The following is a 72089-nucleotide window of genomic DNA, read 5'->3' on the forward strand; positions in this document are numbered from 1 at the left end:
ATTATTTAGGTAAGCATATTAGCCCCCTCAATTATTCTAAAAGTGGTGCTTTTTCCCCCATGATATATTAAATTGACATTTATACCCTTAAAGTAAACATTTTATTTATTTTACTACTCCAACAAATTATTGCGTATACGTAGGGATGACCACGGTTCGGTTTGAATTGAACCGGATACTAAAGCAATCGAATTAATAGTTTCCGGTTATAATTCAGATCTAGAACCCAATATTTAAATGTCAATTTATTAAAATTATGTATCAAAAAAATTGAATCTTGAACCGTGAACCGGCGGTTCCAGATCCGATTCGCGATTTTGAACCGTCTTTATTTTAAAATTTTATTTTTTATTTTAAAATAGTCTAAATTCAACAATAAATGTATTTTATTTTTTCAGTTCGGAACATGAACCGTCCGTTCCGGTTCACGATTTTAATAAACTCTAAATATCAAATTTCGATTCTAAATTGTAATTGGAATATTTCGGTTTGGTTGCTATAGTGTTTGTTTGGTTTGAACCAAATTATGGTCATAATTTGTTGGAAAAAAATAAATTAAATATTTAGTTTAAGGATAAATATGTCCATTTAACATTTCAGGGGGAAAAACAGCCACTTCAATAATTTAGGGGGAAAATATGCTATAGGTATATAACTCAGGGGCAAAAAGTGCCATTTTTCCTAGATTATATGTCTACAGTTAACCTATGTTAATTACAGACACAATATGTTAACTACAGATATATAATATGTTAATTGCAGGCACATAATATGCAATCAACATATTATGTACACATAGTTAACATATTATATGTCTGTAGTTAACAAATTATATGCCTTCAATTTTAAAACTTTGTATTGACCGCCCCGTGCAACTCGACAAGTGGCAAATTATACCATGGAAGGTAGCTCAAATGAACTTGTTGTTAACTATTTTATTTTTTTCTTTGATTTGACGATAATATCCTTAAATTTAACACTCACTTAACAGAAAAATTAACGAAAGACTATTTGTGGTTAAAAAATAAAAATCAAAATATGTGTTTTGGTCGAATTAAAAATCTAAAACCAAAATGAGTACTACCCGTCGGAGCATCATTTGTGATATTAACTCAACATTTAATATATGCGCTTGGAAGATAGAAGGCGTGTCACGTGTCGGTTAAGGATGGGAGTTGATGTAAAACGTAGAAATTCACGAGCTCTGGCCCTCTGATCCTCTGGAAATAGAAACAAATAAAAACAATTAAATGGAATTCACGTGGCACAGTGTTTGAACTCCTTTCTCAGGATTAGGAAATAGGAATAGGAATAGGAAGTTTCAAACAAAACAAAACGAAAGGAATAGGAATAGGAATAGGAATAGTAGGTCGTAGAAGACAATCACGGGCGCTGATTGGCTGGACAAAGACTTTCACGCGTTGACGACTAACGTTGATGAAAACCCGTTACATCCGCCACACGCTCTCATCCAGAAAGTGCATCGCACGAATAGGAAGCAATGATGGCTGGCTGATGCAAAGGAATTAAACACTTCTCCCACTTGTAGGGTCATAATTTATTAATCGGGACCCTATTAATTTATTAAAATTTGGCAAGTGTTTGAAAAATGACCTCATCATTATTCCAAAAGGCTGAACCCCAATCCTAAGGGTCCCCACACTCCGACCCGACAGAGCATTTGAGAGGATGTAAATCATGGTGACTCAACTGAACATGAACCACAAAGACTAGACCCCAATCCTAAGGGTCCCCAATCATGGTGACTCAACTGAACATGAACCACAAAGACTAGACCCCAATCCTAAGGGTCCCCACACTCCGACCCGAGCATTTGAGAGGATGTAAATCATGGTGACTCAACTGAACATGAACCACAAAGACTAGACCGGTGTTCACTGCGCACAAGAAGCCCCCCTCACTTTGAGAGGTTGCTCCCACACTGCCGCTGGTGAGTCTCGATCCCTGGTTATTATTCCAAAGTTTCACCTCTATGACCAGTTGAGCTACCCATGCGGGCAAAATGAAAAAAAAAAAAAAAGAAAAATGACCTTATCATAATTTATATTAATGATGTCAAGTTAAAAATGAAAATATTAATTTAAGTAATTTATGTGATATCAATTATTTAAGTTACCCATTTTGTGATTAAACGACATAATTGTGACCTTTTTAAATGGAGGTCACAAGTCTTTGTCTCTCTTTATGCTTCAGTAGGTTGACAAATACTACATTATAACAGAGTCAGTAAGACTAAAAAAGTAATTTATTTGATATCAGCTTATCTACCCCCACTTAAAGAACTTACAGCATGTTTGGTTCACAGAATGAATTTTGAGGTAATAGGAATGCTATTCCATAAGGAATGGAATAAGCAAGGAATATAATAGGAATTGTATTCTATTGTTTGGTTCGCTGAAGGAATAGACTTTAGGAATTATATTACAGTGTTTGGTTGATTTAAGGAATAGAAATGAAATATGTTTTAAAAGACATAAATACCCTTATAAAAATATGTGATGGTAGCGATGGTGGTGGTGGTGGTGGCGGCGATGGTGGTGGTGCTGGGGTGGTAGTGGTGCTAGGGTGGTAGTGGTGGCGGTGGCGGTGGCAGTGGTGGGGGTGGCAGTGGTGGTGGTGGCGGTGGTGTTGCTGGGTGGCGGTGGTGGCGGCGGCGACGGTGGCGATGGTGGCGGTGATGGCGGTGGTGGTGTTAGGGCGGTAGTGGTGGTGGTGGCGGTGGCGGTGGCAGTGGTGGGGGTGGCGGTGGTGGTGGCGACGGTGACGGTTGTGGCAGTGGTGGTGGGGGTGGCGACAGTTGTGGCGGTGGTGTTGCTGGGTGGCGGTTCTGGTGGCGGCGGTGGCAATGGTGGTGGTGGCGATGGTGGTGGTGGTGGTGATGGTGGTGATGGTGGTGGTGGCGGTGGTGGTGCTAGGGTGGTAGTGGTGATGGTGGCAGTGGCAGTGGTGGGGGTGGCGGTGGTGGTAGGGGCGGCGACGGTTGTGGCGTTGGTGGTGGCGACGGCGGTGGTGGCAGTGGTGATGGTGGTGGTGGCGACGGCGGTGGTGGCAGTGGTGATGGTGGTGGCGACGACGGTGGTGAAATAGGATAAATTTATATATAGGAACAAAAATTAGGTTAAAGAAAGGGGTAAAAAAGGAAATAGATTCTAAAATCTATTCCTGAGCGTTCAGTAATAGGCTAATACCAGAGGGGGCCCTAGTAATAGTTATTACCTTATTTGAGGTAATAGGTTATTACCAGGAATATTATTCCTGGTAATAGAAATGGTTACCAAACAACGGAATAGGCTTATTACTGGGAATGCTATGCTATTCCCGGCCTATTCCGTGAACCAAACGGGCCATTATTGTACGAAACTTACTCAATAAAATATTTCTCAAAATTCTTAATCCAAAATAACCAAGAAAATTCAAAGCATGTAAAATTCAAACTTGTATTAAAATCGAAATAATAAATTACACGTAAATATTTGATTACTCAAATATTAATGTTTAATTTCAACGAACTTGAACAAAAACACTCATTGTAATTTATAATAGAAGTGTTAATTGGTGAATTACGTAGAAGTAAAAAGATTTCATAGGTAGAGGAAAAAAATTATTGGAGAAACATGATCATATGATAAAAAGTTTTTCTGTAAAAAAATGTAGAATCATTTGGTGCATTCATTTGGTCTAATATGATGACGGGAAAACAACGGGAAAGAACAACAATGTAGTAGCACTTTTATAATTATTAAAAATTTAAAAATGCACCGAAAAAGCTTTAGAGTGCATTCGATGATGACTATCTACAAGAGTGGACTCAAGACCAACTTATATGTAGTGTGTCTTGTATTGTAAACCAACCCAACAAGCAATTCATAATAATTAATAGTATAATCAATTAATTTTTAGGCTATTCTTCAATTATAATCATATTTATCAACAGAAAAGTGTAGTATTGTTCATTTGTATTTTCAATACAATTTTTAGCACATCTATCAATCTATCACCTATAATAACTAGAGAATATAATGCATTGGACAAAGATTAAAAGTGCATCTGATGATAATTAATAATGCGCTCAAAATTTATAACAGTGCACTGACATGTAATATTAGTTGGTAGAATTTGAGGCTAACTCCAGTTATATTTGAGGCTAACTCCAACGAGTAATAATTCATAATAATTAACAATATAATGAAGAAATTTCGAGGCTAACTCCAGTTATATTAGTTGGTAGAATTTGAAAATTATAATTTTAAAAATATTTTTAGAAAAATCCGTCCAATCAACCACAATAACGATGATGTTTTCACATGTGATTTAATTTGATACACTTTTTTCTAATTGTATTTTTAAAGTCACTTAGAGAAAATTTTCTCACAAATTAAAATCATTTTTAAATATAAAAGTTGATATTGCATGTAATGAAGTTTAATAAGCCAAAGAATAGAATTATATTATTAAAAATCTGAGTGCACTCGTTCTATATATATATCTTGAGTGCACTATTAATTATCACCGGGTGGACTCTTAAACTTGTCCAATGCATATTCAAAGTTCAAAAATATTATCATGTTTTTTTCATTTATCCCCTATTTTACCGTTATTAGATTAAACCAAATGAATGCACCCGAGGACTCCACAATTTTTATGAGAATATATGTTTCGCTTGAACCTACCCCTCACTATGTGTGTGTATTACATAAGTAAAGTTAATTTTGAGAGCTCAAAATTAGCTAATACTAATCTCTTGAAAATAACTATATATTTCCTTGCAAAGATCGGGTAATTCCTATAATGTTATTTATGAAAATAAAAATTTAAACAGTCACTGAAATATATCTACAATAAAAATATTATTCCTTTCTAGCTAGTTCTATTTCTTAAACCCAACTTACTATTATAGTTTGTAATTGGGTAACTCATTTATATTGAATTGGTCATATTAGGTCACTATAAGTCTATAATTTGTAATTGGGTAACTCATTTATATTGAATTGTTCATATTAGGTCACTAATCCAAAAACTAATACTTCGTAAATTATATTTTATTTTTCAAGATTTGTATGTGCAGGACTGTGGCAGCTAAGATTATGGGTTGGCGTTTTGGGATTAGGTTCGATTTTTTTTCGATTTCGATTTTAGTTTAGGTTTTTTGGTTTTAAAAAAAAAAAAAATTAAACCACTCGGTTTAATATTAGCGTTCGGTTCGGTTTGAAACGGTTCGGGTTCGGGTTTAATTTGATTCGGTTTAAGATTCCAAATTTCAACATTTCATAATTTTCTGAACATACTACCAAATAATACATATTCACATAATCCATATCAAAATCTAAACATTATATAACAAAATAGCAATTCAAAGTTCAAACACACTACTAAGTACTAATTGTGAGGTAAAGAACAATTGCGGCAAACAACGAAAGTACAAAGTAGAGAGCAAGATATAAAGAAATCAAATAAAAAATTTAAGAGAGATTCTAGTGAGAATAGGAACTGAATGTCGGAGCAGGCTCAAGGATTCAAGGGACTTAGATTTACTTCTTTATTAATATTATTATTATTATTATTATTATTATTATTATTAAAATCAAAATATGTTCGGCTCGGTTCGTTTTTTACTAAATCGTTCAGTTTGGTTCGATTTTTAACCAAACTGTTCGATTTACAAGAATCTCGAACTGTTCAATTTTTCAGTATATTACTAGTTCGGTACGGTTCGATTTGATTTGGTTCGATTCGGATAAACCAAACCAAATTGTCCACCCCTAGTTAAGATAACCAATTCACCATCATACACAAGGCAAGTGTGATACTCTTGCTCTTACAACTACTATTAGTATTACTATTACTATTACTATTATCATCATTATCATCACTTGGTGACAAAAGAAACGCGTAGTCAATATCAAAGTGTGTATGAGATAAACTCTGCTCCTTTGTAATAACTCGCAAACCACACAAAAGAGGTAAGTCACATTAAGAATATCTTGTACAACAAACTAATTGAGATGATTATATATAACTCATTTTATTACTTGCATTACAAGTATTGGTTGCAGCATATTTCTCAAACAAATAATTACCCGGAGTATCGGGTTATTGATCCACAAGGAAGCAGGGCGTATCAAGCACAACTACTAATCTATTCATGAGAAGCTAATCCTATCGAAAAGAGTGATTGATCAATTGTAAAAATATAATTGATTAAAAGAAAACAAAGTAGCAGGTTGATGAAAGCAATAGAGGAAGAATGAGATTCCTGGGATTCAAGTGTTTAATCATCTAGTGTCAATCTAAAGTGCAATATTAAATCTGGGTTTAAATAAGTGTGAGAATGCAAACAAGGGAAGGAGTTACTCACATAATTCCAACCTAAAAACGCGAGTGAATATTCATTCTCATTATATAAACACTCATACAATTCAAGAACAAGCATTCAATATAAAACATTAACTAATATGGCATCTCCCAATGTGCAATAGCTAAGGGGGCGTTTGGTTCAGGTTATATAACATAACCAAAGGAATGTGACATTCCAAAGCTCACATTCCTATGTTCGGTTCACATTATCTCAGGGGAATCTAACATTCCGCAGGAATGTCACATTCCCTCCACATAGGATTTTGAAGGGAATGTGATTCCCTTCAATTTCTAAGGTTATGTAAGATAACCTTGGTTATGTTAGTTTATTACACACACACACAAATATAATTATTTTTGTAATTATATATTTTTTATTTTTATTATGTTAGGTTAGCATATAAAATAATTTTGTTTCTCAAGTTCAATATTTTAAAATCATGTAATTATATATGATACCGTTATCTTATTTATTTATTTTAATTTTTAAATTTATTAAAATATATGAAAATATGTTAAGGATATTATAGTGTGTGAATAAAAGATAACCCTAAACCAAACATGATTATATTACATACCCCAATTTTAACCAAACACATGAATCTAACATTCCCAGTAATCTAACATTCCCAGCAATCTAACATTCCCTAAGGTAATCTGACATTCCGTGAACCAAACGACCCCTAAGAGTTAACTCCTTAACAAATATGCCATCTCCCAATGTGCAATAGTCACGTGCAATCGTGTGTGCTCTTATTTATGCCCTAACTCTCATTAAGACATAAAGATAGCTATGAATCGACTAATTATGGCCATTAATTACTAGCATCAACAAAATATAACACAATTGCAACACAAATTATAAAACCCAAATATCAATATATTAAAGAATCTAAGAACTAGGCACATAGGTTCATAAATACTTTCACCCAAAAATCTCAAAGATGTCTTAGCCACTCATGGCTAGATTAGCATTCATTACAATATCAAGGAGTTCACAAGCAACAAAGAAAGTAAAAGAAAGGTGAAGAAATTATCCCAAATCTCACTAGTTTTTCCTCTTCTTCCAAAGTGACTTGTAGCTCTTGATGTGTTTTTCTTCTCTCTTCTTATCTCTAAAAACGCAGCTTGATCCCTAGGGTTGGAGGAAGATGAGCCTTTTATAATTGGAGCTCAATAGGAATAATTTAAGAAGTTCTCGCGCAACCTTTCAAAACTTGCCCAGACTTTTCAACGCGTTGAGTCATCGAGTTTTAATCACCGCCCAACGAAAACTCTCTATTGGAGGGCAGTGCACGTGAGGGGTAGCAATATAATTAGCTTTAGCTTGGCAATTGTAACCATCATGCATCATGTACTTAAGCCTATCGGTGAGCATCGATCGGTTACAGTTAATAACCGAGCGATAACCGAATAACCGATGGTATTTTTTAAATTTCCATAACCGACCGAACATACACTCTTAACCGACCGAAATCGATTATGTCGATTTCGGTCGGTTATTCGGTTAACCGAATAACCGAATATTCACAAGTAATATAATATATATAGCTACTGTACGTATATATTAGCTACATTCACAAGTAATATATATTAGCTCATGTACGTATATATACAAATTTACAGTAACTAAATAAACTTACTAACTTTCAGTAAGTTTATTTAGTTACTGCATTGTGTATATATGGAGATTTGCACAACAGCCACAACTAACATATTATAATATTTATTATTATTATTATTATTATTATTATTATTATTATATATATATATATATATATATATATATATATATATATATATATATATATATAATAGCGTCGGTTATTCGGTGACCGCGGTTATTACACCTTCATAACCGATAAATAACCGAATAACCGAATTTTTTTTAAGGCTTATAACCGATAACCGAAATTATCGGTCGGTTCGGTTATCGGTTATCGCTTTTGTCGGTTTTTCGGTAATTATGCTCACTCCTACTTAAGCCTTCCCGCTCCTTTCTTGTTGAAAATAATCAGAGTTTTACCTCCATGAACATTGCATAGAGCGCAGCTTTCATCTTTCTTCTCCATATTTTCCTTCATGGTATCAGAGCCACGATACGGCTCGTACGTTGTCGCCGTGTCCGGCGCCAGCGAAGGCAATCAAGAGACAGAAACCGCAGCTCCGCTCAATCCTTCACCTTCTCAATCCGCACCAGAGATGATTCCGTAGAGGAATCTCTTCAATCAATCACAGAGAAACTTCAATTCAGAGGAGAGGAGAATCCCTACTCCATTTCTTGACGCGTCGAGTTCTCTGACTGCAACAAACAATGCTATTGAAATTATTGGACGTGTCGAGTTCCCAACTCGACACGTCAAATTCTCTGTATCAGCCTTCTAACTCCATTTCGGCTTCAAACTTGTCTTAGGACTTCCCCTCGCCTTTGCAATTGTTCTACAATGATTTCAAAACACTAACAAACACCGTAAAACATTCAAATCAAGTATAAATTCATATCCTCATGGGAAAGCAATGGAATATACACTGAAAGTATCAATTTAACGAATTTAAAACCCAAAAATATATTCAAATTAGTAATAAAATCATGCATAAATAAGCTCACATCAAGTATCATTTTAAATTCTTAATCTTTTTTTGAAAGGATTTTAAATTCTTAATTGATAGTACAAAATTTAAAAACAAACTACCATGACTACCAACTTACCTAATTTGGTGAGTTTCAAGAAATATTGATAATGCATGAAGGGAAAGTTTACCAGAATAAATTTATGACTTCTAAGAAGATTGAAGTTCAATTTTCATTTTCTTCAATTGCAAAGCATTAAAGAAAAAAAAATAATAAAATTTGATCTCATAATTATACTTGGGATAAGTTCGAGGATTGAACAAATACCAATTTTGGTCCCACGAGTATAAAATGACAGTTTTGGTCAACATGTTTAATTTTTACCAATTTTCATCCACGACTATTGTTTTAGTACCAATTGTCATCCACGATTATTTTCTTAGTGTCAAAATTCATCACGCCGGTCACCCATCCGTTTAAGACATGCTGAAATCTAAAATTTTTAAGGATATTTCGTCATTTTCAAATTTAGATCCTAATTTAAGCATGAATTTAAGCTCTAAGATCGATCTCAATTCGCAGTTATCCTCCTCATCCTACCTTAATTTGAGGAGGAGAACTGCGAATTGGGATCAATCTTAGAACTTAAATTCATTTATTTATGCTCAAATATAATTGGGATCGTAATTTGAAAATGATGAAAATACCCTTAATAAATTCATATTTCAGCATGTTTCAAATGAAGGGATAACCGGCGTGATGAATTTTGGCACTAAAACAATAATCGTGGATGAAAATTGGTACTAAAACAATAGTCATGGATGAAAATTAGTAGGAATTAAACATGTGGACCAAAACTATCATTTTGCTAATACTCGTGGGATCAAAATTGGTATTTGCTCTTCGAGTATTGTATAACAAGCAATGTTGCAAAAATCCCGCCTAGGCACCGATTAATCGGCCCCTAGGCGCTAGGCGCTGGCCGGTCGCCTAGCGTATCACCATAATTGATGGTCTAGGCGGACGACTAGGCCGCCTAAGTGCCGTCTAGACCGCCTAGGCCTCCTAGGCGCCTCCTAGGCCTCCTAGGCACAGACTAGGCCGCCTAGGCACCAACTAGGTCGCCTAGTCGGCCAATTAACTATTGTTCCATTCTTTTTTAAGTGAGTTATTTCACTCAAAACGACATCGTTTTGAGTGAAATAATCCTAAACTCTTCAAACTCTAAATTTTTTTAGGCTAATATTTAATATTTTAGTATTAACTATTAAAGTATTAAATAATTTATAATTATCAAGTCTTAAAAAATTAAACAAATTTAAACAAATTTTTAAAAATAAAAAATACACGGACGCCTAGGCGCTAATTAATCCCCGCCTAGGCGCTCCCCGAACGCCCAAGGGGCGCCTAGCGATTTTTTCAACTATCATAACAAGACATTGCAATTGTGAAATTTTAGAAATGTAATCGCTCAAAATAAAAGTTTGCCAAATTTTGAATCAAAATATCAAACGTGATAAAGATTGGATATTTTAATAATAAATGTCTATTTTTTATAATTGAGGATTAAAAATGAAAAAATTACCAAAGATAAAAAAAAATAGAATTTGAATAATGAATCCATTTTAATCTGATCTAAATTGATAATGAATCCTATCAAAATAATATATCTTAAAATAGCTACTCATATTACTTAACAAAAAAATAGCTACTCATATTTCAAATCGTGATATTTTCCCAACAATTTGAGATCATTTTCAATCTAACTATTGCTTATTTGTTTTTAATTGCTTATCCTCTAACCTAATATATATTATTTTCCTAAAGTAATACCCATTATATTCAACAATCAAATCAATCATCACGAATATTTTAATATATTAGTTTTAGCTCTTAGAAATCTACATACCAACAATTATGATTTTTATTTTAATTGGAAAATATTTCTTTCCCTCTTGAATTTTTCTCCCAGATTCTCTTGAATTTTTCTCCCAGATTTTTATTTATAATGTGACTTTCATTCATTCTTCCAAAAGGCTGAACCCCAACCCTAAGGGCCCCTACACCCTGACCCGACAGAGTATTTGGGAGGATGTAAATCATGGTAACTCAACTGAACATGAACCACAGAGGCTAGACCGGTGCTCAGACTTTCATTCATTAAATGTAGGGGTATCAAGGTGGCCTGAAGTTCGTGAAACAGTATAATATTAAAAACATAAAAGAAATTAAAATATTTTAATTTATAAACACGGAATAATATAATTTAATATTATTTATATTAAATTATTGAAATATAGAATAATAGTATAATATTTTTTTATAAAAAATTGAAAGTTGTCCCGTGAGCTAAACCGCGAGACTCACGAGCCTACATGAAACAGGTTAGGGTTGCATAATCCTAACCCGCGAACTTCGCAGACCGATTTACATTGACATTCTTAATTAAATATTTAAAAATTGACTGACTCATCATTAATTTTTTTTAAACGAATACTCTGTAGTTAATAATTAAATGAGTCAAATAATTTCACTTCAATAGAAAAAATGTAAGTAAAATAATGAAAAAATATGTAGCATTACTCTTATCAATTTTGCCAAAGAATTGTTCTCTGATCACTGGACCGGCCTAAAGAAACCATGTTTGCCAATAAAGGTATGTCTTGTAATGTTGGGAAATTGTGTAAAGTGGCCATCGTGCCAGCAGGTTCTTTGAACAATGACTTTGACAAATGCAGAATTCTTTTTATTTATTTATTTTATTTTAAATTAAAAAAAATACTAGAATTTTACTCATGCTTAATTTTTTAAAAATACCTTAAAATTAATGTTATATGTTGTTGAATAATACTAAAAAATTAATTAGCGTTTAATAATAATATAGATTTAAATAGAGATATTATAAAGATTTATTCAAATAAGTTATAAATAATAAGTGTGAAATTTACAGTTTAATACAATTGTATTTATTTTAATTTGCTAGGTTTTAAAACAATGCAAAAATATATACTCTCTTGTCACATTTTTTTTTTTTGGATGCACTCTCTTGTCACATTATTTAGCAAGAAGTAAAATTTCTGAGATGAGGTTAGACTCATAGGGAGTGTTGAGCTCATTTATATCCAAAAATGATTTACCTATCCGATGATCCCACGTCGGATGGACTATGCAATTTGAGCCTATGGCTCCTTTATGAAAGGGGCCAATTTGAAAATGGAGTAATTTGTTTTATATATATGATAGCCTCATTTAGGAGGGGTTGGGAAAAAAAGTTTTTTTTTTTTCTTAAATTATCAAAATCCTAAACGCTGCAAAATGCAATAATATCACCTCAAAGTCGTTATGCTGTGCATGCATCTGGATGCAAAAATGACGTTGTTTTGACGTCTAATTTAAAAAAAAAAAAAAAAAAAAAAAATTGCATAACTACACATCCATAATTTCATCACATCCATAATTTCATAACTATAAATTCAGAATTGCATAACTATACATCTATAATTTCATAACTATAAATCCAGAATTGCATAACTACACATCCATAACTTCATAACTATACATTCAGAATTGCATAACTACACATCCATAACTTCATAACTATAAATCCAGAATTGCATAACCACACATCCATAATTTCATAACTACACATCCAGAATTTCATAACTAAAAATCCAGAATGAATGAACTAAAAAATGAATAACATAATGTTGTTGCTAGGAATCGAAACTGATTTTTTTAAAAAAATATGACGCGCGTTTTGACAAAACGACGTCGTTTTTGCATCCGTATGCACCATGTATGGTGCATACAGATGCACAACATAATTTGCTCAAAGTGAGTAGTAAAGACTTTGAATTCGTATTGAGTACAAAGTTAATATTGTTCCTACACTATTTTACTTTGAGTTTTTACATGAGGCATGGTGTGATGGACACCATAGTTTTTCCCCTTAGTCATTTTCAATCAAAACATCATTCTGCTCATTCATCAACAAAATTGTTGAAATGATGTTAAATACAACGACATTCCAATCTTTTTGAATTTTTAAATACAAAATGGGTTGACCTGTTATATTTTTATGTTTATATTTTTTTTACAAATTTTCTAATTAAAGACCGAAATGTCTTTGTATTTAATGTCACTTAAATTATTTTCTTGATAGAAGACACAAAATGATTATGTCATAATAATTCTAAAAAAAATAATTAAAAGTGGATTGATATCTATAAAGTGCTCAGATGACATATAGTGACTCTCCCATATGGGGAGATCATAAGATCGAGCCTTCAATGTAGGCGTTGTTGACTGTGCTAAAGTATGTTTGAATAGATACTACAATACAATAGAGTCAGTAGCATTAAAAAAAACTCTATAGAGTAAAGTGTGGTAGATATAAATATGAATAATATGATGATGAATGGTGGGGTGGGTATAATATAATTAAGGTGGGGCAGCGAGATATGAAAATGGGGTGAAGCACTTTGTATTTGTCCCTTGCAGCTAGCGGCGCTGGGAATCGGGGGATTGAAAGGAAAACACTTTTACCAAATCCAAAACAAAGCAATCATGCCCGCATTCTCCGATATTTCCTATCTTTTCCCACTTTCTCTTTCCTCTATCTTTTTCTCTCACATTATTCATATAATTAAGTAAACTAAATATATATACAATTTGTACCAGAAAATCAGAAATCCAAACCAAGTCCTACATACCAATCCCACAGGTCACAGGGGTTGATTATATTTTTTTCTCTTTTTCTTCTCCCTTCTTGCTGTTCACCCACCACTCATTCAAATCCTTTCCAGAAACAAACCCTCTCTCTCTCTCTCTCTCTTTGCTCTTTCCACACGCACAGGAAAGAAAATGGGGAAATGCTGATCAAAGATTCAAAGCCCTTAACTTTCTGCTCTCTATCTGATACTTTTTCCTGTCTTTTTCATCCTTTGATCAATGCAAAATTTTGCTTTATTTGTTGTTTGGTTCTATTCATTGACAATTTTGGTATGAGTCTCAGTATTTAATTTGCAGTTTAGCTTTGATTATTGTTTTTCTATTTTGAGAAACGGAAAAGTGTATACTGAAGAAGACTTGATTGATCCAAGTGAATCTTCATTGATCTTTGCAATGGAGTATCTATTTCCCCATTTTTAATTATTTTTTTTTGCTTTGCTCGAAAGAAATCTGGGAATCGCTGCCAAATCCAGCTCAGATAATCCAGTTGGGAATGTTCTTTCTTTCTTTCTGCTTTCTTGATCTGCAAAACAAAGATCAAAACTTGATTGGATTTTTAGCCGATCAGAGAGTTTTGCAGTAATGGGTTGTGCTACTTCAAAGCCAAGAGTCTGCCGGCACTGCAAGGCTCCATGTTCTCCGGTGCACCGGAGCTATTCGATGCAAGGGGAGGCGGCCTACCACACGGTGGCGCTCACCTCCTCCACGCTGGGGTCTCTGAAGCTCGATCCACTGAATCAGAGCCAGAATCAGAACCAGATTCATTGTATCAACGACGATAAAGATGGGTTTGGGATGGGATTGATTGAGGCAAAAACGTGGTCGGAAATGATCAATGAAAAGATTCCGAAATTGGTCCCGAAAACGCCGATACGCACTCCTCCCGGCGAGCCGGAGACGATCAATGCTTGGGAGTTAATGGAGGGGCTCGAAGACGTTAGCCCTCTCAAGCCTCCCCACCATCTCCGAAGCTTCTCCTTCCAAGTGCCCCGGAACCCGGGTCTCTTCCCGGACGATCAGCCGACTCCGAGAGTGAAAGACGACGGCGACGCATCGGTTAAGCCGCCGCCGTGGGCGGCGGAAACCGGCGACGACGAATCGAATTCCACCTCAAATGACACCTCAATCGTGCCGGAATTTGACCCGGAGATGATATCCGCTTTCAGAAAAGCGCTGGAAAATCCGTTTGTTAGAGAAGAAGAAGAGTATAAGAAGAATCTGGGGAAAAACAAAGTGGTTTTATACTTCACGAGCCTGAGAGGAGTGAGGAAGACGTACGAGGATTGCTGCCATGTTCGAGCGATTTTGAAGGCGATAGGAGTTAAAATTGACGAGAGGGATGTGTCTATGCATTCTGGGTTTAAGGAGGAGCTGAAAGAGCTCTTGGGGGATACTTACGGCGGCGCGTGCTTGCCCAGAGTGTTCGTCGGTAAAAACTTCCTCGGCGGCGCCGATGAAATCAGGCGAATGCACGAGGACGGCCAGCTTGAGAAGGCGGTGGAAGGCTGCGAAATGGCGGATGGCAGTGGCTGCGCCGCCGCAGGAAATGGTGGCGTTTGTGAGAGCTGTGGGGATATAAGGTTTGTGCCGTGTGAGACATGTTCCGGGAGTTGCAAAATTTACTGTGAAGCTGATTACGAGGACGACGAGTACGAGGACGATGATAATAAGGATGATGATTATGGTTTTCAGAGATGCCCAGATTGCAACGAGAATGGACTCATACGATGTCCAATTTGTTGCGACTGAAAACAGTTTGTGAAGGGATAAATTATGGTGATTCAACTGATTAAAAAAAGTTAAACTTTTGTTCATTGTGCACAAAAAGTCCTCTTTATTTTGAGAGGTTACTCTTACATTGTGGCTGGTGAGACTCAATCTTTTTGGTGATTTTCTAAAATCATCGTGAGATGCATGTTGTACAGAGAGTTTGATATTGTGAGGAGAGATTTATGACCCAATTACCATAGGTATATTATATACAAGTTGTGTAACATGAATGTATGTTACTACTTTTACAGATTGATTGTTATGAGCAGCATAATATATATAACTATATAAGCCACCCAGTGTCCTCAAAGCTTGTAATGGCATACAATTTGTGTTTCAACCAACAGTTTATCCGTTTTGCAATTTTATGTTTTGTGGCATTTCCTAATACATTAAATTGCATTTGGTTTCTGTGTTCCCCACTTCTTTGAAGCACAAAGTGAGGGAAAAAAAAAACAGAAACCAGATTGGAAAGCATCAACGTCTGGGTGGGTTGGGTTGTTGGATATTATAAATTTGAATTAAATAAATAATAATTTGGAGCGTGTTGAAAGTTGATTAGGTCAACATAATCATTCTTCGTGACGGATTCTGCCTACTTGACTCACTCCTTTGATTCTTGGCTTCAAATATGAACTCCATAACAACTGTCATCACCCAACGGATACTAATATATTACTCCGTATTACTTTTTTTTTTTTTTTTTTTTTTTGAAAACCTAATATATATTAATATTACTGATAAATAAATACGGAGTTGACAAAATTAGGTTGTTTTGGTAACAGGAAGTTTTATGCTAGTCAATCTTTGTTGTTTCTTATTCGAACTCAAATGGTCAAAACAAAAAGTGCGGTTGTTAGGATAACTCCAATCAACAATAAGGTCACAAGTTTAAATTTTAATTTGCTTGGTTTAAGCAGATCAACTATGAACAATTTAAGTTGGTTCCCGACTAAGATCACAAGACTAGATTTATATAGTGCACGCTCTCAGATAGTGACTACAGGTTTCCCAGTCGCTCCAAAAAAAGTGTTAGTTACCCTGTCCACAATGCTTTCAGACCCACAAGGCCACAACACAACACGGATTCAAAGGCTTAATCCCGCGTACGGGTAGGCTATTTAAATATTGCCACCTTCGTGCTTTAATGGCCGGGCCGGCAGTGCAGTAGTTGAGCTTGGTTTCAGGAATGTGTTTGGAAGGCTAGTTTTGATAATGACAGTTATACAAATATATTCTTGTTTTAAGGAAACAAAGACATTATGACCTAAAACAACCACCCTAAAGGCATTTACCTATGACAGAAATGTCATGTATGAATCTGCTACAATAGACTTCAATGATACTACTACAATGATATGAAGTTACCATTCCTCAAGGCATCGTATTACCTTTCTTACCCAAATCAGCAGTAGCCTTGGCAGCGCGATCTAAAACGCCTGAAACCCAAAGGGCACCCTTTGCAAAGTAACTGCTGTTCACAACTGCAGCAGCAGCAGCTATAGCGGTTTTCCCTGTATAAGATGCAGCATTCTTGGTAATCTCGGACACGTGGTACTTCTCATCGACAGATTTAACAGCCTCCACTCCGGAATTGATTTTATCAGTGAGCCCGATTTTCATGCTAAGCTCTGCCACCTTGGCTGCTGCAGTTGACGACACCTGATGCTCCTCGTCAAAGGCTTTGGCTTTCGCTAATGCATCTTTACTCAACACGTATCCCTTAGCAATCATGGTTGTGACTACTTGTTGAGCAATAGTCACAGCCTCTCCAGGGGTGGAAACAAATTCATTTGCATGAGTTACCTGACATCAGTTAAAGAAATCTCAAGAAAATGCAGAAGAAAGCAGGTCAGAAACTAAAACGGACCAAACTCTGTAACATACCTGTGAACTACTTTGATTGTCCATTCTACTAAAGAAAAAAGGATCATGTGCATCTAACTTATCTTCCAGGCGAGTGATACGGACACATTGATCAACGATAGCAGATCCCTGAAATAATTATATCAGATGCCAGGAATTTCAATGACCTGATTCCTTGGCAAAGTGAAATCAGGGAATTGAATATAATTACCAAACTTCATGTTGGATAAAACTGTTGGATTTTATTGTAATTGCAGAGAGAAGTAGGTAGAAGATAAAAGAAGCAAAGTTAAAATCAGTCTCCTCAACAAGACCTCAAGCCTCATATAGGAATACCTACCTAAGGATATGTTATGGCGTTCATTTACATAAAATATTTTGGAGAAGTGGAGGTGTTGATACAAAGGTATGGACACCAGAGAGCAAAATGTTCAAAGCTGTGACTGATTTTTTTTTTTTTTTTTTTTTTTTTGAAACACTCATGACTCTTTACAAGGTAGTATCTACTCTATACTTTCTCAATCTTTTTCAGCCTAAAGAATCAATGCCCCCACCACCGGGGTTCGATTCTGTGATTACCCATTTGGAATGATAACAGAAGTGTCATCACACTACATAGTAGTTGGCAGCCGTTAGTGACTGATAATGAGCAGATTATCTAACTTTAGAGCCTCAAACTGGAGCCATGTTACTAAGCTGAAAGCTCAATCTTATTCAACAGGAACAGAACCTTTCACCCTGTCTGGTATTCAATTCACTGGCTTCAACCACTGTCACTCTTTTTACTTGGCAGTCAACCTTTCATCACACATAATGCTATGGGGTGTAGCTCCTATTCTACTCACCTTTCTAGCGCTTAATCAAAATTAATTACCTCAAAAAGACCATGCCATATCTAGGTAGAACATTTTGAGATATGAACGTGAGCAATAGTCAAAAATAAAAGTGATATAAGAGTAAGAAAAATTATAATTCATTGGCTCTCTAAGCCTTGTGGTATTGGTAGTGTGAGTATTTAATGGTGTCTCAATAAAACCCTGGAAGAGGTAAGTGAGAGGTTAGGGGTGAAGCATGTAAAAAGTTGGAATCTGTTTAAGGTCCGAGAAACTCTGTTTGCATATGTAGCATAAATCGTGGGAGTTGCTGCAGTCAGTAAGCTATAGCCTTCTTAGAGTTTTGCCAGTAAAGCAAGAGCTTAACTAGTTTACTAAGACCCTCCCCTGAAACAAAAGCGTGGACGCCACCACAGGTGAACACAAAGTAGACCGCTCTAATACCATGTTATATTCTAAGATTGGATCGAGGTCACTCAATTAGGCTATAATGCACATAGGCCAAACCACACTAAAAATTGAATCCAACCAATTAACTAGTCAAACCAGGACCTTATAAATCCATACGTTCTAACCCAAAAGGGTAGCTCAAGTGGCAAAGGAACTTCTTTGTTGGGAATTGGGACAATAACCCGGGTTTGATTCCCACAAGTGACAATTCTCCTTGGACCAGCTCCTTTGCCTCATCGGGTGGACCCGGACCGTTAATCAAACAGAGAGAGATTAGAAACACTTCGTGGGTTTACACCAAAAAAAAGATAATCACATACGTTCTCTCTTATATTTTCACTCTTAACAGGAACAAATAAAAAAACTAATTTTAATTCTGTAAATGGTCATTGAAAATGATTGTCTCTAGGCCAAATCACAGACAAATAGGAGCACAACTGAACTGTTTTGTGAGGCATGAAGAAGAAAAAATGTGGCACTGAACATCCAGAATGTCGTAACATCCTTCTCATTTCTTCAATCATTGTATTTAACTCATACTCTACAAGACTACAATTCTACATTGCTTAATGAAGTGTAAATGAAGACTTACACTAAGCAAGAGAGCAGTTTCCACTCCGTAAGCCTCTTTAAATGTAACGTAGGCTAAAGAAACATAATCGCTCAATCTGTTTTCAAAATAAAAAAAACAAACAAACAAACAAAACTCTATAAGCCATCAAATTCAAAGGACTCCGGTTTCAACATCACACAATTCATGCAAGGCGCTGGATTCATGTCAAGAACATCAATTCATGCATAATAAAAAGAGAAAAAAGTTCTTATCGTAACTCTGCTCTAATGAGAGTACAATAAAATAAGGAAATTGACGCAATTCAAAAAACCTGCCTGATGATCTCTAGGTGTTCAATGTCGCCGCAGTAAGAGAAAAACTCATACACCTCTTTGTCACTGGCATTGGGAGAAAGCCCTGTGACTTCCACCGTATAATTTTCCACAATCATGGATTCAGAAATCCGAAAAGCCAATTTTACAGAGATCAAACCTGATCGAATCAAAATCGAAAGCACAAAATTAATCGAATTAAGAAGCGAAGCGTTAGTAAATTGTAACCTACCTGTTCTGCCTCGTCTATGGCCAAGATCGGGTAGATGTCAGTGGAAATTCGGAAGAAAATGAGAGAGAGAGAGAGAGCACCGGGTGGAACGTTAGCCAGCTCATCAAACGAAAGCCTACTAGCTCGTTTAACAAAAGGGGGCATACTAATACGCGCTGCTGCGTACGTCACGGAAACGCACCAATCATCTTCCGCCGGGTATTGTTTCTATGGTAATTTCCAGTGGAATGGCGAAAGTGGATTTCGGCCCACCCTACTTTTGACTTACAAAACTGGCCCAATTATAAAGCTTAGAGAACTGGGCTCAGCGTTATAGAATTTGACACGAGCCCATATGTATTCTCGATATTTAAATTTCGAGCCGGACGGATCAACCCAGGCAAATTATGCTGTGCATCCGTTGCACCATGCATGGTGCATACAGATGCAAAAACGACGTCGTTTTAATAAAACGCGCGTCTCCCTTTAAAAAAAAAAATCAGGTTCGATTCCCAGCAACAACATATGAACTATAATTCCATAATCGATGAACTATAATTCCATAATCGATGAACTATAATTCCATAATCTAATCTATGAACTAAAAATTTCAAAATGAATGAACTAAAATTCCATAATCTATAAACTAAAATTTCAGAATCGATGAACTACAATTCCATAATCGATGAACTATAATTCCATAATCAATGAACTATAATTCCATAATCTATAAACTAAAATTCTAGAATGAATGAACAATATAATGTTGTTGCTGGGAATCGAACTTGAATTTTTTTAAAGGGGAGACGCGCGTTTTTTAATAAAACGACGTCGTTTTGGCATCCGTATGCACCATGCATGCTGCATACGGATGCGCAGCATAACGATTGATCAACCCACGACCATTATACAATGGATCATGCTCAAAACGATGTCATTTATTTTCATTAAAAGAAACAGCATCTGTTCCGTCCATTACGTTTTGTATGCGCTAAGTTTTTTGTTTTGTTTTTTTTTTTTCTTTTTAATGATGCTGTAATGACATTAAATGTGTATAAAATAAAATCGCATAATAGATCTCGCATATTCAATGTATATTGTCAAATGAAACTATAATGAATTAGAATGATACTGTAGTGGTGCTGTAATGAAACTACAATATGTATTAAATGAAATTGATTAGCAGGTATCACATATTGAATGTATATTGTCAAATGAAACTGTAGTTGAATTAAAATAATATTTTAGTTATGTTGTAATGAAACTGTAGTTGAATTAAAATAATATTTTAGTTATGTTGTAATGAAACTACAATATATATAAAATGAAACTGGACAATTATCTTCAACTACAAAAACTTTAATCTAAAAGAAAAACAAGTAGAATAATACAATTAAAACTCCTAAAAATGGCAAATTATATCGTGCACCGCGGTGCATAATCGAGTATGCACCGCGCATTAAAACGACTTCGTTTTGTTTAAAGAAAAAAAACGGCATTCATTTCCCGTCGTTCCGCACTCTTCCACAAAAAGTAACTCTGTTATTCAGTTTCATTTTGTATACACTGCAGTTGAAGACAACTACAATTTCATTTTGATATAACTACAGTGTCATTCGATATTTATAGACTCAAATATGTAAAAATGTTATTTAATTTTATTTTATATACACTATAGTTTTATTAAAACACAACTCCATGATCATTTTGATATAATTACAGCTTCATTGTACAATATACACTCAAATATGTGAAATGTTATTCAGTTTCATTTTATACACAGTGCAGTTTCATTTACCACAACTACAATATTATTTTGATATAATTGCAGTTTCATTTGATAATATAAAAATAATACGTGAGGCAGTGTCGGTTTAGATATACTGTAGTGTCAGTTTAGATACACTGTAGTGTCAGTTGGTAATTAACATACAAAAAATGTGCACTCTGTTAACACTAACGGCGCGCCCTTTTTGTACTTAAAGAAACGGCTCCATTGACATGCACCGCGGTCCACGATATAACGACCCCTTAAAAACAATACAGTAAACGAATCAAAAACCTAGAACTGATGAACTGTGATAATAAATAAATAACATCATAACTCTGACTCTTCGAAATGGAAGATCACAGGTTTGAACCGGCAATTTATATCGTGCACCAGGGCGCACATTGCATTGTGCGCCCTGGTGCAAAACGACGTCATTTTACACTTTTTTTTTCAAATTCCGCTTTTCCGTGTTTGTTGTTAACTTGTTAACAAAAAAAATTAATGTTTTGAAAATGTACATAATTGTACACTAAAATGTACATAATTGTATATGAGAATGTACATAATTGTATAACAGAATACACATAAACTTTTAACTGTTAAAAAAATCGCGTGTTTGAATGTACATAATTGTATAAAATAATGTACATAATTTTATACCAGAATATACATAATTGTATAACATAATGTACATATTTATATAACATAATACACATACACTCTGTTGCGTCGACTCTCCACACAACTTAACAAAATGACGTCATTTTGGGAGGCACGGGGCGCACAGTGCTATGTGCATCGTGGTGCAGGATATAACAATTAGTTTGAACCATAGTGAGGATATTGACTCTTTGTACTTCAGTAGATTGAGAAAGTACGTATAGAAAAATAATACATTATAACATAGTTAGTACTAGTAAAAAAAAAAAAAAAAAATTGATGGGCCTGGGGTTAAGCCCATAATGGTTGATGAGGGTTGGAACTTGGGTCAGAGTGTTTGGGGTCAATTGATGGATTTAGTGGATTCGGAAGTGGGTTGGATAGAATAGGCTTTGAGGCTAATTAGTAAATAATGAAAAGAAGGGTCCAAATGAGCAATTTGGTGAGCTAGGAGGCTGTGGTGGTGGGGGCACATTTCCAACTTGTGCCTAGCTATTAAAACCCATAAATTTATGTTGGAGATACGCAAAATGGTCCTCGATTATAGCGATTTTTCTCAATTTCATCCTAAATGACTTTAGTGACTTAATGTAGTGCCAACCTTTTGTATTTTTACTCAATTTAATTTTCTGTTTGTTATTTCGTCAAATTGGTGTTAAATAAAGAAACAATTCAGTAATCTCAATATTGGCCTCTCTTTACTCTCAGCTCTGCGAAGTGCGAAATCCCTCTTTCTTTTATGAATTACTTCTAAAATTACTCCCAAATCTGAGAATCAAATTTTATATTCGCAGGTTTGGGAGTAATTCGTAAAAGAAAGAGAGATTTCACACTTCGCAGGTCTAGGAGTAAAGAGATATCAATATTGAAATTACTAAATTGTCCATCTACTTAACACCAAATTGATGGAATAACAAACGGATGATTAAATTGAGCAAAAATACAAAAGTCTGGGACTATATTAAGGTACCAAAATTGTTTATGACGAAATTGAGAAAAACTATTATAGTCGAGAACCATTTTGAGTATCAACTCATTTATGTTGCCAAAACTATGCGGTCTAATGGTACCCGGGTTGGACTTCCATTTAGAAGGTTGTCATTTCGAGTCTCAGTGGAGGTACACTGTAATAGAATCAGCATCATTCAAAAAATGATGCTTAACTTGACCTTAGCAGGACTTGACCGAGTTGGTGTAAAACTTAGCACCCGGTGATGAACCATGCATGGCCTAAGCGTGCAACCAATAAACGTGTTTTCCATTTTCCATTTTTTTACCTCTTCAGTTTTATACTTTTTTTTTGGGGGGAAATTCTTCATTTCTCCACTTTATAAACAACCCCTAAACTTGTGAAAAAAAGCTTATCACGTTCCTATTACATGTTCATAAAATTACTGTTATAGGGTTATAAAGTCATTATTGTAAGTTCATAGCAGATCTATAAAATCACTGTCATATGTTCAATATATAGTCACTACTACACATCGTACAATTCTTAAAATAATATATTAAAAAATATATCAATATATATGTCATTTAAAAGATATCAACAATGTATTTTTAATGGTATATATTTTTATATGGTGATCTTATTTATAAAAAAAAAAACACAAAAACAAAATAATATATTTAAGTGATAATTAATCAATTGGTTCATTCCATGATATAATTTCCCATTGTAAAAATAATCTTAGAATGGAGTAAAAATAAATTTTAGACTAAAATAAAAGTTTAATATATTTTTTTTTAAAGAAATAATTGTCAAATAGGCCACTACACTTATTATTTCTATGCAATTGGGTCATTGAACTTAAAATGTGTGCAGTCAAACCATTAACGAACTAAAATATGTGCAATTGAGACATTTTTCCAAATTTCCAGAAGAATTCGATCATAGTACTAACATGGTATGTACTAAGAATCGTTATTTCTACTACCATACTAGTTGGGATGAAAATTGAAGCATTTTCAACCCAAATTGCATTAAAAGAAATCATAAAATGAAAATGTCTCAATTGCACATATTTTACTTGTTTGATAGTTTAATTGCATACTTTTAAGTTCAGTGACTCAATTGCACAGAAACATAAGTCCACTGATTTATTTGACATTTTTCTTTAAAAAAAAATGATGTGAAATTTTAAATAAGGACTTAAAACATTCTTAACGCCCTCATAAATGTCATCTTTAAAAGATCGAAACATTCCTAACATCTTAATAAACATATATCACCCTTAAAAAAAAAATTATTATCACTTTCTTTAGACACTTGATTTATCAAATCATTGTATGTTTTCAATATTAAAAAAAATTAAAATAATAATAATAATAATAAGTTGTGAATATTGATTGACCCGACCGGTTCACAAAATAAGACTAAATAATGTTGTCAAATAATGAAAAGAATAATGTTGAATTGACGTTTATATATCTTTCCAATCTTACAGTAGTTTGTTGGTATGGTTGGGACTAAAAGGTTTTCTCTGGAGGCAAAACCTTCGAAAATTGTACAATTTATGAGCGGGATTTGTCGCCAATTATGAAAATAAAATAACACATATAAATATCTGATGTCCACTGTCAAGGTGACCATAATATATATGTAATGTAACAGCAACATCGCTGTCAATTGTCATCATCAAGAAAGCCGTATGTTTTTTAGGGTGTGTTTAATTGGCACATAAGAATCAGAATCGGAATTAGAATCAAATATTTGATAATAACAATGAGTTCTGGTGGAAGTACATTGTATGTTTGGTAGTATGGTGGGATTGGAATGATTACGTTATGTATGACGATACAATGGGAATAATGGTTTTAAAGATACAAAAATAAAAAATCAAGGCAATTGATCTTAATATAATGACATCCAAAACACCAATATGAAAAAAAAAAAAAAAATCAAAACAAAACTCTAAAAACACTAATCCTAACTTAAAAATCATATTATCAAAAAGATGGAATGATACATGTTTTTAATTAGAGAATGTGGTTTTTAATTGAAGGAGTAATCAAATTGCATAATTGTATTTTAAAAAGTTATCAACCAAACACTAACTATGATTTTGATTCTCATTCTTGGTGTGTAAACCCATAAACCAAACACACCCTTAATTTCTTCTCTTTTAAGAAAAAGGGAAAATGACACTTTTTCCCCTATGTTATATACTTATAGCACTTTTTTCCCCTTAGTTATTCAAGTGGTAGTTTTTCCCTCTAATATGTTAAATGGACATATTTACCCTTAAAATAAATATTTCATTTACTTTTCTTCTCCAACAAATTATGACAGTAATTTGGTTCAAACCGAACAGACACTATACCAACCAAATCGAAAGGTTTCGATTATAATTTAGAATCGGAACTCGATATTTAGAGTTTATTAAAATTGTGAACCGGAACGGGGGTTCATGTTCCGAACTAAAAAAATAAAATACATTAATTGTTAAATTTAAACTATTTTAAAAATAAAAAATAAAATTTTAAAAGAAAGTTTGAACCAACAGTTCCAACTGGATTTGTAACCATGAACCGGCGGTTCAAAATCAAAATCAAATTGCGGTGATATATACTTATATGTGAGAATCATAATAAATGCGAAAAAGAACATACACTATTTATAAATTTTGTAATTCTAATTTTAAGCTAATGCTAGTAGTTGTTCCGATTTGAACCGGCGGTTCACAGTTCAATATCCAATGATTTCGGTTCATGATTTTATTAACTGAAACCCAAATAATGATTTCTGGTTCTAAATCATAACCGGAAACTTTTGATTCGATTGCTATAGTGTCCGGTTCAGTTCGAACCGAACCGTGGTCATTCGTACGTATAAGCGATAATTTGTTGAAGAAGAAAAATAAATAAAATATTTGTTTTAAGAGTAGAAATGTCTATTTAATATATTAGGGGAGAAAATCGCCACATTTAAAATAATTAAAGGGGCTAATGTGAGTACATAAATAATTCAAGGGAAAATGTGATATTAACATATAATTCAGGTGGAAAAAGTGTCGTTTTCTCTAAGAAAAATTAATAAAAGTTTTAAAATTGGATTTGGACACACACTACACACTGCAGCAGATGAATTTTCCAACTGAAAGCAACATAATGCCAACTTATAAACATGATTAGCCATTAGTCACTATTGCTAGAACTTCAATCATTTAAATCTTTATTGACAGTTAGTGCCTTGAGTGTCTTGTCTTGTATTTGAACATGAAGATCAGAGCCAAACCAGACAAATGACTCTACACTACATATGATGTCGTTGTGATTTATATCCCAAGAAAAATGTATATTGTTTTTGGACTATATAGTTTAGGTTTATAAATTATTAGTGATGGTATATTTGTGATTAAACTCAAAAATTGTAAAATTATACACTTGACATAACGAGATGGAAACTATATCTGAAAAGATCGATTCAGTCGTACAAGCTAAAAACTTAAACATAGATTAACGATAGTTAAAAAAAAAAAAAAAGAAAAGAAATTAACGAATTTTTTGTTGGAAAAATAACATAAAAATGACATTGTAAGTGACTATTTTGTGGTACAAATATATGTGAGTTATACTTCCGATTTTGGTCGGGTCAATGTGGATTCGGGTTCTTCGTACTGAGACGAAGAGATTGATATATTATACGCTCAAAACAAATAATAGGTGAATGAGAAAATGAATAGACTGATTTCAGTTGGAAAATGAAGGTAGAAAGACTTAAAAGTAACATTTGTCCCACATTAAAAAAAAAATGAGGGAATTTGCACCACTATATATACAAGAGTCTTAAAGACATGTTAAATGTTAAATTGTATATTATCGAGGCTCTCTCTTGAAGCCTTGTAAAAGGCCTAACACATGTAAAAGTATTATTTATTTTTGGTTAAAGTGTCATCCCGCACCATGAACAATTCTTGATTATTCATGCCGCACCATGATCTTTAGTAATTGATATTTAGAGTCATAAACCATTTTTTTTTTGTCGTCTAGAACTTTTTACAAGTTTCCTACAGGTTATCGGTAATAATATTGCTGACATGGAATTTTTTATTAGTTTGTTTGGTATTTTTCTTCTTTCGCCATCGTATTATTATTTTTTCGTATTTTTCTTTTTTCCTAAACGTATAGGCCTGCTCTGCGTTTTTCACTTATCGTTTCTCCGATCAGGCATACTCTGTATAGGCCTGCTCTGCGGAGTTTGGTATAGGAGAAACGAGAAGCGAAATACGCAAAAGAATCCTATACGTTTATTTAGGGAAAAAAGAAAAATAGGAAAAAAATTATAATACGAAGGCGAAAGAAGAAAAATACCAAAAAAAGTAATAAAAAATTTTATGTCAGCAATATTATTACCGATAACCTGTAGGAAAGCTGTAAAAAGTTCTAGACCGAAAAAAAAAATTATAGTTTATGACTCTCAATATCACTTATTAAAGATCATGGTGTGACATAAATAATCAGTAATGGTTCATGGTGCGGGATGATATTTTAGCCTTTATTTTTATTTTGTAAGAGTTTTATGACAAACACGTTATTGTCCAACATTTTAATTTTTATGTTACTTTGATGAATAAGATAGTTTGGTGTGGTGTGGTAATTAAAGAAAAGAACAAAAAGGGAGCATGCATATATACATATATATAGTATAATTAAACTTGTGCAAGTGAGATTACACTGTAGTAGTCCTATAAAGGCAAAGCATGTATTTATTATATTTGAATAAGGTAAACTGAATTAATTAGGACAGGAGCCCATTTGGTCATTAAATAATTCTAATAATATATTTCATAGCCCACCTAATTTCTATCATACCCACTCTGTCACTACCAAGCTTCAAACTTCGATCTCTTTCTCCATATATATATATATATATATATATATATATATATATCACCTTTACTACTAAATCAGCCAGTGAGCTAAGCTCGTACAAACTGAAATATACATATACTTGTATATATAGTAGCTAGGATATGATACCAGGTATGATATAGAAGCTATATATATACTATTGAAATATATTATATTATATTATATTGTTACATAATTAAACTCCTGATAATTGCAGCCTCTGGGGTATCAGCATCTATGGTGGACAAGAGGTGAGAGAGACGGTCGCTTAGATCATCCACTTCCTTGTGCAAGTTCCTTATGTAGTTGCAAGTCTCCTGCAGCACCTTCCCCGCCGACGCCTATATATTATATAGAACGTAACAAAACACACACTTTATTAGTGTAGTGGGTTTCAAGCAACACGTGAACGCATGTACTCCATCTCAACTAAAAGCCTAAGCTGATAGTTTGATTATATGCTTAATAATATATCAGCTAAAGTTTTTAAGCTGAGATGGAACACATGATTCAACTGAAGTAGCTAATAATAGTACCTTGGCGGAGCGCCTAGAGCGAAGCTCAGGGAGAAGTTGCTGTAACTTGGAAACAAGTTGGATGATCTGGTCGTCTGAAATCCTGGAAGACGCACTTGACGACTGTCTTGAACGCCTGCTAGACATTCTTCAATATTTTTCTGTATATATATATGTATGTTAAATATATAATAATGTAATTAATTAGCTATAATACTTTACGTATAGTAAGTAGAATAAGAAGATAAAATTTATATAATGTAAAAGGAAAGGAAAGGAAAGGATGGGATCAAAATTAAGAATAATGGGAAAAAAGAGTGTTTTTTTCCTTTTAATTTTGGGAGAAATTAAAGAGAAGTAGATAGATGAGAGATGAAGAGAAGAAATGAAGGTGGTGGCCTGGGCGGAGTTGTTTAGAAATGGGGTAAGAAGAAAGTGATAAGCAAAGGGCTTTAAAGGGGGAGAGGACCACAACCAACACTAACAAAGGGTGGTGAAAACGCCCGTATAGTACGTATACGCTCCGACAGGACGCCAACAAGATAATTACATCTACTTATAATTTCACAATTTTCATTACATCCCTGATTTTGTTTTTCTTCCAAATATGTTATGTGTCGGTATAAATTTTAAAGGTTTACACATATGTATGACGGATGGAGTCGAGTCGATATACAAATGTAATACTTATACTAGTAAATGTAATATTAAATCAGGAATAAAATGTTTGTTATTTATAAGAGAAAAATATAATACTTTTACAGCGTGTTTGGCTCATGGAATAGGTCGGGAATGGAATATCATTCTCGGGAATAGACCTATTCCATTGTTTGGTTTGTCTTTTCATGTCTGGGAAGCATTCTCGAGAATGAGTTATTCCCTTTGCAGGGGGAATAGCCATTCCTAGGGGACCCCCCTGGTATTAGCTATTCCTAAGTATTTGGGGATAGCTTTTGTACTCTAATAGTGAAAATACCCTTTTTGTATTATATATATATATATATATATATATATATATATATATATATATATATATATATATATATATATATATATATATATATCACCACCATCACCCCCGCAACCGCCATCGCCACTAGCACCACCACTACCACCACCACCACCGCTACCACTATCGCTACCACCACCGCCGTCGTCGCCGCCGCCACCACCACCACCACATATTTTTATAAGGGTATTTTATGTCTTTTAAAACATATATCATTTCTATTCCTTAAACCAACCAAACACTGTAATATAATTCATAAAGTCTATTCCTTGCGCGAACCAAACAATAGAATACAATTCCTATTCTATTCCTTGCATATTTCATTCCTTATGGAATAACATTCCTATTACCTCAAAATTCATTATGTGAACCAAACGTGCTGTTATATTTTGATAAAGGAAAATGTCTTTGACATATACACATGTTATATATTTACTTATTTTTTAAAATCTGGTTTAGGTACATAATTTGTGTTCATAGCTAGACACAACATTTATGAAGGTCCAAGATATACCTTAGCAGAGCCAGAAAACCTAGCAACGATATAAAAAAAAATTGTTTATTTGGTTAATTTACACTTTTCTCGATACATCAAATTTTCCAATAATTTTAAATTTTCAGAACTCCTACCTAATAATTGAGGAGGTAAATCACGAGTCGGCAAGTAACGATTAATTTACACTTTTATTAGGTAGACATTAGTGGTGAATATCATAAATTGGATTGTTTACCTATTTTATGCTACAAGAATTTGATTGTTAAAATATATATTGCTCAGTATTGGAAAACACAGAAAGAAGAAGAAGAAGAAAGACAGATATTAACATGAGAGTTACCCATTACTACAAGTGTCAATTATTGTACAAATATCATGATGCCTTGATGGCCCGGTAACATAGTTAGCTTATCAGCTAATTTTGATTTATTTGACTATTATTAATTGTTTGACTTGGTTAAATATTAAATATAAATGTTTAATTAATTAACTTTTTGTAACATATATGTTACTCTAAAATGCTAAAATTCAAAAAGATACTTAAAGTAATTTTTTTTTTCAATAAGTTTTTTGATAAAGTCATTTTGATGTAATAAGCTATCAGCTAACAACTAATTTATCAAACATCTTTCTACAATAAGTTAATATTATCAACTACTCAAACTCACTAACTCAATCAACTAACAGCTAACATTTAACAGTTATTTACCAACCATCCCGATGTTTATCAAGTTAAAGGTTACAATTGGATTAAATAGGAATCAGTACAAGGGATTTTTATTTTAGAGATAGGAAAAACAATTATATATTCTATGTATATATACATATGAGTTATGACATTTCACTAATTCTTACATTCATCTGTTATCTTACATTTAATCTTTTTTTTTTTAAAAAAAAAAATAAATTTCATTAAATGATTTTATATAATATTAAATTGTGGATTAATGAGGTTGTTATTCTAAAAATCACCTAGTCTGTTATATTTTAAAGCAATTAAAAATGTAATGTTAGTTGTTAGATGCATGTAAATATTTGTTCACAGCCTTACAAATGATAATGTGCGTGATCTCATTTGATTAACTAGTGTTAAAATATAGAACAAATTACACTTTGGGTCCTGTGAGTATTAGGGTACTGGCAATTTGAGTACAGGACTTTCAAAACTCTCAATTTAAACCTTTATCTATTCATTTTTTGGCAGTTTTGGTCCTCCGGACCAAATTGTCGGCCAAAATTGGCCGAAAAATTATTTAATCGTTCGAATTGTTTTTGGGTGAGGGTAAAAACGTCATTTGTTATTTGCAGGACTTTCAAAACTCATCTTCCATTCATACGCATCTCGTTTCTTTCTTTCTGTTCAGTTCGTATTTGCAGTACGTGATTCAACTTCTACAAGTGCGGAACTTGCCTGCAGAGATCGATCGAGCTTATTTATGCTTGGGAGTAGTATTGGGGAGATTAGTTAATTAAGTTGTTGAAGATCGAATATTACGAATGAGTGCGAGGATGAGAAACTCGACGGCGGCGGCGGCGGCGGCGTCTTCGTCGGTGGCGGGGGAGGTGATGATGGAGATAGAGGCGAGCAAGCCGCAAGGGAATGGGATTGTGGTTGGGGGGTTGAGTCCTCTCAGCGAGACGCTGTGGAAGGAGAAAACTAACACGGAGTTCATGGGAGACGTCTCCGCCAGGCTGGCATGGAAGGATTTAACGGTTATGGTTACTCTCGGCAATGGAGAAACCCAGAATGTTCTGGAAGGTCTCGTCGGGTATGCAGAGCCTGGAACCTTTACCGCCCTCATGGGACCTTCCGGCTCCGGCAAATCTACTCTCCTCGACGCCCTCTCCGGCCGCCTCGCCGCCAACGCTTTCCTCTCCGGCAGAATCGTCCTCAACGGCCACAAAGCCAAGCTCTCCTTCGGAACTGCGGTGAGTAAACCGCTACTCTACTCTACTCCATCAAAATCTCCATTCCTTTTCCAAACTCTTTTTATCAATTTCCTCTCTCAAACCTTTCCACAGGCATACGTAACGCAAGACGACAACCTGATCGGAACTCTGACCGTCCGGGAAACGATCTCCTACTCTGCTCAGCTCCGGCTGCCGGATAGGATGCCGAGGACGGAGAAGCGCGCGCTGGTGGAGAGCACCATCATAGAAATGGGGCTTCAGAATTGCGCAGATACGGTGATTGGGAATTGGCACTTGCGAGGAATCAGCGGAGGAGAGAAGCGGAGAGTGAGCATCGCCGTCGAGATCTTGATGCGGCCCAGATTGCTCTTTCTCGATGAACCCACCAGCGGCCTAGACAGGTTAATCCAAATCCCGGATATATATCAATTTTCAGATCTCAAGAAACTAAAATAATACTATAATCTATACTCTAAACCTGACAATTTTGTATCTCCGTGATCTATCTGCGACAGTGCCTCCGTGATCTATCTGCGACAGTGCCTCAGCGTTCTTCGTCCAGTACTGCAAATAACAAATGACGTTTTTACCCTCACCCAAAAACAATTCGAACGATTAAATAATTTTCCGACCAATTTTGGCCGGCAATTTGGTCCGGAGGACCAAAACTGCCAAAAAATGAATAGATAAAGGTTTAAATTGAGAGTTTTGAAAGTCCTGTACTCAAATTGCCAGTACCCTAATACTCACAGGACCCAAAGTGTAATTTGTTCTAAAATATATCAATTCACAAATAGCCAATGAATATCAGGTATAATACTACATGAATACATATATATTTATGTATAAAATTTTGAATGCATGTACCAATTACATTAAACAATATAGAAGAATAGAGAAATTGTAGTGTTGTGCATAAAAACACCATATTCTCCAAAGGTACCAATTACGTTAAGCAAGCTTATAAGCTAGCTGAAAGTTAAAAGCTGAAAAGTTAGTAGATAATAAGCTAATTGATTGAAATTAAGATGTTTGGTAAAATTAGCTATTGAATAAGATGATAAGGGTAAAAAGACGTAAAATGACATTTTTTAAATTTATATATTTATATATTCAAATTTAAATATCAATATATATTACAATTTAAAGTCTATATATATATATATATATATATATATATATATATATATATATATATATATATATATATATATATATATATATATTTCACATTTATGATAACATCTCATAATATTGTAGAAGGCGCTAGTCGGGCGTTCGGGGGCGCCTAGCGCCTAGGCAATCAAGTAATTCGAGTATATTGTCTCCACTTTTTCCACTCAAGGCTAGAAGTTGTTAGACTGTTATAATCTCTCATACTAGTCAAATGCATATGTTAGATGGTTAGTTGAGTACATGGTTGGAGAAATATAGAAGACGAGTAGTCGAGCAGGAAAAAAAAACCCACTCAGCCGAGTTGAGCGCCAACTCGGTTGAGTTGGGCACTGACTCGGTTGAGTTAGGCGCCGGATTCGGCCGAGTTATGCGCTCAACTTGGCCGAGTTAGGCACCCAACTCGGCGCCTAGTCGGCCAATTAGTCGATTGGCCGACTAAAAGTCGCCTAGGGCTGAAATCGCCTCGGCCTAGGGGCGCCTAGCGCCTAGTCGGTGCCTAGGCAGCCAATTTTTACAACAATGCTTGAAGGTCACGAGTTTGAATCCTATCAACACTCTTTCGATCGAGCCTGTCGCAATATAAACATAATATAATATCATAATGTCATTTTTTTTTACCGTGAAAGAAGTGGCCAAATGGGTGAATGATGATTCTCGCACTTGAAGGTCACAAATTTAATACATATTAACACTCTTTTGATTGAGCTTGTCACACAAAATCTTCCTATTTACTGCACACCTTCAAATAATAACTACAAATTTATAAAACATAGAGTATGCCAACAACATTGTAAAAAGATAAAAGTAGGTAATATTATATTTGTCAAAGAGACATACGGAGGAGGAAGGGCATGAGTGATGAGTGGATTGAATTAAAAAATTTGGTGTGTGTTCCCATACCAGGGTTTGATCTCAAGTGGGCTTAAAGAATAGTGGCATAGTGGTTGTAAATGTAGTAGCAGGGTGGGCCTTCATGTGGATGTCTCCTTATGCAACTCCATGTGATCATTCCATACTCATTTGCCATTGCACCCCCTCCCCTTCATGCCATAAATTACTCTCCTCTACCCATCACTTGCAAAATTATTTACCACAATTAACGCAGCATATGCGTCACAATAATCATTCTGTTTTTCTTTTTTCCCCTCAATTACTAATTACTAATTTTTTTTTTGAGGGAAATCATTTTCTGTTTGCAGCACTGGAGCAGCCAATCATCCATCACCACCACCACCACTACCACTATCATTATATATTTTAAATATTTAAAATTTAAAATAATTATGCTCATTTTTCAGAAAATGAACCAAACACACCAAGATAGTTTTCTGATGCAAGCAAACACTGAAAAGGAAAATATTTTTTAGAAAATGACTTATTTTCCAAAAAATATTTTTCAGAAGTCATTTTCCTGCTTTTCGAACACACCCTTAGAGTTTGAATTATATAACATAGAGACTTTCTCGTGCACAAGTGGTGCAAATCAATTCCCAAAATATGGGGGTTCTATGAACATATGAATGAACTCTTTTTCCTCTAGAAACCATGTCTCTCTACATTGAAAACTTCTGTTCACTCTTTTAAAAACATATTGTTAGGTTGTTCTATCCTTGTTCTTGTTTTTTCGTGACATAAGAGTGTTTAACTATTTTGTCAAAAAAAAAAAAAATTTATCATGAAAAACATAAGCTACAATGTTGTTTGCTGTGATATAATAGTTTGAGTGCTTAATTATATATTTTGTCAAAATTTATTTTATCGTGGGAAACATAAGCTACAATGCCCTTACCCTTTTGGAAGATAGCAAATAAATTTTTAAGGACAATGTGTGCAACACACAACTTGAATTTGTTTTCCTTGATCATGATGGTTTTGCCTGTACTTTAAATAAAATTCCTACAAAGACGACTAACATTCTTCTCCCAAAAGATTGAATCTCTAACCTTAAAGTCCCACACTTCAGCTTAACAGAGCATTTGGGAGGATGTAAATTACGATTACTTAATGCCTCAGCAAAGAGTAACCTATTAGTTAGTTTGAGGAAGACAAATGGGCTTTCCTCGACCTGGATGGATTTGTGTTGTGGGTATAATTGTGAATTTTATATTGGTATACCGTTCCATATGTTTCCCCCCAAAAAATAATATTATTAGTTTCATAAATTTAATTTAATATATCGCGAGTTATTTTTTCTTTATGAATTTTTTGAGTTTATTTTATTTTTGATCACTTAATTGAAATTTGATTTATGGTTCATGACTTTTGTTTTTCAACTTTTAATACTCAATTTTAAAAAATGTTTCACTTTTGGTCCAAAATATATGAAATACTTTTACTTTAAGAAACTTTCATCAGACTCTACTCTAGTAACCTAAGATAAAATAAACATTATGTTATGAACTTTTAGTTCTTTGTGTGATTTATCGTCGGTGAAAACCTTATTGCACAATAAGAGATAGACAAAGAGAGAAAATGAGAAACGGCAATACAAAATACTCAGAAAAATGTACGGAAAATTCTCATTCATTCAGCCAACGAATATATATCTTCATAACACATTATATATATAAATTTTATTCTGACCAATACAAAGTATATATAATAATAATAATCCCTCGCTACAATTGTCATACGGTATGTTACCCAAACGCATGCACCATTAGGACATACACATATAGGTCTAAGATTAGGTGCGGAGAGACACTAAAGTAAAACATGCAGATAAATTTATGCAGATCAACGACTCTAAAAAAAATTCTACACTTCTAATATACAAATATGTGCATTCGAAGACAGAAAATTGTGCACTCTAAGAGAATAAAGTATGCACTCAAAGGGAGAAAAGTATGCACTGGAAGAAAATAAATTTTACACTTGAGGAGACAAAAGCATGCACTTGAAGAAAGAAAATAATGCACACAGACAAAAAATATATATGCACTTACTTACAAAAAAAATTACCAAAATGGCACCACATTTTTGTTTTAAATTTTTGATTCATTCTGGACAGTTGATCTAAATTACACCAATGACTAAGATTTAGAGCATCATCAATAGATGATAATTTTAGTTGGTTTTTGTTGGGCGCAGATCGCAATTGCGCGTAATGCACAATTGACGAGAAACTCTTGGTTTTTTTTGTGAAGTCTTGCATAAGGAACCAAGTCTTCTCTCTCCAAGCTTCTCTCTTTTCCACATGGATGTAAAAGCGGCAAAAACAATTCAAAATCCCCCTATTGGGGATGCTCTTAACCCTTTTTTAATATATTTAGATAGAGGGATGCTGGATATATTAAAGACGGACCCGACCCGGAGAAAAGTAGAGGCAACCCGGGCTAGGGGTGGCCCCCAGCCCGGGGCGGCCTTGGCCTAGGACGACCTCGGAGAGAGGCAGTCAAGGTGGCCTCAGCGGGAGGTGGTCTAGGGTGGCCTCTATGAGAGGTGGCGTCGGGTGGCCTCGGTCGGGGCGCCCATCTTGTGCGCCTACACATGTGGACGCAGTCAAGGAGGATCCAACCGTCCACCCTATTCTCATTGGGCAGTTAGAAGGAGACTTTAGTATAAAAATGTTCATTATTGTCTTGGTTAGGACATCTATTCACATGTTCAATCATTACATCTGCTTGTAATCTTCCTACAACACTATTATTAATACAAGAATTGTCTCCGCAACATATATTCCTTGTCTTTTCCTACTTTATGACCGCATTATCTTTATCCTATTATTATCGAGTTTAATAATTCAAGCTACCTGACTTAATTAAATCCATGAAGCTAGTTGATGATGATTAGGTTGAAGTAATAATTTGAAATTGCAGGCATAAAGACGGTGGAAAAATAAAATTGGGCAGACAAAAGATAAGGCAGTGAGTACGTTCCCACTCTGCATTGAAGTTAAGTGAAGTCGACAACGCATGTTTAGCAATTAATGATCGGAAGGGGTACTCTTATGTCCTAACCCTTTGCACGGAAGCTGAATTAACTAAACCTAATCACCACTTGTCTTTATCAAGTTGACGCCCTAACAGCAGTACAACGTATGTAACTTTACTTTGGTTTGTTTCAAAACATGCATCATGTATGTCGCTTACAGACATCTCAACATCCTGTGTTACACTTAAGTATGATTAATATATATAATAAGCCATAAACCACGTACATACGTACACAACAACGTAACCTACGTCAAACATTATTATTTTCTGCGTATTAAGCCACAGTCCACACATGACACATCCGGTAGAATGACAAAGACTTCTTATTAATTTGGGATGGAACTGAAACAAGAAGTAGTTATATACCTTATCTTGATGCAAGGTGTACACGGGACAAACCCGAAAAGATTTTTTGGTATAATATATATATTATTAGAGCCTTAATTAAGTGCGGCAGCTCATTAAGTAATTTGGTTGAGCTGAATAACTAGAATTGAAATTGTTAGTCAACCAAACTCAGTGTCTAATATAGAGACTATATTGATGGGATATGCTACATACATTATATAGCACCTTTAGTTTACTGTATCCATGTTGTTTAGAAAAGAAAAAATGACACTTTTCTTCCCTGAGTTATATGTTTATAGCACTTTTTTCTCCTGAGTTATTCATGCATCCACATTTGCCCCCTCAATTATTATAAAAGTGACGATTTTTCCTCCTGATATATTAAATGCACATTTCTACCCTTAAAATAAATATTTTATTTATTTCTCTTCTTCAATAAATTATTGCTTATACGTAGGGATGACCACGGTTCTGTTCGAACTGAACCAGAGACTATAACAATCAAATCGAATTTTTTCGGTTATGATTCAGAACCAGAACTCAATCTTTGGGTTTCCGTTTATTAAAATCGTGAACTGAAAAAATGGATCCTGAACCGTGAACCGGAGGTTCAAATCGGAACAACTACTAACGTTAGCTTAAAATTAGAATTATAATATTTGCGAATAGTGTATGTTCTTTTTTCGCATTTATTTTGATTCTCACATACAAATATATATAACCGTGATTTGGTTTTTATTTTGAACCGTCGGTTCACAATTTCGGATCCAATTTGAACTGTTGGTTCAAACTTTCTTTTATTTTTTTTTTATTTTTAAAATATTCTAAACTCAACAATTAATGTATTTTATTTTTTTCAATTTAGAACATGAACGGGCATTTTCGGTTCATGATTTTAATACACTCTAAATATTGGGTTCTGATTCAAAATTGTCCTCATAACCTTTCTGTTTGGTTGCTATAGTGTCTGTTCGATTTGAACCAAATCGTGATTATAATTTGTTGGAGAAGAAAAATAAATGAAATATTTATTTTAAGAGTAAATATATCCATTTAGCATATTAGGGGGAAAAACTACCACTTAAATAATTCAGGTGGAAAAAGTGTTATAAATATATAACACATGCAGGGGGAAAATGTCATTTTTCCTTGGGGAAAATGTCATTTTTCCTTTAGGAAAATATCAATACACCATCTAAAGTTCTGAGTCAAGTATGAGATAAAACAGCTAACATTATTCTATAGGTCTACCGTTCAAGAGGTAAGAGGCAACACAACTAAGAATGCATTATTCTGTAAGTCTACCGTTCAAGAGGCCGGCAAGGCCCTAATATATAATATATAATATATAATATATAATATATAATATATATTATTAGGGAAAATCTTACATTCTCCCACTTGGTGCAAGTGTACTAGGCTTATTAAGTGGTCTGGTTGGACTGAATAACTAGAAGTTGTTAGTCCACCAAACTCTGTGCCTAATATAATCCTGGATTGAGGGGATATGATTGATGTTAGCACATTCAGTTACCGTACTCAGACTGCTCAGTAGATACCAATACACCATCTAGGGTTCTGAGTAGATACCAATACACCATCTAGGGCAGTAGATACCAATACACCATCTAGGGTTCTGAGTAGATACCAATACACCATCTAGGGTTCTGAGTCAGGTCTGAGGCAAAACATGGCTGACGGTCTACCGTTAAGAGGCAACACAACAACATCAACTATGGCTAGAGATCAACACGGCTACGCTTCCGCTATCATACGAGGTATATTCAGTATAGTGTTTCTCGTATACTAATATTCAGTATAGTTAGATTATTGTATATCTAACATTTGGTACATCTGGGGATCGGTTTCCGCTTCCGCTACTACGATGTCAGGTTCCACGCTTTTAAGTTTATTCAGTTTATTGATTGAGAAAGTGTTAGTAAGAATTGAACTTGTGACATTCTAGTACAAAAATCATGTTTCATCCACTCGGTCACCCCTTACCGAACAATATAAGTCACTATTATATTGAATGATTATATACGTGGGCGCGTGCATCAATATAATTAACCTGAATTATGAGCACTAGTTTAGTTGAATTTCTTGATGATCATAATTTAATTCATTAGTACAAGGCTACATACGAGTGATAACACACTATATGTCAACTAAAACTCATAGTATTATAATACTACGTACTACAAATAATAATAATAATAATAATAATAATAATAATAATAATAACTAATAATAACTAATTTTTTTTAGAAGAAGAACTTAATGCATAAATCAGAGGAAAGACATTCAACGAGATAAGGAGGAGGATTGTCAAACCACTCCCCACAACCTGACACAAAAACGACTTCCTGAACAACGATGTAGGCAGCACGATTTGCATATTGCTTAGAAAAAACAGAAGCCTACACCATTTGTCATGGATGCAGCTTCTTTAACATAGTCAATAATAAAACCAAAAACAGAATTAAATGAGTCCGAACATAAAGTATAGTAAACTAACTGAGAGTCTGTCTCAATGTCAACATCACCCATTCACGCTCCCTTTAGCCAACTTAGATCTTCTCGAATACAAACAGCCTTGGCTTCTTTAACACTGTAATTACTCAAGATGTGCATTCCTTTTGCAGCCAAGAAGCGGCCCTCGTCATCTCTAAGTGAGTCATTTGATCTTAGAGCATTTACATTAGTATTGTATTTTTCACGTTTATTTTTTAATGTGCCAACAAGGAGAGAGGAAACAAAGTGAAGAAGAAAAAAAGAAAAAAAATAAAATTAAATTAAAATTCTGACACATTGCTGAAAAGTAAAAATAAAAAAATTGCATCAGACGCGCCAACCGGCGCGTGCACGCACAATTTCAGTGCTTTACTGCCATTTATCTGTTGAGTGGGACACATTAAAAACCAAAGTTTGCAGAAGGTACAATCTATTAAAAAAAAAAACAAAACAAAAAAAAAAAACAAAAAACAAAAAACAAAAAACAAAAAAACTATGCTCCACATCAACAAAAAATCACTTCTAATTTTTTAGTCTGACAAAATTCAACAAAAATCTACTGATAATGGTGCTCTTATAACTATATAAGTTCCTGGCGAGAAAATTCAGGATCAGAACTGAAAAATAAATATTAAAGTTTGACAATAAAAGTGAAAAAAGATAAGCATTATAGGCGAAAAGCCTCTTTAGTCAAAGGGACTAAAAGTTATTAAAAAAACACATGTTATTATCTACTGACTACTATTGCATGCCATTGAACATAAATTCACATGAGAATATGAGATAGGTGATATATATACTGCAAGTCTGCAACCCTGAATTAAAGTATTTAACCTAGCTAGTTCTAAATTTCAATATACCAAGAAATGCATGCTTAAAATTATTTAAAAAAAAAAAAAAAAAACTTACCGTATATATACTCAAGGGTAGATCCATAGTGGGGGCAGTTTTCCCCCACCCCTGACCCTTTATATATATTGTATGTATAGGTCTTTTAAGTATATACAATTATACATAGTAAACGTTTGTAACTACTAAATATACGTAAATTTCAATAAAGGATGAGTTAGTTTATATCGCAAGGTATATGGTTTCCATCTTAATTGTCAAGAGTAGAGCATGAATTTTATGAGATTAATTTACAATGTGTTTTTCATTCAAATCATTTTATCTTTTTTTTTTTTGAATGGTACTAGCTCTATTACATTGTAGTATCTGTTCATATACTTTCATATACTTTCTCAACCTACTGAAACACAAAGAGCTAATAACGCCTCCACTGAGACTCGAACTTACAACCTTCCAAATGGAAGTCCAACCCGGATACCATTAGACCACATAGTCCTGGTTCAAATCAAATCATATTTTGTTTTGAATATTTTTTATTGCGTTTTGATGTATTTTGATTTTTCATTCCTAGTCAATCTGCAATATTTATGGCTCCACCTCTAAATGTTTCATTTTTTTTCAAAATATCTCATTAATTTTAAATTTTTCCCCCCACTAAAAATGATTTATACATCCGTCACTGTATATATATACTTTAATAACAAATAGTGAATAGTGTGCTGGATCTGGTGCATTATTTTGACAAGAATTTATTAATAAATAATGAAATAATAATACACGACATTGGAAAATGGAGGAGTGATAGATTATAGATAGGTATTTAAGTTGTTGTTATTAGGAACATAAGCACGAGAGCGTACAACCAAATTACTTGATGTCACATGCATTTCCGACACGACACGCGGCATAGTACAGTATTATTATTAAGGAGGAGAACAGGCTTCTAAACGTGGCAACGAGATTTAATAAGTCATGTCTGTATAGACTTAACTCAATAGTTCAGTAGATAGTATTTAAGAGAAAAGATCAATGTTTGAATTTTGGCGACGGTAATATAGGGATTATGTCTAAAGTAGACCAATTCGTTGTGCGCACTGACACTTGACCAGAGTTGAAAAAATCGCTAGGCGTCCGTGTATTTTTTATTTTTTAAAAATTTGTTTAAATTTTTTAAATTTTTTAAGACTTGATAATTATAAATTATTTAATACTTTAATAGTTAATACTAAAATATTTAATATTAACTTAGAAAAATCTAGAGTTTGAATAATTTAGGGTTATTTTGCTCAAAATGATGTTGTTTTGAGTGAAATAACTCATTTAAAAAAGAATGGAACAATAGTTAATTGGCCTACTAGCTAGGCGACCTAGTTGGTGCCTAGGCGGCCTAGTCGGTGCCTAGGCAGCCTAGTCGGTGCCTATGAGACCTAGTCGGCGCCTAGGGGGCTTATGCGGTCAGTGCCTAGGCGGCCTAGACGGCACTTAGGCGGCTTAGTCGGTCGCCTTGCCGGCCAGGCGCCTAGACTACCGATTATGGTGATACGCTAGGCTGCCGGCCAACGCCTAGTGTCTAGGCGCTGATTAATTGGTGTCTAGGCGGGATTTTTACAACATTGCAGTATTGCACTTGGTCATGTCTGTTGAGCCATTAAATCATCGTGATTTACATATTTTCAAATGTTCTGTCAGGTCGGGATATGAGAATCCTTGGAGTTAGGGATTCGACCTTTGGGATCGAGAAGAGATTTAATGAGCCATGCTGTTGTCGACCGTAGTCACATGCACCAACCTCCGATCCCTGACCCCATCAACCATATTTGCTCCTCAACACATTAACCCTACCTTTCATTTCATTGCCTCTCTTACCATAACCTTACCTTCATTCATTTCTTCCCCACAACTATATTTGCATAACCCCAATTTCACGTCACTGTCGCTTTGCTTGCCCCTATTCTCAATCAATTTAAATGCTTGTCTTTCATTTCCTTTTTCTGTAATAATTCCATCATATATAATATATAATTATTATTGCATTACTTCAAGTTCATCGTCTCATTATAACAAAATCATGGTTATTACCGATCGTAATGGGTTTGAGCTGTAACGCGTTATTATGAACTTATGATTATGTTTTGAGATTCAACTCAATTCCCTATAATAATTCCATTAAGGGAAAACGACACCTTTATGTTTGACTTATGCATTGTATCTCTAGTGCATGTAGACTTAATCCCTTAATAATTGAGATGTAGATTTAGGGTGTGTTTGGTTCGAACATGGGAATCAGAATCGGAATGGAAATTAAATACTTGGTAATTAGAATGAGTTTTGGTGAAAGTATTTTGAATTGCATGTTTGAAAATAGGGTGGAATTGGAACGATTACCAATATTGATGTTCGGTTACGTATAACCCTACAATCGGAATAAAAGTTTTAAAAAATACAAAAAAATAAAAAATCAAGGTAGTTGATCTTAAGAGTGATGATAGAAATGAGTAGGCAATAAAGTGAGGAAGTCCGAAAGATGAGTGAGGAGGCGATGAGATGAGGACACGATGAAATGAGGAGGGATAAAGATAAATTAATAGAACTATAATGAGTTTTGTAATTATATGAGTAATCAAATCCGATCATATACATGTGTTTTAAAAAATTGTCAACCAAACAATTCTATAACTTTCATTCTCATTCCTTGTGTCTAAATTCATGAACCAAGCACACCTTAGTGTACGAGATTTAATTGAAATGCTGAATTTAGCCCTTCACAAATTATATAAAGTTATTAGGTAACCTCAGATTCTCAATTGGATTAATTTATTTAGTATTCTCAATTAGGGTTCAATTTATAAGGTACAATCTGTATTATTGTAAATTGGGGTTAATCTTAGGGTTATTTATTTAGTATTATCAATTAGGGTTCAACTAGCATTCTTTAAGAACAACCTAATTTATCCCTTTAATTTACCATAAACACATACAAGGAAGCTGAAGAGTATATACCTTTGGAGTATATCATGAAAATAAGGTTATTAATTCAGGCTTATTTTTCCAAAATTTTTAGGGAAGAAATCAAAATCATCAACTGATTAATTAGAAATGGGATAAATAGGAGTTCTAACAACATATGCAAATTTGGCTACAAGTTGTCACGTATTAATCATATATAGAGTTCGGGGAAAGGTAGAGCAAAACAATTGAAGATTTGTTTTGGCAATTTCATCTCCAATTAGATAAGCCAATTCCACTTTCATTTCACTACAATTCTACTTGTTTACTTTGTTGCTTTGATTCAATACTTGTAAGTCTTGCTATGGAATCATCTTTTGCTCTTACTTCTACGTTTGTTTTCATTGTGATCATGTGAGAGTAGTCTCCCTAAGGGAACATGAATGTAGATTAGGTTCATAAAGATGTGATCTTGAATTGGTTGAATAGGAGGGAAAAACTTAACTTTGATAGTGTTAATTAAGTAGTCCCAATTAGGATGTGATTACCTAATTTCAAAGATTATTCCATGGTGCGGACGAATTTAATAAAATGTACATTTTTAATATACTAAAGGTACATTATTTGTGTACTCACTGCTGAAAATTATGAAATTTCCGACCACCTGAAAATGATCTTAAATCAAGTCAAAAGTCTTGTTCCGACCACTTTTGGTGTCCGGAAAAACCTTTATAGCTATTTCCGACCACTTTTTACTTTAGAGTTGATTTAAGATCACTTTCAGGTGGTCGGAAATTCCATAATTTCCAGTAGTGACTGAAAATATATTATTTGAAAGTACATTATTTTGTATACTATCAAATAATGTACATTCAATACATAAATAATATATGTGTCTTTAGTATATTAAAAATGTACATTTTATTCATGGTCCACAAAAAAATTTGCCACCTAATCTAGGTTCAAGGGATTAATTAACCATACTCCACCTTTGAGAAAAGGGGATCGTATGGGATGTCAAGACCAAGGTGTTTGATAAATGCCTCTTAAACACCATGAGTCATGAGAATGTCCGTGTGTGCTCTAAGAACGTGAAATGACCTTGTGAAAGGCTTAAGGCTTGTTCTTGGTTAATGGCATTGGTCATCAAGTCAATTGACTCTCACTATTGTTCCCCGTTTGGTTATGTTACCTTAGCATAATCAAAATTCGTATTCTCCTCTCTTTTCCTATATTGCTTGTTATCCATCCCAATTTTTATTCATTTTACTTATTGCTTGCTTTAGTCTTTTGCCTATCTTGCCACATTAACCTCTATTAGGGATAGATTTTTATAGAATTGATAGTATTTTGTGATTGAGAAAACATAATCTTGCACCGACCTCTCGCCAATATAATCTTCATGAAAACAACAATTACTCACCTTCCAACCTAAATATACTCTTCATCACAACAAAGGAAGAGCTTGAATGAACACGAGGGACAACGTGAGAAGCTAGGGGATGAGAGGTGAGAGAAAGAACACGTGATTTTTTAGAGACAACGTAACATGTGTTTGACACCAATTAAATTATATCTGACTCGTCTTACGGATTCTATCTCACATTAACTAATAATAATAATAATAAAATACTATAATACATGCAATTAATGATGAAACTCGGGAGAAGCGGGTGGTTGAATATTGGAACAAAAACTTTGAATTGGATGGAACAAGCTAAGGAGGAGCTTGGACAGTATCTCTCGAATGAAGTCATTAATAGGCTAGGCCGGTTGGAGTACCTCACTCTGCAAGAAGATGAGGAATGAAGCGTGTGTGATGAGTTGATATGGGTATTTTTATTCTTATGTGAGCAGGGCCGGATTTGAGACCATGCAAGCTGGGCTACCGAACATGAATGACCCCCAATTTTAGAAGGCCCAGTATACCTTTTTATTTTTAAAGCAACCGTAACGATTGTATTAATTAATCATCGAAATAAACATGAATGACGTCCCCCAATTTTAAAATGCCCAGTATACCTTTTTATTTTTAAAGCAACCGTAACGATAGTATTAATTAATCATCGAAATAATAGAGTCAGGAGGGATATCATCCCAACACATAGAGTTTTTCTGAGTAAAAGCTACAGTATGTGCATGTAAATTAATTTGTCTAGAAATAAAACTGATAGAACAATAAGTAAATGAAGCCATAGATAGCCTGCAATGGTCTATCACGACTCCAGCATAGGATAGTATAGCCGACGAGGTGTGGTGCAAAATGCTGCGCAATTCCGAACAATCAGTGAGAAGATCTACCGTCATGACATTCATCTCCCTTAACCAGGACAATGCTTCCTTACAAGCTGCGGCCTCCGCCATAAAAAGCGAAAAACAAACCGGCAACATGCCATTTGTTGCCGCGATAAACGTTCCGTCCGCCGCTAACAAAACTGCTCTGTATGTAGCTTCGCCAGTCAACGGCCTGAAGCCGGCGTCGATGTAGCAACGAGGCCGTGCATGCGGTGGCGTGGGTGGTGTTGTCGTAAGCTTCTCGAATTTAGAAGGCCCAGTATACCTAATATACCTTAGAATTTTTTTTTTAAAAAAAATTACAATTAAACGTAAAAGGATTGAGAGGAATTACGAGAGTTCAATTCATCTTTGGCGATGTTTCCTGATGTTTCTTCGTAAACAAAATTTTACAATACCCCAGTTTCCCGATGTTTCTTCGACGTCTCACGTCCGCAATTCATCTCTGTCTCTCAGTCGCTGTCCACAATTCAACTCCACACTCCAGTGACTCCACGAACGGAATCGTCCGCTACTTTGAACTTTTTGCGTTTCTCCGTAGCAAAGTAGCAATTAGGCTGGTAGACTGTCTGCAATTTATTCTGCGTTTTTTTAATCAAATTTATTCTGCATTTTTGTAGGCTTGTAGACTGTCGCAGGCGAGAGAGTGGAGACCGCACCGGCCACCGGAGTGCTGGTCAGCATCCATTAGGTCCATAGGCAGTAGGCAGTAGCAGACGAAGAACATAAATAAAAAATAAGGGCTTTTCGATCAGGTTGTTTCAATCATTTTTCACTTTAAATTTTTTATTTTATATATTTAAATGTAAAATGTGTAATGTGTTTTCTCCTTTCCTCTTTGTTAGAGTATTGTTGATTGATAACTTTGATTTCAATTGCTGAATTTGTGAATGGCATATTTTCATATTATGGCTCCCGGCATTAGAAAACATGAATCTGGCTATGAAAAACGTAAGAAACAAAAGAATATTGAAGAGTTACAACGATTACAAAGAGGAGCATTAGATAAGTTTGTAATAATAATAATAATAGTAATAGTAATAATAACAATAATTTAATAATAATAATAATAATAATAATAATAATAATAATAATAACAACAACAACAACAACAACAATAAATTTGTGTGCATAAAAAGTAGGAAAAAAGAAAAAATAAAAAGATAATAATAATAACAATTATAATTTATTAATAATAACAACAACAACAACAAATTTGTGGCATAAAGAGGAGGAAACACGAAAGAAAAGATAATAATAATAATAATAATAATAATAATAATAATAATAATAATAATAATAATAATAATAATAATAATAATAACAATAATAACAATAATAATAATAATAATAATAATAATAATAATAATAATAATAATAATAATAATAATAATAATAATAATAATAATAATAAGGGTCAAATAGGCCATCGAACTACACACAATAATACAATTATACCACTGAACTAAAAAAGCTACAATTAGATCTCTAAACTAACTATTTTCTTGCAATTTGTCTAATTTATAAGTTTTCTAGGTTGTTAGCAGGCCACCTTTTATTTAAAATATTTTTTATTTAAAATAAAAATAAAATTAAAAAAAAATAGACCGTCTCCGTGGCCGGAGACGAATCCATGGCCGGAGACGAGTATCTTTCTTTCTTTTTAATTTAAAATAATTATTTAAATAATAAATATTTTAAAAAATATTTTAAATTAAAGGTGACCTGCTAGCAACCTAGAAAACTTACAAAATAGACAAATTGCAAGAAAATGGTTAGTTTAGGGATTTAATTGTAGCTTTTTAAAGTTTGGTGGCCTAATTGCATTATTCTGTGTAGTTCGATGGTCTATTTGACCCTTATTCTTAATAATAATGATGATGATGATGAGGATGAGATGAACGAAAGAAAAGAAATGAAGTAAAGAAAAGGAGAAGTACGAAAGAAAGCAAAGAAAATTAAAGGAAATGAAATGAAATAAGTCGGATGTGCATAGCAAGAATTGAATAGCAAATCTCTAGCACATAGTCACTGTTCACCCGCATCATCTCCCACTCCTCCATTTGGAGAAATTCAAATTGACATTCTCCAAAATATACATAGAGTTGAAAAATGGAGAGGAGTTAGACAATTGGAGAAATAATTTTAGTAAACAAGTTTTTCATTTTACATTTTTCCACCTCTTCAATTTTCTATTTTTTTCAAAAAATCCTCCATATTTTCATTTTGATAAACGATCCCAAAGGCTCTCAATCCTTCCAAACTATACCATATGTGATTTCTAGCATACTAATAGTATACAAAGGATATTCTTTCAAAAATTTTAATTAGAAAAACCCACACTAATTTCAAACATATATTCAGGATGATCTCATATTCCCATGAAATGGTGGGGGGGGGGGGGGGGGTGAGGGTCCTTTATTTACTCCAAATTGGTGTGGCACATGCAATTTTAATTGGTTTAGAAAGAAGAAGGGATATATTTCTTCTAATAAAATAAAAAAAAAAACATTTTGTAAGAGCATCTTTTTTAGAGTATACTAAATATTTTCATTTTTTTTTTTAAGTTATGTTCATTATTGAAAATTTACCTTATTTATTTAATTACATTTTTTTTTTTACTTAAAACTCTCTTATTAATATAATAAATTTGTCTTTCAACTTACCATTGAATAAAAAACATCAAGTTGAGCACACTGCAAGCTTTAAATTAAACATATGTATTCATTGCATCAAACACACAAGGAAAATATATGCAAATGAGAGAGAGGTTAAACGAGTTAGCAAACAGAAATAGTAAAAGTCTACCAAAAGATAAAATGTACAAGATTAGAAAAGCAAGTAAAGCAAGACAAATCAATAGTACGGAAAGCAATAAAAATAAGAGTTCGTCCAGAAATATCCCAAAATGTCTAAGGTATAGTCAAACATTATAATTGGGTGGATCAAAAACTGCGAGAGCCAGGATCACCATACTGAAATGGTCGCCTACGAGGGTAGAAATGCCCATGCGGGTATAACATTTCTCTCGCATGATGCTCAAGTGGGAAGAAATTGCGGATCTCCATTACCAACGTCTGTAGATTTGCAATTCCTTCAGTCAACTCACTTATTGCAGCGCGTTGGTCCTGTTGTTTCACCTGCATAATATCCAGCCTGGCTAACAGTTGTTTCTCAAAATGAGAAAGCTCTTCCTCAGCTGGATTAGCACCAGAACCTTCAGCTTCATCGAACAACGGCTCCACCTCATCATCAGTCCCTACATCCTCAGTTCTTGATGTCCTTGGGCGTTTACCCTTTTGTCCTAGCAGTGATCTCTTCAAAGTATTCACCAATGCGGTAGGAGTAAGCATTCTAAACGAACCAGCAATGGGATTCTCCAATGGTATTTGATACCCGCAGTTCCGAACTATTCTTGTGATGAATGGCCCAACATAAATCGAAGGGACTTGCGGTTGGAACTGGCTACGGAAGAGATGCGCCACCACAACTCCCATGTGAATTGGGACTTGTTTGATGATCCCATACAGACAAAGATAATCCATTGTAGACACTTTGCTTCCTGCCTCCCTACCACAAATGGAGCGTGAAAGAACATATTGGATCACTTTATACTCCTCTTTTTTGAAGGTAACAGTGATATTGTGAGGAACTTGAGAGGCTTTGCGAGATCCTTGAGTAGTTGCTATTTCATCCTTGAACTCATTCTCGTTTCTAAGGAAGGTGAGCCTCTCAAAGTTGGCTTCCGGTGAGTAGCCCTGTAATGCATCAAAGTTTAAGAGTCTGCTGAGGTCATCCATTGTGAAATGCATGATCTGAGACCCTAGTCTAAAGGAGATTGCTAGTGCACTTGGGACATTGAAAAGCCGATGCACCTTCAACGTGGTCATCACCTCGTGGACCAAATTAGTGTGGATATTTTCCTTGAATTCAAATAACATATGCCTCCATTCTGGGCTTACAATTAAGTTATCCACTGCCATATCCAACCCAAAAGGCTTAAGGGCCTCTAAGTCAATCAGCAACAGAGGTAAGATGGGCTTCTTTTTGAATAGAATGTATCTCTCAGCAAAATCCTTCTCAGTGAAATTCAGTTTGTCCGACCAAAACTTAGGAGGGATTGCAGGTGAACTACGTTGAGCTATTTTCTTAGCCCTTCTTGTCTGTAAAATAGATAATACCAGTACAAGCTAATCATCATAAAACATTGAGTAATAGGACCCAGATAGAATATGATAGCATTCAATCCACAACATAGGTAACCTTAACATAATCTCAAAAAAATACATATACTTCAAGGCACTGGTTTTTTTCCAAAATTACGCATCAAACTAAACAAAGCACAATTGCCTCAATTGAAAACAATGTAAACATTCAATGCACTATTCTCTAATGATAAAATCACTCAACAATAAAAATCAACTATCAATAAAGATCATTCAATGCACCATTCCAAAATCACCCATCATGCTACCAACGCCACAATAAGAGTATCAAATCTAAATAAATTTTAGCACTAATTATGCAAGAAAACACGCGAACACCATAAACATGAAAAACTAAAAATGAACATTGCACAGATAATACTCTAACAACAAAAAAGGTAAAAATTGAATCAAATAAGCAAACCAAGTTAATGAGATATACCTTAGGAGCCATCGGAGATGAAAGTTGAAGCAAAAATAAATCCCAAATAGAAACCCTAGGAGGAAATTCGAACTATAACGCAAAGGAAAAAAAAAAATCAAAATATCAAATAGGGCAAAACTAAGAGAGATGATGGAGAGTGAAATGATGAGATGTTTAGTGAAGAAGAAGAAGGGGAAATAGAGTGCGGCTATGGCGGATGGCGGAAAACAAGGGGAGGGTAAGAGAAATAGCGGCGGGAATTGGGAAAGATAGAGAAAAAGGAAATAAAAAGAAGAAAGGGGAAGGGAAGGGAAAATGCCCGGGTGTCGGTGTCATGCAAAAAATAGGAAAAGAAAAAGAAAAGGAAGGACAAAAAAAAGGATAAGAAAAAGAAAAAAGAAAAAAGAAAAACGAAAAATGAAAATAATTCACGCACTCCGCACGTGCCAATGTCTGTGCGTGACTTGTCTCCATGAATATCTGCAGGTACTAACCCAAATTCACCTTAGTAGTTTCTCTACTCTTTCATAGCAATACTCCTAAACAACATTGTTCCTCATCAAACCTTGCTACCTAAAATGCAACACGAAAACTAAATCAAGAGAAAACAATAAACACTAATAAATACCATACTAATTAAAATATGGACTCAATAAAAGAAATGCTTAAACAAAAATAATGAAAAAAAAAATAGCATGAAGTGACTCTCATGAAGCGCTTGTTTGACGTCATTAGCTCAACATTCCACTTCGCCGATCATAGATTGGACGGAAAAGGGTACACATCGTGCTAATCGGTTTCTCCTCATTGATCAGCATATTGAAGTGCTTCAACCACTGCCCATTGATTGTAAATGACTATTATGATTCAACAACGATTTTGATGGCATCAGAAGGGTAATATTCAATCACTTGATAAGGTATTGTCCATCTAGATTTTAACTTCCCAAGAAACAACTTAAGCCTTGAATTGTAGAGTAGAATTTGATCCCTTGGTTCAAAATGTCTCTTAAGATTTTCTTATCACGAAAGTACTTGGTTCACTCCTTATAGATTCTTGCATTCTCGTGTGCATCCATTCTAAACTTATTCATTTATAAGTTCCATGATTCTCCTCTGTAGATATGAATCAATGTTAGATTTATACCATTTTCAGCTCTAAATTGCAATTTATTATAGTTACTTGAGGTTCAGCTCTAGGATTGACATTTTGAAGACATTTTCTACTACTGTGATCACCTTACTTACATATGGTGCAATGAAGCTTTACATGTTTTCTTGACACATTCACTCTATCTTTTATCAACTCAGGTGCTTATTTCTTTTTGAACTTTCTTGGTCTTCCCACTTTTGCAATGTACAGTTGTAGAAATAATGGTTGTTTATTAGTTTATGGCCACTTTTGCGGCCCAAAAATGAGATGAATATTACTTGCATATGTCCTCAAATACCTTTCAATTGAATTGAAAGGATCAACATAATCAAAGAATGGAACGTTTCTTCTTTTCAACTATATAGCACATATTACATGCCTATGAAAAACGTAAGAAACAAAAAAAATTTGAAGAGTTACAACGATTACAAAGATAAGCATTAGATAAGTTTGTAATTAAAACAACACAAGTTTCTTCTGAAAATCCAAATGTTGGTGTTGATGCTGAGAATGAAGACAATGTGGATAATCATGATGTTAATGTTGAAAACGGTGATAATGTGCATATTAATATTGACAATATTGATCAAGTAGAGAATGAAAATATGAATAATTTACCCAACAATGATGATGATGCTTTATATGAAATTGACAATTGTGATATTTTTTATCCAAGATATTGGGATGGACTTGATTTGAAAATGATTGATTTATTAGTAATCAAGGGTCCTAAGAGAGATAATTCTATTGTAAAAGGTCCTAAAGATAAGTTTTCAAGGCGATTTAATGCAATTTTGTATACTTGGGTCTTATCAAATGGAGAAAGATGTGATAGAGAATGGTTAGTTTAATTACTCCAAAGAGCTTGATTGAGTTTTTTTTTTTTTTTTTTTTTTTTTTTTTTTTTTTTTTTGCAAAATCTTTAAAAATGGTATTGGTAGAGGTCAATTAACAAATGAAGGTTTCAATAATTGGGCTCATATTGGTGAAAGACTTCGAGAAATGAGACATGTATGGAGCATATTAAAAATATGACGACTTGGTATGATTTGCGTCAATGGTTTAAGAAAAATCAAATCATTGATAAAGTCGCTCAAGAATTAATTAAGAATGAGAAAGATCATTGGAAAAGAGTTTTGTTAATGATTATTTCTTTTGTTAAGTTTCTTGGCACATGTAATTTAGCCTTTCATGGTACTAATGAGAAATTGTATCAAAATGGCAATGGAAACTTTTTAGGCTTAGTTGAGATGGTGGCCAAATTTGACCCTATTATCCAAGAACATGTTAGGCGTATTAAAAATGAAGAAATTTACTTTCATTATCTTGGCCATAGCATTCAAAATGAACTAATATATTTGCTTGTTTCCTCGATGAAATCTGAAATATTTAAAAAAATAAAGCAAGCAAAATATTGCGCTTATACTTTTGATAGGAGTTGTAGGGCCTCATTTGTTTAGCAGAACGGGGCCACCAAAATCTAAAAATCGGCACTATGTGGGAGAGGAAGTTTTTGGCCAATTCGCAGTGAGTTCAGCTTATATATGGCATTACAATGCAACATGATTGATGATGAGTTTCAGAGCATTGCCTGGTAAATTAAAGGCTATGGAAAATAAATGTCCCAACTCAAATACAAAAGAATGCTAGCTAGACTCTTTTGTGGCTTGCTAGATATGGGGGTTAGTAATGTGAAATGTAGATCGATCGAGAGGAAGAAGGCCGGGGATTAAGTGTCCATAATAATAATAAGTTTTTAAAAAACAGAAAAGCTATCATTTGGCAGTTTTTTGGGTAGACTTTCTAAAAAAGAAAGCTTACAAGACATGTAAGCAAAATAATAATAATAATTTACACAAACATGCCATATCACCTTGAAAGCATCAAAATTGTTGAGATACGGTTAGCCTAATCACCACCTGAAGTAATAAGGGGACATCATTAATTATGGCTTCACAAATATATATTCATTTATTCAAGATGAAAAGACAAAACCAGTTGCGGGGATAGCTCAGTTGGGAGAGCGTCAGACTGAAGATCTGAAGGTCACGTGTTCGATCCACGTTCACCGCAATTTAATATCTCTTATACTTATCATTGTAAAACATATATTTACTTCATATAATCCAATACATTTTAACAGATGAAACGTTTAAGGTCTCCATTGTCGTCCAGCGGTTAGGATGTCTGGCTTTCACCCAGGAGACCCGGGTTCGATTCCCGGCAACGGAATTTTTTTTTTTTTTTTTTTTCTTTCTTCTCTTCTCTAAATCTTTCAGATGTGATAACTGCAAGCAATCTTTCAGTTTATCTATTCCTTTTAATAAATAACATTAGGAAAATGGTTCATGGCGAATGATCCAGCCCGTCATCCACTGAATGGCCCAAAAAGTAGTTTTATGATGGGTTTCTACCATAGGGCTCAAACATAAATTCGCTTCACATAAATATGGCCAATCGTTATACCCGCACCCCGGTGCACATAGCACTGTACGCCCGCGCTTTCCAAAACGATGTCATTTTGGTAAGTTATGTAGGGAGTTGATGTGATTATGTATATTTGTTTATACAGTTATGTGTATTTGTTTATACAATTATATACATTCATGTATACAATTATGTGTATTCTAGTATAAAATTATGTACATTTTTGAACATGAGATTTTTTCTTTTAGAGAAAATTAACCGCTAAAACTGGGTAGCGAAATTTCAAAAAAAAATAAAAATTGAAACGACGTTGTTTTGCATCAGGGCGCACAATGCAATGCGCGCCCTGGTGCACGATATAAATTGCCAAATATGACACCTATTTTACAATCATTATTGCATGGACCATAAATAAAAAGTACATTTTTAATATATTAAGGGTACATTATTTATGTACGTAAGGTACATTTTTAATATACTAAGCGTACATTATTTTATATAATGTACATTCAGTATAAAAATAATGTACCTTCAGTACATTTATAATGTACTTTTAATATATTAAAAATGAACCTGATATTCATGGTCCATACAATTGTGTGGATCATGGTCCATGCAATAATTTGCCCCTATTTTATGTTTTGATTCATTATCTACATCAACAAATCTAATAAGAGCGAATAATGTTAGGTCATTAACTGGAACAAAAAAATGTCGGTATAATTGTTTCTTGAAATGAATGGTTCATGTTATTTTGATTTTAGTATTATTTAATGATTTTCCTTATTTACCCTCTATTATATTATTTTCTTCCATTAAATGACCCTAAATTCCTTTAGTATAAACTTTAGTAACGTAATATTCCGTTAACTATCTATTATTCTTAACTTACTCATTAATTCCTATAAAAAGGTCTTAGGTTCTAACCTCATCTCAATTAAAGTTGGCATAATTGTTAAACATATACTACGAATATGTTAAAACGTATTAAAATATATATATATATATATATATATATATATATATATATATATATATATATATATATATATATATATATATATATATATATAAAATATAATATAATATAAAATTTAACATAAACTTTGGTCAAATAATTCGTCCGACTAAATAGATAGCATTCAAAGTTGAGCATCAAAGATTATATATCAGGAACTTTAAAAATCATTTGATTTTCTTGCATTTAAAAAAAATAGGTTAATTTTTTTTTTTCGTTTAATTAATCTATGCATTTAATTAATTTAGAATTACATGTCTATAATGCCTTTATTTTAAAAAATTATTCATTATAACAAAATAAAAAAAAAAGATATAATTTCATTAGTTATATTCAGTGGCGGACCCAGAAAATAATGTGAGTGGGCCCGTACTTAACTCGATATCTCACTTAGCTTCTAAGAAAAAATTACATCTTCACAATTTTGTATTAAGAATTCGCCACGACTTTTGAATTGTCAATGATAAAATATCAATTATAATACAATATGTATGATAGACTATAAGATAGTTAAGGGCGAAGCCAAAACTATACTTGGGTAGGGTGAAATTTTAAAACACTTTGAAATGTTATAAAAATATTTATGACAAAATATAAAACATAATCGATTAGATAAAATAGTTTGAATAGAAAAAGACATTATATTCATAATACTTATTTTAATTAGATGAACTATAAATTATTCTAAATTAATTTGAATACGATGAAGTATAATATAAACTTGTTGACTACCTTAACTAAATGATTAATAAAAAAAAAAAAAAAAGTAGACTTAAAAAATATGTAATTTATTGAATGGTGGGAAGAGCTAAAATAAAGAAAAAGAAGCTAAAATATACATGTAAAAAAAGTATAATTAAAAAAAAATACATTTAATTTATTGAAGGGTAAGAAGAGCTAAAATAAAGATAGAAGCATACAAAAATGCTTTAGGTGGGTTTTAAACCTATGACACTTCATTACCATATTAAAGACTCAACCAACTAAGCCATTAATCACTCTTATAACTAAACATGTACATATATATTAGTAGAAAGAGTTGGGGGGGGGGGGGGGGGGGGGGAGGGGGGGAGACAGCTGACCCCACTGCTCCCATTGTGGGTCCGTCTATGGTTATATTATCTTTATTTTCTACAATTCAAAGATTCCTTAACTTCAAATCTATTAAGTTAGGAATAAGGGTCAAATTTGCCATTGAACGAAATGTGATAATGCAATTAAGCCACTCAACTTTTAAAAAAAAAAGTGCAATTGAACCATTCAACATTGTAAAATCATGCCATTTAAGTACCCGAGAGGTAACTTCAACGACTCGTTGGGTATGCACAACGGAAATATTTGTTAAACATGCCTACTTTGTGTGTGTGTGTGTGTGTGAGAGAGAGAGAGAGAGAGAGAGAGAGAGAGAGAGAGAGAGAGGAGAAGAGAAGAGAAGAGAAGAGAGAGAGAGGGGGGGGGGGGGGGGGGGAGGGGCTTCTCCTAAAATCCAAGGAGGTTTGCACTATCCCAATAGTATAAAGTAAAAAGAAAAAGAAGAGAGAAAGGAACTTCCCTAAGGAATCTCACTCAATAGAATTAGCGAGAGCGCTATAGCCATTTTTGAAATTTACCATTGAATAAAAAACATCAAGTTGAGCACACTGCAAGCTTTAAATTAAACATATGTATTCATTGCATCAAACACACAAGGAAAATATATGCAAATGAGAGAGAGGTTAAACGAGTTAGCAAACAGAAATAGTAAAAGTCTACCAAAAGATAAAATGTACAAGATTAGAAAAGCAAGTAAAGCAAGACAAATCAATAGTACGGAAAGCAATAAAAATAAGAGTTCGTCCAGAAATATCCCAAAATGTCTAAGGTATAGTCAAACATTATAATTGGGTGGATCAAAAACTGCGAGAGCCAGGATCACCATACTGAAATGGTCGCCTACGAGGGTAGAAATGCCCATGCGGGTATAACATTGCTCTCGCATGATGCTCAAGTGGGAAGAAATTGCGGATCTCCATTACCAACGTCTGTAGATTTGCAATTCCTTCAGTCAACTCACTTATTGCAGCGCGTTGGTCCTGTTGTTTCACCTGCATAATATCCAGCCTGGCTAACAATTGTTTCTCAAAATGAGAAAGCTCTTCCTCAGCTGGATTAGCACCAGAACCTTCAGCTTCATCGAACAACGGCTCCACCTCATCATCAGTCCCTACATCCTCAGTTCTTGATGTCCTTGGGCGTTTACCCTTTTGTCCTAGCAGTGATCTCTTCAAAGTATTCACCAATGCGGTAGGAGTAAGCATTCTAAACGAACCAGCAATGGGATTCTCCAATGGTATTTGATACCCGCAGTTCCGAACTATTCTTGTGATGAATGGCCCAACATAAATCGAAGGGACTTGCGGTTGGAACTGGCTACGGAAGAGATGCGCCACCACAACTCCCATGTGAATTGGGACTTGTTTGATGATCCCATACAGACAAAGATAATCCATTGTAGACACTTTGCTTCCTGCCTCCCTACCACAAATGGAGCGTGAAAGAACATATTGGATCACTTTATACTCCTCTTTTTTGAAGGTAACAGTGATATTGTGAGGAACTTGAGAGGCTTTGCGAGATCCTTGAGCAGTTGCTATTTCATCCTTGAACTCATTCTCGTTTCTAAGGAAGGTGAGCCTCTCAAAGTTGGCTTCCGGTGAGTAGCCCTGTAATGCATCAAAGTTTAAGAGTCTACTGAGGTCATCCATTGTGAAATGCATGATCTGAGAACCTAGTCTAAAGGAGATTGCTAGTGCACTTGGGACATTGAAAAGTCGATGCACCTTCAACGTGGCCATCACCTCGTGGACCAAATCAGTGAGGATATTTTCCTTGAATTCAAATAACATATGCCTCCATTCTGGGCTTACAATTAAGTTATCCACTGCCATATCCAACCCAAAAGGCTTAAGGGCCTCTAAGTCAATCAGCAACAGAGGTAAGATGGGCTTTTTTTTGAATAGAATGTATCTCTCATCAAAATCCTTCTCAGTGAAATTCAGTTTGTCCGATCCAAACTTAGGAGGGATTGCAGGTGAACTACGTTGAGCCATTTGCTTAGCCCTTCTTGTCTGTAAAATGGATAATACCAATACAAGCTAATCATCATAAAACATTGAGTAATAGGACCCAGATAGAATATGATAGCATTCAATCCACAACATAGGTAACCTTAACATAATCTCAAAAAATACATATACTTCAAGGCACTGTTTTTTTTTTCCAAAATTACGCATGAAACTAAACAAAGCACAATAGCCTCAATTGAAAACAATGTAAACATTCAATGCACTATTCTCTAATGAAAAGATCACTCAACAATAAAAATCAACTATCAATAAAGATCATTCAATGCATCAATCCAAAATCACCCATCATGCTACCGACGCCACAATAAGAGTATCAAATCTAAATAAATTTTAGCACTAATTATGCAAGAAAACACGCGAACACCATAAACATGAAAAACTAAAAATGAACATTGCACAGATAATACTCTAACAACAAAAAAGGTAAAAATTGAAACAAATAAGCAAACCAAGTTAATGAGACATACCTTAGGAGCCATCGGAGATGAAAGTTGAAGCAAAAGTAAATCCCAAATTGAAACCCTAGGAGGAAATTCGAATTAGAACACAAAGGAAAAAAAAAATCAAAAAATCAAATAGGGCAAAACTAAGAGAGATGGTAGAGAGTGAAATGATGAGATATTTAGTGAAGAAGAAGAAGGGGAAATAGAGTGCGGCTATGGCGGATGGCGGAAAACAAGGGAAGGGCAAGAGAAATAGCGGCGGGGATTGGGAAAGATAGAGAAAAAGGAAATAAAAAGAAGAAAGGGGAAGGGAAGGGAAAATGCCCGGGTGTCGGTGCCGTGCAAAAAATAGGAAAAGAAAAAGAAAAGGAAGGACAAAAAAAAAAAAAAGATAAGAAAAAGAAAAAAGAAAAAAAAAGAAAAAGGAAAATAATGCACGCACTCCGCACGTGCCAATGCCTGTGCGTGACTTGTCTCCACGAATCTCAGCAGGTACAAACCCGAATTCACCTTATTAGTTTCTCTACTCTTCATAGCAATACTCCTAAACAACATTGTTCCTCATCAAACCTTGCTACCTAAAATGCAACACGAACACTAAATCAAGAGAAAACAATAAACACTAATAAATATCATACTAATTAAAATATGGACTCAATAAAGGAAATGCTTAAACAAAAATAATGAAAAAAAAATAGCATGAAGTGACTCTCATGAAGCGCTTGTTTGACGTCATTAGCTCAACATTCCACTTCGCCGATCAAGTGATTGAATATTACCCTTCTGATGCCATCAAAATCGTTGTTGAATCATAATATTCATTTACAATCAATGGGCAGTGGTTGAAGCACTTCAATATGCTGATCAATGAGGAGAAACCAGCAATTGGAACCGAATAAATTAAAACTTAAAAGAAGAAGTTACAGCAATTGGAGGAAGTGAAGAACCAGCTCCACAACTCTCAGCTTTACCGCCACTCATCAAATATGCAAACAGACAAATACATTAAACAAAGAGATTACAAAATTTAAGTGTTAAGTAGTTAGTAGTTACCTTTTTCTAATCTCTCAACCTCATCCAGATTTTCTTCCACTGTGATGGGTTGATTTGGCAACCTCATCCAATCTTGGGCACAGACAAGTGCTTCCACTAAATAACTCCTAAATTCATCTAACACTCTTCCACTAGTGCTAAAACCAGATTCAGAGGCTACAGTAGAAATGGGAATAGTAAGAACATCCCTAGCCAACTAGAGAGGATAGGAAACCTACTACTATTGACCTTCCACCAATTTAATATATCAAAGTTAGGGCTGTCATCATCCACAATTTCCTCACTGAGGTATATTTCCAACTTTGTTTTCTTGCCTCCCAACAACTCACCACTCTGTGATCTTTGCTTTTTTAATTGGCATTTCAATCTAGACTTTGGTCTCCCAATGGTGACTGATTCAGAGTGGGATGTGACAGAAGGTTCTTGCACATCAATAGTAGAAACAGAAGAACTGGGCACATAGTCATCATACAAATTTTTCAAACCAGTCAAAACATTCTGAAAACAAGATTTTCCCTTTACATCACCATACAGTTTTGTGAACTGGAATGGCATGTATTCAGTTTTATCCCTTGGATCCAATATATTTGCATAAAAGATTATAAAATTCATTTTATCAGGATCACCCCAATATTTCTCAAACTTTGATTTCATATTTGATCCCATCAATTTAACAGATGGAGAATCAGCTTCCACCATATCAGTCAACATGCAAGACAAGTTAGAAATTTCAGAGAAGAAATTATTAACAGTCACATACAGAGAACCAGAAATCCTCACAGTCATTTCATAAAAACATTTAAGCAACTTGACCATATGCTGAACAGACTCCCAATCCATAACATCTGGCACAAAATCACCTAGATCAGAGCTGAATGAACTCTCATTGGATTCATAGGCCTTAAATACCTTTTGATATGTGACTGCATTCTTAAGCATCAAATAGGTTGAGTTCCACCTAGTTGGGACATCAAGAGTCAAACTAAACTTGGCTTCCACCCCTATCAAATCAACAAAGTCCCTGAATTTTTTTAGCCTAGTAGGAGAATTTCTCACATATCTAACAGTCTCCCTCACCTTCCTCACAGAACTGTCTACATCCATCAAACTATCTTGGATAATTAAATTTAAGATATGTGCAATGCACCTCATGTGCAAATAATCGCATGCATAGTACCAATATATATATATATATATATATATATATATATATATATATATATATATATATATATATATATATATATATATATATATGGTGAAAGGTTCCCGTGCATTTGTTGCTTTCCGTGCGGATGTGCGATGGATTAATGTGCGTGAGATTTGTACTCAATGTGTGTGAGTGTTGTGTTTAATGTGCCTGAGATTTGTACTTAATGTGCGTGAATGTGTAAAATACAACAGAAAATATTATGTCGGCTTCTTCCCCATCCCAGTAGCCATTTGCCCCCTCCCTGATGATGATGATGCGGAGGCGAGCTATGGAGGTTAAGAATTATGGGAATAATACAACAGAAATCCACACTTTGTTGCTGTGCAAATTTTACTGTGCGTGCGTTATTTATATAAACATTCAACTGCATTGAAGGTAGCTGATAACCCAGAATCCATGGCCAAATTGAAGGAAGAAGTAACAAGAAGCTTGGGCGTTAATGTGCGTGAGTTTCTGTTCTGCTTCTTTCTAAGCTCGTAATTCTGAAATACTCAGGCACATTAAGCACAAATCTCACGCACATTAAACAGAATACTCAGGCACATTAAGTACAAAACTCACGCATATTAACATGACGCACATTAAGTACAAATCTCAGGCACATTGAGTACAAATCTCACGCACATTAAGTATAAACCTCACGCACATTAATCCACCACACATCCGCACGGGAAGCAACAAATGCACCTGATCCCTTCCCTATATATATATATATATATATATATATATATATATATATATATATATATAACACAAGCACACATAATGTTTCCTGTTTGAAAGGTTTGTTAGTGAAGATTTGGATTGCATAGGTAAGTATATGACCTGATAAAGTATGGAGAGACTTTTATAGTAGTTTAATGTTGATCAGTAATCTTTACAGTCTACTCTTCTACTATTTTATTAGGAAGACTTTTTCAACTAATATGTTACTCCGTATTACACAAGTACAATAATGAATCTGTTTGTGTGCTTTGATCACGACACCAATTTGCAACTTGTTATTTGAGCGCTTTTTACTCAACAATATTTAGAGTTTAACACAACATTTAATTAAATATCAAAAAATATTATTACTCAACAATATTTAGAGTTTAACACAACATTTAATTAAATATCAAAAAATATTATCATATATTCATCAACTGTTTATCAATCAAAATACATTTAAAGTACAATTCACCAAAATTACAATAAAAAATTCAAAATTATCCAAAGTGAAAAGTCATAATGTAAAGTATAGATCTTAAAAGTACAAATCAAAATATCTTATTTGTGTGTTGATTTAGTATGTTCATGTTACATTTATGTTCCTATATGGCTAGGTTGTTGAATTATTATCTCTTATGTACTTGACATTTGACTTAGGGTGACCACAATGTTTCAAATTGAATTCTTTATAAAAGTCGTTTATTAGCTTTCTTGGTGTTGAAATTTATTTTCTAATTGATAAATTTTAATTGCATAATTTTTATAGTGTTAGTATATATAAACTTTTAGCTCTAATCTTTTTTATGGTTGAAAACAAATTTAATAATTTTATATTTTATTTTTATGAGTTCCAAGAAAATGAAATAATTTATTATTCAAATACATATTATTCCAATTAGGTTGCACCCCAACCCTAAGGGCCCCCCCACACCCCGGCAGAGCATTTGGGAGGATGTAGATCATGGTGACTCAACTGAACATGAAACATAAAGGCTAGACCGGTGCTCACTGCACACACGAAACCCCCCTCACTTTGAGAGGGTGCTCCCACATTGGGGCTGGTGAGACTTGATCCCTGATTATTATTCCAAAGTTTCACCTCTATGACCAGTTGAGCTACCCATGCGGGCATTATTCAAATACATATAATTATATATTTGATAGTCGAACCCAAACTTGTCAGTATTCTATGTATAATTTGTTCAAATAATAGAAACATTTTTTTTTTGAAATAATAATAGAAACATAATAAACATACAAAAGACATAAATGCTTATAAGCTGAATATGATATATTTAAGAGTAAATATCCAAAATGGTCCCTCGACTATAGCTAAATTCACAAATTGGTCCTCGACTTTTAATTTCAACCAATTAAGTCCTTAACTTTGCAATTTTAACACAATTTGGTCCTTTGTCTATTTGACCGTTTTTTGACTGCGCTTTTTTAGGATATATATGTAATTTCATGGTCCACCGTCGGTTTTTTAAGGTTCCGATTGCATTTCTAGACCGCACTATTACATTTGAATCCACTGCCGGCGCTGCACCCCATGCCGGAGAGATTATAGCTTTTGATAGATAGATCGCCGAAGTCCCTGGAGTGGCTCTTCGAGAAAGCCGTGACTCCAAGCGATGTAGGCAAGCTGATGAACCGGCTCGGGATCCCCAAGCAGCAAGCGGAGAAGCACTTCCTCCCTCCGAAACGACGCTGTCATCTCCAAGAACGTTCTCTAAGCTGAACCGGCTCGTGATCCCCAAGTAGCAAGCGGAGAAGCACTTCCCCCTCCGAAACAACGATGTCACCTCCAAGAGCGTTCTCTTGAGCTTTGCACGTGAAACTACATATATATCCTCAAAGATCGCGGTCAACAAACGGTCAAATAGATGGAGGACCAAATCGTGTCAAAATTACAAAGTTAAGGACTTAATTGGTTGAAATTGAAAGTCGAGGACCAATTTGTGAATTTAGCTATAGTCAAGGAACCATTTTGGTATTTACTCTATATTTAAATATAGAGTAAAAGACATTTTTGGTCCTAGACTTATAGTGACACAGACAATTTTGATCCTCTATAAAAAAAAAATTAAACAATTTGTGGACACTCTTATTGTAACGAAGACAATTTTGATCCTCCGTTAATATTTATGTTAGATGGCCGTTTGAGATGGGGTATTTATGTCTTTTCATCATTTCAACTCAGTCTTGTATCTAGCTATCATCTCTTTGTTAAAATTGTTGTCAACAAGCTCAACATATATGGTACTCCTTCTCAATGGTGTAGCCCTGTATGGAATTATCACAATCATAGATGCGGGTGCTATGGGAAATTGGAGATTTATCCCATGCCTTCTTTGGGAATGAGTAAGCTTCCTGCACCAAGTGGCCCTCTGAGATAACCAGTAGGCAACTTCTCATGTGCCAAATGAGTAAGCTTCCTGCACTCAGCCTCTTCACGCAAAGTCTTGTAATAATCTTCCAATGTGCCAAATTTTGCTTCTGCATTCAAGCTTGGATTAGAATTGATATAATCAAATAAAAGCTGATAATTCCTGAACTGAGCATCTGCCTCATCAATATAATGCTAACATAAGAATTCCACCATTAGAGCAATGTTGTCGGAGTTTGAGGCGGCGATACGGAAGGATTCCACAAAACCACCTCCAAGCGGCGCAATCCATCCACGGACTCGGTATGTGATGAACTTCCTCGTTTTCCTCGCCGATTACAGCGGCACCGTTTCCGAAATCATAGCAGACTTGCCGCCTTCATCCCAATCTCCCTTACCGAAGTCGTACTTCTCAACTCCGTCGTCCATGAGCGACGATTCCGGCGCTTCAACCGTCCCCGCGAAGTTCGCGTGGCTCGTTCTCGTGTTCCTCTGCAAGCTAGACAGCAAGGCGCGGCATTACCGAGACCTGCCGTTGTCTTACCTCTTTTTAGCTATGTACGGCAAGACCATTTCCAAATACTTTGGATAGAGATGGTAGTAATCTAAAACCAGAAATCCTTCCATGCGGATCCGTTTGGTAATCAGACAGAATAAGTTGTGAATGCCTTCAGGCTTTTCAAGGTTGTACTGTGAGATCATCCCGCATACAACAATGCGTCCATGGAGCTTTCATGTCCAGCAGCATTGCATCTTTCCCGCAACACTCTCGAAAGAAATATCAATTCCATCGGGGTTCTTAGCCAACAACTTAAACTACGTCGTTTCAGAAGCTAAGCTTGAGTTGAAATGATAAAAAGACGCAAATACCCTCTCTCAAATGGGCCATCTAACAGGAATACTGACGGAGGACCAAAATTGTCCTCGTCACAATAAGAGTGTCCACAAATTGTCTGATTTTTTTATGGAGGACCAAAATTGTCCGTGTCACTATAAGTATAGGATAAAAAATATCTTTTACTCTTAAATATATAAATAAATGTGTGCGTGTACACATGAATATGTGTGTGTGTGTGTGTTTTTTTTTTTTTTAAAGGAAAAGAGGTAAATTCATTAATGATTAAAAAGAGATAAAATACAGACCGGTGACACAGTGAATCATGAATTCAATACAGATAAAAAATTAGTAGCTCGCGCTAGTACATGAGCTATATGATTCGTTGACCTATTAAATAAATGTGTGCGTGTACACATGAATGTGTGTTTATTTGATTTTAATTAAATGCGAGCAATTTATTTATTTAGGTATAAAAAGAAAAAAAAAGTTACTTTTTTTAATACTACTAACTCTATTAGAGTGTAATATTTATTCATCTGTACTTTCTCAACATATACTTTCTCAACCTATGAGGTATAAAGAGTCAGCACCGCCTCTACTGAGGCTCGATCTCATGATCTCCCATATGGGAGAGTCATTACATGACATCTGAACACAAGGTCCTTGGCAAAAAAAAAATATTAATAATAAATAAATAAAGTTATTTATAAGAACTAAAACAATTCATTCTTGAGATAACCAAAAAAAAAAAAAAAAAAAAAATCTTATCGAAAGAAATAACAAGTCTATTCATTCTAAGGGAAAACCCCATTTTTGAAATAGTATTTTCAAGAATGAAAATCTTACCAATATACATAATACATTTATTCTCATAAATGTTATTTTATTCCATACTCAATTTGTAAAATAAACATATATTAACTTGTTTTTTTTTTTATTTTACTTTTGATTTTCAAATATATGAATATGAAATTTGATATCTTCGCCCTTATAAAACTAATTTAAATTTAGGAATAAGGTTCAAATTGGCCACTGAACGTAACTTGAAAATGCAATTAGGCCACTGAACGAAAAAAAAGTACAATTAGGCCATTGAACACTCAAAAATGTGCAATTAGGCCACTGAACTCTCCAAACGTATGCAATTTTACCGGATAGCAGGTTACCATCAATTTTAGCAGGTTACCTGCTTACGTGGCAGCTTAGTTGGCATTTTTAATAATTTTTAAATAATTTTTAATAATTAATTTTAATAATAAATTTTATAAAAATTGGAAAAAATTAAATAAAAAATAAAATAAAGTCGTTTTTATTATTTTAAAAATTTTTTAATAAAAAATTATTATTAAAATTTATTAAAAATTAATTAAAATTTATTAAAAATGTCAACTTAGCTGCCACGTAAGCAGATAACCAGATAAAATTGAGGGTAACCTGCTATCAGGTGAAATTGCACATTTTTAGAGTGTTCAGTGGCCTAATTGCACTTTTTTTTTTCGTTCAATGGCCTAATTGCACTTTCGGGTTACGTTCAGTGGCCAATTTGAACCTTATTCCTTAAATTTAAACTAAAAAAAATTGCAAAATTTAATTCTTTTTTTAAAAAAAAAAAGTTATTGACTCTATTAGATTGTAATATTTGTTCTGTTCATCTATACTTTTTCAACCTGTTGAAGCACAAAGAGTCAACACCGCCTCCATTGAGACTCGATCTCATGACCTCCTAGATGGGAGAGTCACTACATGTCATTTGGTGCTTGGCTTAACTCTTACTTAAAAAAGTAAAAAAAAAAAAAATTGTAATTTATACCCCTCCATAATATTTCAATTATCAATGTTATTCCTGAATTATTAGTGGTATAAATGTTATTCTTTAATTTTCAAAACCATATATTGCCTCTCCCTTAGTGTAAATATTACCCCCCTCAATTTTCCTCACGTACCGTACGGAATTGACAATATATGTACCGTTTTGAAAATTGAGAGACAACATTTATACCACTAATAATTAATGAATGACATTGATAATTTTGGAATGACATAAATTACAATTTTTGATAAAAATTATAGACAACTCTTTAACCAAATGCACCATTTATTATGGGTATTTCCAGTTTTTTTTTTTTTTTTTTTTTTTTTTTTTTTAAATGAAAGTAGAGTGTTTGTACGGTCAACGGGGAAACAACCACAACCGTCGATCTTTAGTGCTCACGGAAGATGATGCCGAAGCTACTTTTGTGGGGAATTGTGGGAATTGTGGGGCACTTTGGCGGACGAAATTAAATAAACTGTAAAAGAGAAAAGAAAAGAAAAAAAATAAATATAAATAAAGAGAAAACTCTGTCAATCTTTCAAATTTGCAGAAGACCTTAAATCCACATAATCCAGATCCGCAATTCAGGACCCGATCGTCGAGATTCGAATTGTACTCGGGTTCCGGAGGCGCGGGCTGATTGGATTTGGAGGCGGCGGTGAGCTGAGAGTTTGTGAAATGAGTGCGCCCAAGAAAAGGAACTTTCAGATAGAGGCGTTTAAGCATCGGGTCGTCGTTGATGTCAAATACGCCGAGAAGACTTGGAAGATCATCGAACATGCGATTAACGAGATTTACAATCATAACGCCAGTGGCCTCAGCTTCGAGGAGCTCTATAGGTTCGATTCTGCTTCTTTTTTTCTTTTTTCTTTTTTTTTTCAATTATTTACTGGTTGCTCATACTTGTCGAGCTCTTCTGTTTATGGAAAATTAAATATCCTTTAATTTGATGCAGATATGTCTTGGATTTTGAACATTAACTAGTTCTCAGCCTGCTTAATTTTGCAGATTTTCCTCCATTGTCTATTGTTTATCTATGTTTGAACTTCAAAAATGTATTTATTTACTTTTTTTTGCGGGAGAAATGTTCTGAACTTCTTATGCTCACTAACCTATCAAGTAAATTTAGCAATGATGTGGACATAGGCTTGCATTTTGTAATTCGAGGTGTTGAATAAATTTGATTTAATCAATCTATTTTTCACTTTTGATTACTGACTTTTTTCATCATGCTTTAGGTGTTTTGTTCACCTTGAGGTTCTTTGTTTTATTAACTAGAATTAATTTCAAGTATTCTCTAAGTTTTCATTTCAGTTCAATCATGTATTTTGTTGCCATTGATGACATGTTTTCACAAATAAGTTTGATATAATTGTTTAAAAAAAAAACACTGATAGAGATCCTGAGAGAAAAGATAGCAAATGATGCCTTAATGCTTCAGGTTTGGTTTGATTTGATTTAGCAATAACTGTGGCTTTTGCCTGAAGAAATGTATGATTTTCTTCATCTTCTTATACACTTTAAACTAAGGGAAATGGAGCTCTTATCGTTTTGCTATTTTCTTTGCTAGTGTGGACTGTGCAAGAACTTAGGTTTCTTGATGTTTCCTGATCATAAGAAAATCAAAGCTTAAGTAGTAAAGTAAGCTAAACTATTGTAGGAAAACAAAAGAGAATAAAGAAATTAAAATAAGAGTTGAATGGGGTGCTTAAATTATATTTATCATGCTGCTAAGTTCCATCATACAAGCACCTTTCTGATTGGACAAGGTTGATAGATTTGGATACATGCAAGCATCAGCATGGTTGATTACATCTGGTCTTTACTTGTTTATTTGTAATATATTCTTCACAATTTCCTGATTTATTTAAACCACTATGCCTGAAGAACTCATATTGTTATTGGATTTTGTGTTCTTTGGCCACTCTCCTGTTGATTCCAAAAGTCTAGCATAAACAGTTGTTTTTAAGTGTTTGAAAGTTTGTTTGCCCCATGATTGCATCACTTATTTGACTATATTTTTCCTTTTACAAAAGAATTGTATACCAAATCAGAAAGGTGAGGCATGTCAAATTATAGTCTTTTGCTCAAGATTTTCCGTTATAGGTCAATTCATCCATGCTGCATGAAATAAAGAACTTTTAGCATACTTTTGTAATATCTGAAGTTATTAGCTTACTTTCTTTTGCACTTCTCCAGTTCTATTGTCTTCCTAAGTGTTTGTTATGTTCAGGAATGCATATAATATGGTCCTAAATAAATTTGGAGAGAAGCTCTACTCTGGACTTGTGTCCACTATGACTTCACATTTGAAAGAAATTGCAAAGTTGGTTGAGGCTGCTCAGGGATGCTTATTTTTGGAAGAGCTGAACCGGAAATGGGCAGACCATAACAAGGCATTACAAATGATTCGAGACATACTAATGTACATGGATAGAACCTTCATTCCAAGTACACACAAAACACCAGTTCATCAGCTTGGTTTGAATTTGTGGAGAGACAATGTTATCCACTCTAGCAAAATCCAGACAAGGCTTCAGGATACACTTCTTGAACTTTTACAAGAAGAGAGGACTGGTGAAGTGATAAATAGGGGTTTGATGAGGAATGCAATAAAAATGCTAATTGATTTAGGTCCTTCTGTTTACCAAGAAGACTTTGAGAAGCCTTTCCTTCAGGTATCAGCTGATTTTTATAGCGTTGAGTCTCAGCAATTCATTGAATCATGTGATTGTGGGGATTATCTTAAGAAAGCTGAGAAGCGTCTTAATGAAGAGATTGAAAGAGTATCTCATTATCTAGATGCAGCAACTGAAGCCAAAGTAACTAATGTGGTGGAGAAGGAGATGATTGAAAGTCATATGCACAGATTAGTTCACATGGAAAACTCAGGCTTAGTGAATATGATTCTAGATGATAAGTATGATGATTTGGGAAGGATGTACAACTTGTTCCGAAGAGTATCAAATGGACTCTCATTAATTAGAGATGTTATGACCTCTCATATCCGAGAAGTTGGCAAGCAGCTTGTCACTGATCCAGAGAAGCTAAAGGATCCCATAGACTTTGTGCAAAGACTTTTGGACGAGAAGGATAAGTACGATAAGGTCATAAGCAAGTCATTTAACAGTGACAAAACATTTCAGAATGCCCTAAATTCCTCATTTGAGTATTTTATTAATTTAAATTCACGATCTCCAGAGTTTATCTCTTTGTTTGTTGATGACAAACTTAGGAAGGGGTTGAAAGGGGTTAGTGAGGAGGATGTGGAGATTTTATTGGACAAAGTGATGGTGCTTTTCCGATACCTTCAAGAGAAAGATGTGTTTGAGAAGTATTACAAGCAACACCTTGCTAAGAGGCTACTTTCAGCAAAGACTGTCTCTGATGATGCTGAGAGAAGCTTGATTGTTAAACTCAAAACAGAATGCGGTTATCAGTTCACATCAAAACTTGAAGGCATGTTTACTGACATGAAGACTTCACAGGACACAATGCAGGGCTTTTATTCAGCTATGGGAGGTGAAATAGCTGATGGTCCTACCCTTACTGTCCAAGTCCTTACTACAGGATCCTGGCCTACACAATCTGTTGGCCCTTGCAATCTTCCTGCTGAAATTCTTTGTGTATGTGAAAAGTTTAAGACTTACTACCTTGGGACTCATACTGGCAGGAGGCTGACATGGCAGACAAATATGGGCACCGCTGATTTGAAAGCAACATTTGGAAATGGCCAGAAGCATGAGCTTAATGTTTCCACATATCAGATGTGCATCCTTTTGCTCTTTAATAATGCTGATAGGTTGAGTTATAAAGACATAGAACAGGCCACAGAGATCCCTGCATCAGATCTAAAGAGGTGCTTGCAGTCCCTAGCATGTGTGAAGGGGAAGAATGTTTTGCGGAAAGAGCCAATGAGCAAGGACATTGCAGAAGATGATTCCTTTATGTTCAACGACAAATTCACAAGCAAATTCTACAAGGTAAAGATAGGTACTGTTGTTGCACAAAAAGAGTCTGAACCAGAGAAACATGAGACGCGCCAAAGAGTCGAGGAGGACAGAAAACCTCAGATTGAGGCAGCAATAGTGAGAATCATGAAGTCAAGGAGGGTGCTTGATCATAACAATATTGTTGCAGAAGTCACAAAACAGCTTCAGTCTCGATTCCTACCAAATCCAGTTGTTATAAAGAAAAGAATCGAGTCCCTGATAGAGCGGGAATTTTTGGAAAGAGATAAAACGGATAGGAAATTGTATCGGTACCTGGCCTGAAAATGAAGAAGAAAAAAGCTCACCTGTCTGTCCTGTGCAACCATATTTTTAATTGGGTCTTTCTCCTTCAGCCTTCATCTTATTCAAGTGTAGTAAGCTGGAAAATGGAAAATGTGTTTGGCGAAGACATTGCTGGCTGGCTTAAATGGGCAATTTGAAGGTTAAATCTTAAATGCATCATTTTGAATCCCTTTATGTGCTACTACTCATTCATTCTGCAATACTAACACGGACCGATAATATTATTAATTATTTTTTATTTTTAAGGAAATTGAGGCGTAATTAATTATTCATGACCCACATCCTTGGTTTAATTCAGCCGGCCAAGTTCTTCAATTGGATTCAAGAATTAACTTGCTTAATTAATTAATACTAATTTGCTTATTAACTTAACTTATAGGATTACAGATTATTGAACGTAGTATAAGGAGTTCAACTCAAAATTGAACAATAGTATACTATCAACATCAATTAGAGTTTAAACGTTATTTTATTAGGGTGGAACCTCAAATTATCGTGGTTCAAGAAATTGACTGAATAAATGAGTTCTGAGGTGGGGTATAGTAAGAGTTGTGTATTTGATGGGTAAATCATAAATGTGAATTCATATGGTGTAGTGGTTTAAGTGACTCGTTTCATTCTCAATTGAGCATTCTGATAAGAAATATTGTGCACTACAGAAAAAAAAATTTAAAATTATCTGGTTTGAATGGTCTTCCCGTTATTTACCAACTGTAGAATATATATAACCATACAGTTACAAAACTTAAAAGTTACTACTACATCCTCAACAAATTAATTAAGGAAATGGAAGTAATTAAGTGCGCTCAATATATAATTAAAAAAAAAAATGGACATCTCATATTTGTCCATAGTTATTACTTATTACAATGAGAGTGGTTTTAGTATGAACTGACACAAACACACACATATGGCATGGTTCAGGTGAGGCCGACTCTTGTGTGCGGTCGTGCAGCCTGGTACATTAACATATGTTTGGTGGTGCATTTAGATAAGTTTGATGGTATATTTA

At 34.4% G+C, this 72089-nt stretch overlaps 5 protein-coding genes, 1 long non-coding RNA gene and 2 other non-coding genes across 9 annotated transcripts; 6 read left to right on the forward strand and 2 right to left on the reverse strand.

Moving 5' to 3' along the window:
• Nucleotides 1-13476: 13476 nt before the first annotated feature.
• On the forward strand, nt 13477-15768 carry LOC109153689 (uncharacterized protein At3g28850-like). Its single transcript, XM_019301563.1, has one exon. The coding sequence runs from the start codon at nt 14261-14263 to the stop codon at nt 15425-15427; it is 1167 nt and encodes a 388-aa protein (XP_019157108.1). The 5' UTR covers nt 13477-14260; the 3' UTR covers nt 15428-15768.
• Nucleotides 15769-16629: 861 nt separating this feature from the next.
• Nucleotides 16630-19814, reverse strand: LOC109153690 (binding partner of ACD11 1-like). Of its 2 annotated transcripts, none has more exons than XM_019301564.1 (5): nt 19715-19814; nt 19486-19642; nt 19190-19265; nt 17336-17443; nt 16630-17254 (listed from the first exon to the last, which is right to left on the reverse strand). In XM_019301564.1, exons 2-5 carry the CDS (start codon nt 19599-19601, stop codon nt 16823-16825), a joined length of 732 nt encoding a protein of 243 aa, XP_019157109.1. In that variant the 5' UTR covers nt 19602-19642; nt 19715-19814; the 3' UTR covers nt 16630-16822. The 2 variants fall into 2 exon arrangements, with proteins under 2 accessions (XP_019157109.1, XP_019157110.1); XM_019301565.1 differs by having other exon boundaries at nt 19486-19627; nt 19715-19813.
• An 8214-nt stretch (nt 19815-28028) lies between these two features.
• LOC109153692 (transcription factor PRE6-like) lies at nt 28029-28924 on the reverse strand. Its single transcript, XM_019301566.1, has 2 exons — nt 28514-28924; nt 28029-28318 (listed from the first exon to the last, which is right to left on the reverse strand). Exons 1-2 carry the CDS (start codon nt 28637-28639, stop codon nt 28166-28168), a joined length of 279 nt encoding a protein of 92 aa, XP_019157111.1. The 5' UTR covers nt 28640-28924; the 3' UTR covers nt 28029-28165.
• Nucleotides 28925-29316: 392 nt separating this feature from the next.
• Nucleotides 29317-31150, forward strand: LOC109153693. Its single transcript, XR_002049561.1, has 3 exons — nt 29317-29329; nt 30730-30735; nt 31098-31150. It is a non-coding gene; the product is annotated as an uncharacterized LOC109153693 (long non-coding RNA).
• A 183-nt stretch (nt 31151-31333) lies between these two features.
• LOC109153622 (ABC transporter G family member 11-like) lies at nt 31334-32482 on the forward strand. The gene is made up of 3 exons (XM_019301477.1): nt 31334-31926; nt 32020-32309; nt 32449-32482. The coding sequence occupies exons 1-3, from the start codon at nt 31495-31497 to the stop codon at nt 32480-32482; spliced, it is 756 nt and encodes a 251-aa protein (XP_019157022.1). The 5' UTR covers nt 31334-31494.
• Nucleotides 32483-53752: 21270 nt separating this feature from the next.
• Nucleotides 53753-53825, forward strand: TRNAF-GAA. Its single transcript has one exon. It is a non-coding gene; the product is annotated as a tRNA-Phe (tRNA).
• An 87-nt stretch (nt 53826-53912) lies between these two features.
• On the forward strand, nt 53913-53984 carry TRNAE-UUC. The gene has a single exon. It is a non-coding gene; the product is annotated as a tRNA-Glu (tRNA).
• A 13259-nt stretch (nt 53985-67243) lies between these two features.
• On the forward strand, nt 67244-71338 carry LOC109153708 (cullin-3A-like). Its single transcript, XM_019301592.1, has 2 exons — nt 67244-67621; nt 69016-71338. Exons 1-2 carry the CDS (start codon nt 67461-67463, stop codon nt 71054-71056), a joined length of 2202 nt encoding a protein of 733 aa, XP_019157137.1. The 5' UTR covers nt 67244-67460; the 3' UTR covers nt 71057-71338.
• The last annotated feature ends 751 nt before the right edge of the window (nt 71339-72089 follow it).

Source organism: Ipomoea nil, unplaced genomic scaffold (genome assembly GCF_001879475.1).
Source record: "Ipomoea nil cultivar Tokyo-kokei standard unplaced genomic scaffold, Asagao_1.1 scaffold2516, whole genome shotgun sequence".
NCBI lineage: Eukaryota > Viridiplantae > Streptophyta > Magnoliopsida > Solanales > Convolvulaceae > Ipomoea > Ipomoea nil.

Bases quoted from the DNA above. Each gene is read 5' to 3' on its own strand.
- LOC109153689 (XM_019301563.1), top strand. From the start codon at position 14,261: ATGGGTTGTGCTACTTCAAAGCCAAGAGTCTGCCGGCACTGCAAGGCT.
- LOC109153690 (XM_019301564.1), bottom strand. From the start codon at position 19,601: ATGATTGTGGAAAATTATACGGTGGAAGTCACAGGGCTTTCTCCCAAT. The intron at 17,444-19,189 runs GTAAGTCTTCAT...TAATTATTTCAG, and splicing joins AAACTGCTCTCTTGCTTAGT to GGATCTGCTATCGTTGATCA. The intron at 17,255-17,335 runs GTATGTTACAGA...AACTGATGTCAG, and splicing joins ACAATCAAAGTAGTTCACAG to GTAACTCATGCAAATGAATT.
- LOC109153692 (XM_019301566.1), bottom strand. From the start codon at position 28,639: ATGTCTAGCAGGCGTTCAAGACAGTCGTCAAGTGCGTCTTCCAGGATT. The intron at 28,319-28,513 runs GTACTATTATTA...TATAATATATAG, and splicing joins GCTCTAGGCGCTCCGCCAAG to GCGTCGGCGGGGAAGGTGCT.
- LOC109153622 (XM_019301477.1), top strand. From the start codon at position 31,495: ATGAGTGCGAGGATGAGAAACTCGACGGCGGCGGCGGCGGCGGCGTCT. The intron at 31,927-32,019 runs GTGAGTAAACCG...ACCTTTCCACAG, and splicing joins AGCTCTCCTTCGGAACTGCG to GCATACGTAACGCAAGACGA. The intron at 32,310-32,448 runs GTTAATCCAAAT...TATCTGCGACAG, and splicing joins CCCACCAGCGGCCTAGACAG to TGCCTCAGCGTTCTTCGTCC.
- LOC109153708 (XM_019301592.1), top strand. From the start codon at position 67,461: ATGAGTGCGCCCAAGAAAAGGAACTTTCAGATAGAGGCGTTTAAGCAT. The intron at 67,622-69,015 runs GTTCGATTCTGC...TGTTATGTTCAG, and splicing joins AGCTTCGAGGAGCTCTATAG to GAATGCATATAATATGGTCC.